Here is a 70677-nt window from a genome sequence, read left to right as displayed (position 1 = left end):
ATTTCAAAAAATTGTCTCCATTAGTCACTTAAACACAGAAACATGGCAAAACAGCGTCCACGATGAAAAATGCAGAGGTTACCCTGGTATTTGAGAGTGCTGAATCAAAGTTATAGATAGTATGAGCTTGTTATGGTTTTGAGGTAATCACAATTAAACACTGAAAACTCAACAGGTTGTTTGTTAACAATAGACAATCCTATCTCAAAATAAGAGTGAAATGTCTCCTGTGGTAACATACAAGGTCCAACCTGAAGTATGAAGTGTAGTATAAAAGTTGGAAACACATGTACACTCACCAGCCTGTGCACTGCTGCTATAAAGTACGCTGACCTTGTTCCATCTTCACCTCTGCTGCTGACAGATTGACGCACTGTCGGAGATCGTGGACACGGTGCAGGGCAGGATCGAGGTCTATCTGGACGGAGGCATCAGGACAGGAAGTGACGTATTGAAAGCGCTGGCCTTGGGAGCCAAGTGTGTCTTCATTGGCCGTCCAGCAGTGTGGGGCCTTGCATACAAGGTACAAACAGCAGCACTGAGCAGTGTGTGATACTGTTAGTGTGTATGCATGTTTTGAGACTGATTATAACCACCAATGTTTTTTTTTCCGTTGAAATATTACTGACAACTATCTGGCTCTCTTGACATCTTTTGGTACCGACTCCACATACTAAGCCACTGTCCTTGATAGCTTAAGTTTATCCCTGAAAGCTATTGACAGTATTGGAGCGAAGGTCTTGGTGTAAGGATTTTACAGTAAACTATTAAATCAAACAGTTAAGTTAAGCTAACAACCTACACTGAAAAATGGATTTGGATCTTGCAATAAGGAACTACAACAAATAAAATAACTTGTGATTGCACCTCAGAAAAGATCAGACTCCATCTCACAGGACTCTCATGCCGTGTTGATTTCCTTATCTGATGGTCAGGGTTAATTTGCCACATCTTTTTACCGTGGCAGCAGCATGCACCACTAACAGTGACTTCACTTATGCACCGATCTGTTCCACTTCACACGAGCTTCTGTGATATCATTGTAATAATGTTCTGCAAGAGTCACATAGAGCCGGCAAATCATCTGTGGTTTTGACAGCTCCAGTGAGCTCCTCTAGAGCTAAAGTACAGTCAAGCTTCATTTCTTGGGTTTCAGTTATCAATTAACATTTGTCTTTTTTGTCACTAAAAGTTGAGTTACACAGTCGACATATGTCTGTTACTGTTTTTTTGTGGCATTTTATTTTGCAGAGAAATAGCCTTTTAAATGACTGTCTCCCCACGTGCAAATGTTCCATCAAAACAAGTTCCCCCCACACAATATTTTGAAAGAGCAGCGCCACTGCAAATACAAACAAGCCAGAGCATTTTTTCTTAAGAGCAGAATAATAATGTGTGCTTTCAGACCTTTCTCTGTGGAGATAGGTCTTGCTATGTCAGACTAAATTATGGTTTGTAACTTGTAGCGCTGCTATGCTGTTTGAACTCAATGAAATCTTGAGGCACAGTATCTTTTGTCTTTATTTGTCTGTGGCAGTAAAAAAGTAAATGAATGACAAATGAAATTAAAGCTTTTAATAGGGCTGGACACAGTCGACGATTCTGTTATTTTTTCTTCCGGGTAAAGTTTTACAGTTTGAATGGGGCTCAGTGAGACGTTCAGTGTGACATGTAATATATGAGCTAATAACGCTAACAGCAGATCGGATATGTGCAACAACATTTATTGCAGACACTAGACTTTGAGCTGTAAATTCACCACTTGTAAGGAGAACAGAGGCGATAATGTTACCTTATGTGGAAAGTTTCTCCTCCTCTGTGCTGCTGCATCACGTCCGCAGGTGCTTGTACCAAAGAGTAGCCTGAAAGTCAACAGCAATCACTCCACAGCAAAAACTGGGGACCAAAACATCCCCAGAAGAACACTGCACAGCACACTGACTAGCCAAAAAGAAAAAAAAAAACTGACTGCTTGACTTGAAGCAATCCCAATTGACTGAGGGGTTTCCGACTGGCGATTTGAATCTCTGACTTTCGAGGGGCAGCCTTGGTTTTTAAAACTCAAGATAACGTTTACCAATGTTGATTTTACAGGTAGATTACAAGATAACAGATTGTCTTTTGTCTGTTTTTCAGGGTGAGGAAGGAGTGAGGGAAGTGCTGCAAATCCTAAATGATGAGTTCCGCCTGTCCATGGCTTTATCAGGTAAGACATGTGAGGTCATGACACGAAAACAAAATATATTATGTGCCATAACAAATACAGCAAAGAAAGAATGATTGTATTTATCTGACCCAGGTTGCAGGAACGTGGCCGAAATCAACAGGAACCTTATCCAGTTCTCTAAACTGTAACAGACCAGCAGAGGGCAGCACTGAGGATCACAACACCCACTGAACAGGACCAAACCAAACCAACAGTGTTGAGCAAGAGCCTGAGACTTCATCACGACAAAGAAACTGAGAGATGTTCATCTCAGAGCTCATGACTTTATCATGTCAGGAAACATAAAAAACAGCCACATACAAGAGTGTACGAGTGACCCGGTGTCTTGGGGAGGATGAGGGTCGGCGACAGATTTAGCAAGTGAATAATGAAGGTGTTTTTTTAGCTTTTGGATTGGAGGGCATGGAGGCACTTTTCATCAAAGTGTTAGTTATCTATCAGAGCAAATGAAACATGAGCTCCCAGTTTGGCCTGGTGCCCAGGCGAACTGATGATGACACACACTACGGTTTGAGATGCTGACGATGATTGTGATTGAATAAAAACGCCTGCTGAGGTGACGAAGATAAGTCGCTCTTTTCTGGATCTATTTTAAGCAGATAATAACAGAGGTCTGTGTTTTGTTTTTGTTTCTCATTTTTACTCTTAAAGGGACACTTCACCCCAAAATCAAAAATGCATATTTTTCCTTTTACCAGTAGTTCTATTTATCAGTCTAGATTGATTCAGTGTGAGTTGCTGAGTGTTGGAGATATCAGCTATAGAGATGTCTGCCTTCTCTCCAATGTGATAGAACTAGATGGCACTCAGCGTGTGGTGCTCAAAGCCCCCAAAAATACAATTTAAAAAAACTCAACATCAATGTCTCTTTGCAGAATTCATGACTTGGTTACTCCAGAAAATCCACAGACCTTGTTGTGAGCAGTTTCATGTAGGAACTATTTGTATGTAAATCACGTAATTATGAGCCAGTAATTCATGTATAACCCACGAAATCGAGAGGCTGCGATCATGTGACCAGTGCGCTGATGGGGGTAAAGAAGGAAGTAATATAAAGAACAAAAATCTGGGGGCAGGCTGGGGTGGTGGATGGGTCAAACAAACACAGGACTTTTATCCCAGAAAACTGGTGTTTGTGTCACGTGTGACATCAAGTGATGTTTGAGTTATTTTAAAGTATGTTATCAGGTTTGTTTGTTTGTTTTCAGCCTAACCTACATAACTTTACCCTAACCTAACCTACGTAACTTTACCTAAACCTAACCCACGTAACTTTTCCTAAACCTAACCTACGTAACTATACTCTTCTAAACATAATCTACGTAACTTTACCTAACCTACATAACTTTACCTAAACCTAACCTACATAATTTTACCTAAACCTAACCTACGTAACTTTACCTAAACCTAACCCACGTAACTTTTCCTAAACCTAACCTACGTAACTAAACGTAACCTACGTAACTTTACCTAACCTACATAACTTTGCGTAAGTCTAACCTACATAACTTTACCTAAACCTAACCTACATAACTTTACTCTTCTAAACTTATGTGACTTTACCTAAACCTCACCTACAAAACTTGCCTAAATGTCACCTACGTAACTTTACCTAAACCTAACCTACATGACTTGTCTTACCCTAGCCTACGTAACGTTATTGCCTAAACCTAACCTACATGCCTAAACCTAACCTACGTAACTTTACCTTAAGTATGTAACATGATGATGCCCAACCATATTTCTTTTCCTAAACCTAACCTATGTAACTTTAACTTAAGTATGTAAGGTGATGACGCCCAATCATATTTCTTTTCCTAAACCTAGCCTACACAACCTTTCCTAAACTTAATCTATGTAACTTTACATTAAATACATAACAGGACAACATCATTCATGGGGCACTAATTTCTTCGATACCATATGAACCATTGTGAGAGGATTTCTTGATCTACTCATGGATGAGAGGCTCGTGACAGCGTGAGATGTAAACATTAATGGCATTATGTAGCATTAGCTAGCTCACTGGTGCTAGGTGAGCTAGCAGTAGATGCACAGTAATATGTTTGGAAGATGTCGTTTGGTAGAAAGAAAATAGTTCCTACATAAAACTGCTCACAACAAGGTCTGTGGATTATCTAGAGTAACTGGGTCATGATTTCTGGAAAGAGACATTGTTTTTGAGTTTTTTTAATTGGCGCTTTGAGCACCTCAAGCTAATCTCATTCCATTATATAGGAAAGAGGGAAGACATTTCTATTTCCAACACTGCAACTCACACCAAAACAACCTAGACTGATAAACAGCACTACAGGTATAAGAGAAAAACACATATTTTTTAAGGGTTAACTGTCCTTTTAAGTAAGGAAATTTATGCGGACAATCATTCTGTCAGGTGCAGCGTCCAGATTTCCACCAGCATTAAGAAAACACTACAAACTGCCACTTTTAAAGGCCATGAGACCATTTTGTGAATATTCTTTGCATTGCAATGGGCTGTTTCCATCTTTCATCCAGCAAAAGACAAAAAATTACCATAAAAGTATAAGACTGAATGATAACGTCTGACAACACACTCGTGCATTTGAGTCATCATACTCCTCTTATCTATGTAGGCCATCAAAGGCCTGCTAGTGTGCATATAGGTTCATTCAAAACCTTAAAAAAAACAGCTTGTGACACTTTTTGCTGCTGATTTCTCTAACAGTATCACAAGTGTCACACTGGGGTGGGGAGATGCAAGGAAGGCGCAGAGAGTGAGAAATGAGAAGTAGCACAGGAAGTGATTGAGGTCTCGGTTTAGGCAAAGAAACGCTGATGCTCGCTCCGACACCACGACTCTCAAACCAGCTGGCACAGTGCAGCAGACATTTTCTGCTCAGCGTTCCTCTCAGAGTTCTGGTTGGTTAGACAGGTTGATCAGGCTGGAGGGAGGCCTGGGATCCAGTCTGCTGAGGAGGATTTCTTCCAGGTAGGTCACCTACAGGTGTTTGTTTCAGATCTGGATCTGTGTGAGGCACCAGCAGAGTCAGTACATGATAATTAAGTACAACAAACTCATCTGAGTGTCTGTTTCAGCTGTACAGGAAGGTGCATGTAGGCTGCTAATTATACTTTTAAAATATCTGCGACACGGTTACTGTGTCTCTTCATTATTACACTTGTCAGCTGGATCAAAATCAGCTTTATTGGTCAAGTATGTGTAAACATAGATAACATTTGACTCCAGTTTTAAGTTGCTCTTACACACAGTAATATTTACGGGAAGATAAAAAAGAAAGGTGCATCGAAAAAGTACAACAAAGCAGAAGAAGAGAGATAACATAAACTAATATAAGTAGGTGAAAATAGGTGTATATATAAATATGTACAAACGCAACAATGACCAAAAACATTCAGAGTCTAGAGTCAAGTGTAGACAATAAAAAAACAAGTAGTAGATTATATATATGTTGCATTTTGGTGGGTGGTTATATACAGTATGTGCGTGTCCAGTACACACGTCTATTTGCAAATGGCTGTATACAGCATGTAGGATTTTTAGATTGATGTTATGATACTTTATATTAAGGTGCACATAATCAAGATGAAGTAGTTGCTTATAAGCAGCATTTTGGCTCTTCATTTGTTATCATAAAGTACTTTCAGTTCCTTATTCTGCATGCCTTATAAGGTGGTAGTGCCACAAGAATAGTCAGTCTCCTTTAAAAACAATTATTTTGGTGTAATTTTATGTAACAAATGACAAAACTTTTGTGTTAATAGTGTCCAATTAACTCTAAATTAAGTCTTCGTAGCTCAGAGTTTGTTCCCCCATTCTAAAGTGAGGTCTTGCTCATCACTAACTCAGTAGTAGTTAGACACTTAACAACAGCTTCCCTATTCTAAAGATGACTTCTGTCAGTGCTGGGCCAAGCAGATTCTGCATCCTAGGCAAGCTTCCCCTGGGGACCCCCTCACCCCCCACAAGTAAACAACCTTGCAGTGTGCTTATTTGCAAATTTCGTCTTCTTTTTCTGTTTTGTACTGCGTCCCAGGTGGCTTCTGTATTTTCATTTTCTCTTACTCCAATGCTTTGCACGTACACTCCACTCCATTGTACTCATCACATTAAACACATTTAAGATACAGTGAGTGACTCTTATGAAACTTTGCATTTGCTGAAACTGTCACTATATTCTAGAAGAAGTACATGAGGCAGATAGTCTCATGTAGGCCTACTTCCTTCCCTCTTTATGCCTCTAAAGCCCTGTTTCCACCAAACACTGTTAGTATGGTACCTTTGGAAGCAACAGTAACCCTTCAGACATGGTACCTAGACCCTAGTGTTTCCACCATAAACAGTCCTCTTAAATGTGGGTGGGGTTGTTGTCACTCACTGCTCCGTCCAGCACTCACTGTATTTCCTCCTTTATCAGTCTGCACCTGGTTTATCGTCCACAGAACGAGGCTGCACGCTGACATTTTCAGAACAAAATAAAACAGGCTGCAGTGAGAGTCTCTCTCCATGGGATATTTAAAAATAGAGGGTTTGTGCATTTAGTCCTTCTCAGGCAAGCTCAGGGGTTTAGTGTTGCTGGAGCACATAGGAACAACGCTCTGAGACACTTTTTCTTTCTCCGAGTGAGGATTTGAATATCTGCAGTTCACATAACCCGTCTGATACTGATATACATTAACGAAGATCCTCTTATGACTAAAAGTGTGTGTCATATAAAAACTAAAATAATCAAAGTTGTCACAGTGAAATTTAAGGTGTGCTGATGGATTCACGTCGTCACCTCATGCATTGAGTAACATTACAAGTTAATGTTCCACCTTAAAAGTCGCCGGCAGTCGGCCCAGTGAATGAAGTTATTTTTTCTCAGACTCCAGCTGCTGTGAGAGGCAGCAAAACATCCTTTCATTTTATAGTTACAGTAATAAAACTCTCCACAGTATGAACAGTGGTTACATGAGCCTCAAAACCAGACACAAGTCTATCAGGCAGCTGTCAATCAGTGCTGGGCAAGCTACTCGGAAAATGTAGTGAGCTAAGCTACCAGTTAAGTTAAATAATAATTCTATATCAAATTGACACTGTAGCCTGACGTGCACCTTCCCAGAAATGTAGCTACGCATCACAGTGACGCAGACCTCCTGTCTATTTTTGTAAGCTGAAACCATTTCCCTCAGTGGAAACAAAGCTTTAATATACTTTTATTTCACAGATAACTAATAACCAAACTGGACTAGATGAGACAACTAACTAGGATGGAATAACTATCTGTCTAACTAACCATACATAACTGAATGTGCTTCATAATTTCAAACATTAAAAACACAGGCTAATGAGAAACACAGTTTGGTTGACATTATAAAAGATAAATTGTGTTTGGTGGTGAAAGGTCTGACAGTTTAGTTGAAGAGATTCAGAAAAGGTTAGAAGTCAAGTTCAGTGTAATTTCTACTGTCTGCCAAGAAGCAAGGCCACGTCAAATACACAGAATTTATCACGCTGAGAAAAAGAGAACATCACATCAGGGTGGACGAATTCATACAGAGGAAAATTATGACAAATCTGAAATTAGATTATTGAGTGTGGATTAACTTTATCTGTTGTCAAAACATCAAACTCTTTACACCACTATATAATCATGTGCAGCTCATTAAATCTGCGTCTGTCCACTGAAGCTTTTATTTTGTCTCCATGTAGGAAGTCTCACCAGCGTGACAACCAGCGCCCTCAACCACAGGAGGCCAATGACATGGGGTACGGTGTTTTGGGGCTTCATTTGTATTTCAGCATTTGTCCTTTTGATGTTGCACTTTTTGGCCACGTTCCAACACCTTCGTGTGACACTAGAAATTATTCAAAGTTGTTATGAAATTGAACACTTCCTGGAGATAAGATCTGAGGTTTGAAATGTCACAGAAAATAAAAGTGCTGAAGTTCTATTTTTTTCATATTTCGTTTTTACCTACAATTATTTCTCAGCTTCCATTTTGATACCTACTACAGTACAGTATGTGTAATATGCAAGTGAGTCGCTAGAAATGTTGTCATCATTGTACGGTTGAGAAAGTGACAGATAACTTCACATTTGTATGTTATTATACAGCAGATACATTGACACTTTACATTTCTTTACATTTCAGCAACACTGTGGATAATGTGTGGTTAGGTTTAGGCACAAAAAGCAAGGAAAAGATTATGTTTTGGCTTAAAATACCTGCTTTTGGTGGCCCAATCCTGGCTGAAAATTTAGTGATGTCTGTGTAGAAAACAATTGACTTTCATGGCACTATCCCCAGTGGAAAAACAGCAACCAGTCACCAAAGGTGCTGGAAACACAGGGATGACTTGCTAAAACACAACCAGTTTTGTTTTTTGTTTGGTTTGCAATGGTCTTCTGCATGGCAGGCTTCTCACCTAAGTGTCATACCATCCATCCATATATACATATAAAATGTACGAATGCAACGTGTTCATGGTTTGCAGAAATGTGCAATCCCAGCCAACATCTCTATGTGGCGCACATGTGGATAGGAAAGGGGCATTAAAATTGGCCTGTTACGGCTGTGTGTGTTCTGTGCTGCTGTCCCTTTTCCCTCCATTGTATGTCTGCCCAGGTGTGCTGTTTTACTTAACGAGGTGCAGTGCAGAGGAGAGAGGCCCCTGGTGTGGAACTGCTGGTCCTGCTGCCTCTAGCCTGGGATTTTGTTGGCTTGTTTGCTTGTTTTGTTTGTTCATAAATTCCATGGATTTGAGTGTTTTAAAGATGTCCTATATGTCCTAGATGCCTTATATGGGATTGTCAACGGGTTCCTTATATTTACCACATGCTGATTGCCCACATGGGCGGGTTCACCCAGATAAGATCCCCATTTTTGTCCCATACCCACTTGGTACCCATGTAATCCTACCATAACCAATGTGGGGCCCACTTGGATAAACCCACCCATGCGGGCAACTGGCATGTGGCCAAAATGGAACCCGTGAACCCTTTACTTTTAATTTCACTCTGACTCACTGTATGTGTGCTGTTTGTCAGGAAACAGTTTCAAGAGGAGAAGTGGTTAACTTGAAAATGGTTCCTCCTTTTCAGATCACAGGACACGCAATAAAAACCAGATAGGGGTCTTTTGTAAGCTGCAGGGCTTCTTCCAAGAAACAAACTCCATTAATCAAAAGCTAAGAAAGTAGCTGAAGGAGGTAGTATTTGTACACAACCCAAGACGAAGTGCTACAGTAAGAGACAAAACTTTAAGAAAATCAAAGGTGAAAGGTGAAACGAAACTTTCAACATAGATCGCGACACATGCTTTGTAAGCCTTCTGTTACCACTAACAAAATCAGATTGCACTGCAAAGAGATAGTGGCAATCTGTAGCGGATGCAAAATGATGCAGTAAAGCACTACCTGGTCTTGACAGTGTCGCTCACCGTCTCCTTCTCTGCAGGGGACCTGGAGATGACAGCGGGCCGGGGAGGCTGAGCCGCAGGTTGTCTCGCCTGGGCAGCAGGCATCAGTCCAGGGATCCTCCGAGACCTCCAGCTCAGCCGGAGAGACTGCCTGCTCCGCCTGACAGACCTGTTCAACAAGGTGTGTTTACTGGCTTTTTGATTTATATTCACACATGATTATGAGGTCTGTATCCAAATTGTCCAATGCATTCATGTTGTAAAGTTGGGTGTTTTAACATGAGGGCACTTCCTGCTTTGGTTTCATTTTTCGGGACCAGCCATCACACCAGCAGCAACAACAGTATCATAACTTTACTCATCTTTCAATATCTTTTCTCCCTGTGGGTTTGATAGATGACAGGCCTCCTCCACCAGCCCCTGCTTCACCTCCACCTCCAGCTGCAGCACCAGCGCCTCTCCCCCCACCTGTGGAAACACCACCTAAACGTCCAGACAAAGCCACAAAGCCAAAACTTCCCCCGCGGCCGCTGTCCAGGGTGTTCAGTAGCACTCAGCATGGATCAGCTGTGTTGCAGGTATATGTTTACTTTCACTTATTAGCAACTTCTTAACATGATCATAATAGTAATTTACTGATGTAAAAATGCAACATGTCGAGCTATTCATCACCACCATTTTATTTATTTAAGACTTTGGAAAACACATTGAGGGAGAGCCCTTGTTTTTAAAGGTGCTGAGATACATACAATAAATGCAGACACAAGTAAAGTCCTGACGTGTCGTTTTTCCTGCAGGGCTTTGATGCTTTTCGGGCAGATGAGACTCTCTGTGATGTCGTCCTGGTTCCTGGGGACAGCAAGGAGACATTCCCAGTCCACCGAGTCATCATGGCTTCATCCAGTGACTACTTCAAGGCAATGTTCACAGGTTAGACTTCAAGATTTAAGTTCACGACATGGTGAAATTACAGGCTGTTCTCATGCACTGTTTGTACGTTTTCCCATGAAAAGTAATGCACCAAAATTCCCACATATCTTACGTAATCATGTGCCAATAATAATAAAATGTATAACCCACATGTTTGGGAAGGCTGTGATCATGTGAGTAATGCGCACTTGGGACCACAGAGGGAAGTGGTCAATTGGAGTAAGATTGGGGTGATGGAAGAGTCACAAAACATCCGGCGTTTGGAACCAAGTGAACTCTGAGTCATTTCAAGGGAAGTCGTCACCATGTTTGCTTTTGTAAACCTAACCTACACGACTGTACTTGCCTGAACATAGTCTCTATATACAGACTCTACATTCAATGAATGTAGAGTCTGTAGGCAAACCCCGGAGATCTTGCCTCCGGAAGAAGAGTGGAAGAGCCCTGATTTCCAGTTGTAGGCTGTTTGTAGTCCACGTGATATTGACCAATCACGTTTGAGCCGGCTGCAGTTGCTGCCAGGTTAAACGGTCCATGCGGTGAACTAACGAGGCGGAACATAATTGGCGTCACTGCAAACTCTGAATCCATCGCAATGGTTCAGCATATTTACTTATATATAAACGGAAGTCGGAAACGGAAATTTGCTTCCTCCGCCCAAATCAAACCAGAATGCCAAAAAATCGGGGGTCTGCCCCCAGAGGCTGTATCGCTGTCTGCCGGAAGTCAGACGCCAAATACAGCCGATGGGTTCCGAGAATGGCCTGAACATAACCTTGTAACGTTGCATTAAGTACGTAATTCATAGGGCGCTAATTCGTATCATATGAACTGCTATGTGTGCAAATCTGAGGTTACGTTGGATATTAACCATTATGTAATGCAACCCAACAAAAGAGCAACACTACATGTAATGTGCATGTATTGTTGGGTGGAAAAATATCCAAAATACATCCAAAAACAGGCAGGAAAAACTCAAAGAACGAAAGAAAGAAGAACCAAAACTAAACTGAAATCAAACCAGGATGGCACAAAGAACACTGGGAGGATATCCAACAGAGAACAGGAGAGGAACACAGACAAACTGACAACTGATTGGGGGAAACACTGGGCTTTAAATACACAAGAGCTGATTACTAACTACATACAGGTGAGTGAAAGAAGACGCAGGTGAAACACATGAGGTAATCAACAAAGGCGGGAAAACTCAGGAAGTAAAAGTAACCCTGAACACAATGAGAACACATTTCAAAATAAAACAGGAAGTGGACACAAACACTGAACATAAACTTACAGAAAACAGGCAGGAAACAAAAAAGGGTAGGAAATAAAGACAACATGACACGAGGAGATGACCTATGAAATAAATCGGGAAACAGACTAAAGATGGATGAACACCTGAAACTAGGAAAACAGAAACAGAAAGGCCCAAAACCCAGGATGGTGACACATTGTACATTTCTGCAAACCGAGGATACGTCACATTTCTATGTTTAATACGTATCAGCATTTCTAAAGTGATGCAGTATATGACCTAACTCTGTTATCGGGAAGTGGAAGGGATGGTGGTGCTTTTGCTGGCTGCTTTTTGTGCCACGAATAAATGATTTACTGAGACATTGTGTCCTTCAGTGCCATGAAAAGCAGTTGTTTTTACTGAGACGTCACTGCATTTCCAGCTGTGATAGCGCCCCAAAAAATGGGTAATTAAAGCCAAAACATACTGTTTTCCTAATCATAACCAAGTCGCTTTTCTACCTAAACCTAACCACGCATTAACCACAGTGTATATAGTTTCATCATATCTGCTACACCAGTGGTTCCCAACTCGTCCAGCCACAGGATCTCTCCTTAGTCATTTGTTCAAGGTCCACACAGTTAAATATATTCAGTGTCATACTTGAGGTTGGTCGTCAAGCTAGTTTGCTACATCTGTCAAGTAGCTGTCCATTGGTCACTCAATCTATAGCAGGAAATGGCACTTAAAAATAAAAGCTCTGTGCAGGAAATTCACTGTACTTCAAAACAAAGTGTGTTTCTTTACAAACCTGACCCACCAGTTGGGAACCACTGTGCTACACACTAACATACAAATGTAACATATCCAAGGTTTTCAGATATGTTCAATGCCAACATTTATTCTAGCGCAGTGACGGACTCAGGATGTTTGAAGGGCAGGGGCGAAAAGTAAAAAAGGGGCACCTACTGCATGACATGGGGACAAGAGGGCAGCCAAAAGGGCACATCTGGTCATTTTCATCCAATAGGGCACATCGTCTTTTAATGATCACTCAAGAGGGCAGCCAAAAGGGCACGTCCTCTCGTTTTTGTCAATCAAGAGGGCAGCCAAAAGGGCACATCCGCTCGTTTTTGTTAATCAAGAGGGCAGCTGATAGGGCACATCCGCTCGTTTTTGCCACTCAAGAGGGCACTTTAGCGCGGCGTTTTCAACCGAGGCGGCACCGGGGGGGGGGGGCCGTCGGCCTAACCCTAACCCCCCCCGAGTCCATCAGTTTTCTAGCGACTGGGTTCCTAATGACAATGCTAACACACTGATGTTTGGCAGGTGTAAACCTATTTTCTGAAATTGCATTGGCAACATCTGGTTCCATGTTTACTTCCTGTCAGCTGATGTCATTCACACACGCTGCAGAACAGATCAACAGGAAATACAAAGGGAAGCATTCAGAATGTTTAATATTGTAAAGTGTGGAACATTTTTACTTAGTGTGATCACACTGTGATTAGCACCAAGCACAAAGCCCATGTTTTTACATGCTGTAAAGGTTTTATCTTCTGTTCTGTAGCCATAACATGCCCAGTGTGTTATCTCTACAGCCACACCACAAGCTTTACAAAAATATACATAAATACACTTTTTTTAAATTCAGTATTTAAGTTAATAAAGTAATTATATAGAACCAACATATTCATTGCTTTCAGGGTGACACTTCTCATACTGTCACTTTCAGATTAACATTCAGAAATAGCAAATGAAAGAGGAAGAACTTGATTCACTTCTGCATTTAACTTCCTTTCTGTTGCAGCATCACAGACGATATATCTGGCAACTTAATTAACTACAGTACTTTTATTATCCTTACACCAGGCTTTACAGTGTCAGCTGTGTCTTTGGATCTTGCTGACTGTGCACTTTGCCGTCACGTCTGCACAAGACAAATCTTCTGTGATAATGCCAGATCATTCGTTCACCTTGTCTTTGCCTCTCTGTGCTTTGTTGTGTCCTCGTTTGTTCAGGAGGCATGAGGGAGCAGGAGATGAGAGAGATCAAGCTGCATGGGGTCACTAAGTCGGGCTTAAAGAACATAATAGACTTCATTTACACATCCAAAGTCAGCCTCGACATGGGGAATCTCCAGGACACGCTGGAGGCTGCGAACTTCTTGCAGGTCATGCCCGTCCTGAGATTCTGTAATCAGCTGCTGAGCAGTGAGGTGAGAGAATTCATGATGATGAATAAATTCAGCTTCAGCTACAGTGGAGGTCATGCTCATTAAGCCGCCAGATCCCTCAGAGTGCTTCACTGTCCTTTAATGCCCTCTCCCACAGCCCCACTTTAATTGTGCAGAATAAAAGCTGGTCATTATTTTCTTCAATGCAGATCACTATTGATAATTGTGTGGAGGTGGAGCGCATCGCCACAGACCTGCTTCTGGAGGACGTTCAGCAGAATATAGGTGAGCACAGAAAGAGCACAGTAAAAAAAGTACAATCTTTCTTCTCTATAAAGACATAGATGAGGTGAAGGTAATGATTAAAACTTCTGTATTGGAGTTGTTCAAGTCTTCAGACACTCAACGATTCCTAAAACCAGTCTATCCACCCATCAGTCCTTTATTTATACCCACTTTGACAATATTAAAACATACAGCAAGAAAAATAGATATTCGGGCATCCTTTTGGTTCAGGAACTAAAATAAACTGAGGATCACGACTTCTAATTTTGACCCTCTTTGTTGTATCAAACCCAGGTGAGTTTGTGAGCCAGAACCTCTCAGCATTGGTCGAGTGCGGCCGCTACCTCCAGCTGTCTGAAACCACCATGGCCAATGCCCTATCCAGCAACTCCCTGGAGGGTTTCTCTGAGCTGGAGCTCTACCACATCGCCAGAGGATGGCTGGACCACAACCCCCCCAGTCGCCGCTCCTCCGTCTACGCCTTAATGCGCCACATTCGCTTCCCACTGATGAGCCCTGGCGAGCTGATTCAGATCTCCCATGACGATGAAGAGGGAGGAGACTCCATGATGCGCTCTGAGACGGCCTGTGTGAGCCTCCTGCTGGAGGCCAGCAACTACCAGATGATGCCTTTCATGCAGCCGGCTCTGCAGACCGAGCGGACACAGATACGCTCAGACGACACCCACATTCTGGCTCTGGGCGGTGTGATGCGGCAGCAGCTAGTGGTGAGCCGGGAGCTGAGGCTGTACGATGAAAAGACTGGCCACTGGAGGGCCCTGAGGCCTATGGAGGCCCCGCGTTACCAGCATGGGGTGGCTCTTCTCGGCGGCTTCCTGTTTATTGTTGGAGGTCAGAGCACTCACACTTGACACTGTACATGTGTTCATTTAATGTCGTTACTTAATTTGGGACAAACACACATACAACACCATACAAACAACCTAAATGCCTGCATGCAAACTACAGAAAAGGTGCCTAATGTAGTATGTCTGCAAGCCCTAGTTTGTTTGGTGATAGAAACTTTGGACTTCAAGTCATGGTTCATCAAAAGCTTTTCTAGAAACATGATTGAATCACAGGTTATGATGTATGCTCCATTTTATTTTCCACTCTAACTCTGATTCTTGTTGACGTCTCAGGCCAGAGCACCTATGACACCAAAGGCAAGACGGCCATAGACAGCGCCTACCGCTATGACCCACGCTTCGACAAGTGGCTCCAGATTGCTTCACTCAACGAGAAGAGGACCTTCTTCCACCTGAGCGCTCTGAAGGGGAAACTGTTTGCAGTGGGAGGAAGGAACGCCTCCGGAGAGATCGGTGAGCTGCTACTAATTCTTGTTCTACTACTGCTGTTGCACCATTTTTACTTCTGTCATCTAACAGGAATCGTGTTTCGGGCCACCTGATGAATGTAAGTCCAATATTCATGCTCTTTTAGCTCTGTTTTTGGTCTCTACCATCTCCTGAGGAAAGTATCTGGCTCTTTTGCTGCTAAATGCTCCACTATGTTCACCAGCTAGTCTTTTGCTGTGTCTGTCGGCTGTTTTGCAATTTGGATATCAGCTATTGGTCCGAGCAAGCCAGTGGAGGCATCATTTCAGCAAAACTCCGGCCCTTGGGCAGTGACTTGTGGCATCAGACACTGACGAACAAAGCAGTCCTTAACACCGGTGTGAAACGCGGCCAGCAGCAGTAATAGTTTAATGGCACTAGGTGCTGGCACTGTATGTTTCTGCAACACACAAATACATTACATTTGCTCGTGTCATGTGTATCGAATCAAGTGATGTAGAATGTAAGCAGACTTTGTCACCAGGAGGTGGAGAGGATGGTGGATGGTGTATGTTCGAGGTGAGACGGCTGCCAAGCTGCAGAACAGTGTTCAAGACCGACAAGCAGCAAAACTTTTTTTTTGTGATTTACCGACCTGTCCCTGTTTTTCCAGTTAATTCTTCTTTAATGACCTTTTCCCAAACGTCTCTGTCTCACTTTGATCAGACACGGTGGAGTGCTACAACCTGAAGAAAAATGAGTGGACGTTTGTAACTAACATGGTGGAGCCTCACTACGGACATGCTGGGACAGTTCACGGGGACCTCATGTACATCTCAGGTAAGGAAGCACTGTTAAAGACACAGCCCATACCTTGTCTGACTCTCCAGTCTCTCCTTTTTCTTCTTGTCTCTGTCATTTTTTGAAGTAGATTTAGAGAACTGCAAATGTTTGGCAAATGTTGTAACATTTTGTACTCATGAGGTTGCATCTTTGCCTCAGTTTGCACCATCTTGACTAGTGGTTACCAACTCAGGGTCCAGATTTCTCTTTAATCATCAGTTTAAGGTCCACACAGTTTAATATATTCGGCGTCATACTTGCGTTTGGCCATGTCGTCGAGCTAGTTTGCTGTCTCTGTCAAGTAGCTGTCTGTTGGTCATTCATTCTACAGCAGGAAATGGCACTTCAAAATGAAAGCTTTGCGCCAGAAATTCACTGTACCTCAAAATAAAGTGTGTCTACCAACTTGACACGTTCGTGAGTTACTTGCAGTCCATTCAGAATGGACCCACAAACTGACATCTACTCTATGTAATACATGGACTATGTACCTCATACTTTAAAGTGTCCAAACTATCCTTTTCATTAGACTGACCTTAAACTAGTCCAAACTTTGTTTAAAGCACAACGGATTCATTGTCTGAAATGGTCAATAATAAACCAAAACAGAACTCATTGTCAGTACTTTCCTACACCACTTCACTGACTGTTTTAGAAATGACTCATATGATCATTTTCTGTTCTGCTACCTCTACGGTTACCGTCTGGTTAAGTTTAGCAAGACCTACATGGTCAGGGGAAGATCGTGGTCATGGTTGGAGTTACAGAAAGTTTGTCTTTGTGGTTGAAGAAAACCAACATTGGCTGCGATGACACAGATACGTTTATCCAACCTGACTTTTGCATAAAGGTTTTATACAGCTGTCTGAACAATGTTGTGCAACTTCTGCCTTTGCTCGTGAGAAAAATGCTGTTATTCAAACATCTGATAAAACCTTTTTAAGTCTTGTTGTTTGTCTGTCTTGTAATGACAGTGTCAGGTGTACAATTGGACTCCTGATGCAAAGCACAGTCTGATATACAGTATCTGTGAAGAGGATTTGTGTTGCCTCTGCATTTGAATTGTCACAGTCTGTCTTTCAGCTTCTCCTCTTCAGACACACATTCCCTCCCTTCCCTAGCCGCCTTCTTCTGTCCTTGGGCTTTTCCTCCTTTCCCCTTCGCTTGACTTCTCCACCCATCTACACACCTGTTCTCACTTTCCTCATCAGCTCTGCAGATATTTAATCAGCCCTTTCCACTCAGTTGCAATGTTCCTTTCTTGCTGCGTTTGTTTCCAAGCTTCTGTTACCTGAACTTTAGACTCACAAGTCAGTCTTTAGATGCTTTACTTAACTAAAGACTGATGTTCTCCCTGATTTTGTGTTTAGATGGGCGGATACAATTTCAGAGTTTAAAAAAACTCCCTACGTTGCAGAACCAATAGTAAATCTGCAGGGCGGTCCTTCGGTGGCTCGCTGAACTCTTGTGCTTGTAAACATAGTCCCACTGCGTTAAAAGTTTTAAACAAAGTCGCTGTAAGTCCTTCATTTCCACAATCTTGTGGACTGAGCACACATTTGATAAAACGGAGTTAAATCTCTCGGCATCCATTTTCAAGCTCTCTGTGTGTTTGTTTCCTTGCGGACGAGAAAAGGGGGAGCGCGTGTCCTTTTAAAAAATGCAAGAGGTGTTGCTTTGTTGCCGGCCGTTTTCTCCAGTGTGTTAAACACACTTTAGAAAGGAGTGTCCCCAGACTATCAGAAGGCGGAGATCTCTGATTGTCTGGTGGCGAGACTACCTGAACTTTAACCTGAACCTTCCTGTTAGCCTATATTAACCTCCACTTCACTATTAGATCACTGAACCGATCCTGTCTGCTTGTTTTCTCTTTGTTTGGGTCGTAACAGATACCATCTCTTTTTAAAAGTCATCATACCCCCAACAGTGATTAAAATTGCTCAGAAAATCTAATTTCACACAAGCACATGAGGATCTGATGTGGATACTTAAAAGCCTAAAAGAGAGCTCTAACCCTGCAGAACCCAAAACAAAATAGAAAACTTTGGGCTAACTTACCTCACCAAAGCCCTGTCAACACATATTATTTTTGAAAACTGATTTCTTCCTCTTTGTTTTGGCCTCTCGTTCCCTGCAGACGGAATTTTGGGTCATTGAAACAGAGACTTTTTGAAAATGCTTTCTAAGGTGAAGATTTTTCAAAACTTTGGTCCCTTTGTGTCCATGTAATACGGAGCATTTTGGAAACAATGACGTCATCCTCTCAATTTGTGTATGCCCATTGTTGCTTGGTGTAATGAACATACGCCAAAAGAAAAACAACAATGGCAGATTAGTGTTTAGTTTATGTTAGCACTACTTTTTCTAATGAATACTTGGGGTGTTTACACACTTGGTCCTTTTCAGCCCTCTAAGCAGACTCAGAGCGGTGACTTAGCATTTTTTGCAGTAATAACAAAACTGTCAAGATGTGTCAAGATATATAATATATAGGCGATAGTGTGACCAGAAACAGGACTGAGGCCCCATCAGAGCTGAAGTGGACCAGAGAGAGAAGTGAGTCCTGTTTCAAATGAGCTCACAATGTGAACATAAAAAGAACTGAGTCCCTTTTCTGATGGTCCACTTTGGTGCACTTTAAGAGGACTGAGTTTGGTTTGTTTAAAAAGGACTAAATGTGAAAACATCGTTAGAGTGTTTTGGGAGGTGGTCTGAGTTTAGTTCACTTCCGTTCGCTTGTTGTTCACATATGTGCAAAAAATGCTGAGTCACCTCTCTGAGTCCATTTCGAGGGCTGAAAATGACCACATGTGAAAACACCCTCAGTAGTGCTGCCCCACCTCGCTGATGAACAGAGGCGCCTGCCTCGCCCAGTGTTATTTGCTCCACCTCACTGTCAGTTTGGGATCAGGCCTGCAGTCAAGGAATGGAAGGAAAACTTTCACATATTCAGAGCATCACTTGTACCTTTAAGAGAGCTCCTTTGCCCTTGTATCCTTTAGGAGACTGAAGCAGTCCAGACAGGGAGGACCCAAAATGCAGGGCAGCAGGCTGGTGGATTCAAAAAGATACTTGAATTGACAAAACACAAGCTTACAGATGCACACCAGGTAGGCAGGCAGACAGGGGCGGGACAATCAGCAGGAAAAATCAAGAACAGAGAAACCACAAGAAACATGAAGAGATGATCCGATAAAGAGCAAAGGAACTGTGCAGGTATGAGTAGAGTAGAGTAAGACACTAACTGGGGAAGTGAGAGCAGGTGAGTAGGCTGCAGGATCAGTGAGGGACAGGTGAAACTAATCAGGGTGGGGAAGACAATCAAAAGGTGGGAAAACACACAGAAGTAAAACCAGACATGACACGAGAAGTGAACCTACAGTACAAAATAAAACAGGAAACAGAGGAAACATGAAAGAATACATGAAACAAGGAAAAACACGAACAGAAAATCTCTAAAACAATGTTCACATTTAATAAGCTACACACATCGGCTCAATAACGGGAGTGCAGTAGAGGTCAAGAACTCCACAGGATAATTAAAGATGATGCTTCGTCTTGATGGGATATGCTTAAAAATATAAGAGCGATGATCGCCTCCGTAATTGTTGTGCATTTGATAATAAATAACATGAAACTTTTAGCAAACCTCAGTCATCGCAGGGGCGCTGTCATTAGTTTAAGTGCAGATAAAGTGATCCTCCAAAAGGCATGAAGTTAAAGATGGAACTTGCTCTTCAACATTTTAGTCAAGATCAGTGTATTATTTTTTGTTTTCTGCAATTTTAGAGTGATAAAAAGAAAAGGAGCACCCTGCAAAAGTTTTGCCACCCCAAGACATTTAAGCTCTCACACAACTTTTAGCAGGGTCTCAGACCTTTATTATCTTGATAGGGCTCTGGCTTGTTCACAGTCATCGTTAGGAAAGGTCAGGTGATGCAAATTTCAGCTGACTCCTGAAACCTTGTACCAACAACCAGCAGTCATGGGCTCCTCTAAACAGCTGCCTAGCACTCTGAAAACTAAAATAACTGATGCCCACAAAGCAGGAAAAGACTATAAGGAGATAGCAAAGTGTTTTCAGGGAGCTGTTTCCTCCAAGAAAACTTTCTGAGAGAGCTGCTCGTAGAATTGTTAGACAGGCGAATCAAAACGCCTGTTTGACTGCAAAAGACCTGCAGGAATATTTCTCAGACTCTGGAGTGGTGGTGCACTGTTCTACTGTGCAGACACACCTGCACAAATATGACCTTTATGGAAGAGTCATCAGAAGAAAACCTTTCCTGTGTCCTCACCACTTGGAAGAGTCATCAGAAGAAAACCTTTCCTGTGTCCTCACCACTGAATTCAGTGTCTGAAGTTTGCAAAGGAGCATCGAAACAAGCCTGACGCTTTCTGGACACAAGTCCTGTGAACTGATGAAGTCAAAACAGAACTTTTTGGACACAATGAGCAAAGGGAACACCTGTCCAACTGTTAAACACGGGGGTGGATGGATCATGCTTTGGGAGTGTGTTGCAGCCAGTGGCACGGGGAACATTTCACAGGTAGAGGGAAGAATTACATCCTTACATACTCCTCTTCATCCCCTGTGGGACATAAGGCTTCAACGAGCTCTTACCATTGCATTCGATCCTTGGCAGGTTCATCTTTTCCAAATCCAGTGTCACAGTTCTGTGTGTGATTTCTTTGGTGATGCTCCGCCTACCTGTTTTCTCGCTCAGTTGATGGTTGGAGATTTTGTTTGGCCAGAAGATCTGGCAGAGAGGCAAAAATTGACTGAGTTAAATTCCAGCAAATTCTGGAAGAAAACGTCACAGCATCTGTGAAAAAGCTGAAGATAAAGACAAGATGGCTTCTACACTGGATCTTTGAATATATAAGCTCCCAGTTACATCTAAACCTGTTTTTGCAGGGACTGTTAATAAGCAACACAAGGTTCCATTTCGACAAGATGACTTATTGACAAAGCTTACGTGGCTGGCCGATATGAAACCACTTCCTGTTTAGCAGCAGACTCTCATGAGCCGCTCTCAGCCTGATAGCAGGCAGGTTTCTTAGCAACCCTGGACAGGAAGCCCGTTTCTCAGGTTGAGAGGCAAAACTTAAGTTTCACATGTAGGTCTGAGAAACGGGAAACACAAAGAGACCTGTGGTTAAAGTGGGTCACAGTACTGAGCAACAAATTTAAAACCCACAACTCTTAAAGCTACGCTGTAGCTGAACAATACATTTTGTATGTACGTCACATATTCATTTCACCTCAATGGACAGGTTTTGAGTTGAAACTCAGGTTCAGTTTAAGCTAAACAAAAAAGGGAAATTGATTTAAAAGTGTGATATCATTCCATGACACTGTGAAGCAGCATGTAGCTGTTATACTGCGTACAGCTGGAACAAATAGCCAGCTGATCTTAGATGTGCTCCCACCATAGCAAATTTTAAATCAACATTAAAAACATTTTTCATATCTTGTGACTATAACTGAGCTCTAAAACTCGCACTCCATTTTATGTATTTTGTATTTTCTTTTCGTATTACTTGTCTTTTAATTAAAATAACTGTTTAATGTAATTGTGTCCTGCTTTTGATTATATTTACATACAGATGCTCAATTTGCTTTTATCTTTGTAAAGCACACTACATTGCCCAGTGTATGTACTGAGCCATAGAGATAAATTTGCTATTACTATACAGAACAGAAAGAGAAATCCTCTTATTTCTTATCTAATCTAAAAACTACTTTTTTATATGGACAATCAAAAAACACAGTATTTAATTTAATTTAATTTAATTTAATTTTTTAAAATATTTTATTTTATTGGCTTTGCCTGTCTAATTTTCTATTTTAAAATTTTATTTCTCTTTTTTTTTTGTAAATTTAATTGTATTTTATAACTTTATTTACGTCCCCCAGCAAAGGGGACGAGCAATCATAATTTTCTGCAACTTCCTGTTCCTCTGTGCAGTAACGACAATAACAACCTGGACATTGACATTTAGGGGAAATTAACCAAAACACATCCATCTTGGATGTCATTTTACAGTAAACAAAGGACGTGATGGGACATGGTGTGATCAGAAATTTTAAATGAGTATATTTCAATGTAAAAGAGTCACAGCAAAAGAAAGACATCATTCGTGTGAAAGGAAGTGTGTTGATCACATCAGTTTGCAACAGGAAAATACTTGACCACCAGCGCAGACTCTCACACATACGCCTACAATTACTCATCACCATGAGAACAAGGTTTTTCTTGGGTGCACAGCGTCTTTCTTGTGAAGTCTAAGTATAACTAATGAATTCATTTTAGTTAAATCAGATGCAGTGCTGCACATGGTGATATTTTCCCTCATGCATAATGTGCCCACCGTGACTAAGAGAACCTCAAGCTCTTTCCACAGATAAAAAGGAGTATACAGTTGACTCTTGTGCTAAAATAACTACTTGATTAATTGATTAGTGAATTCCTTTTTGGGTAATTAATCTGTCTTTATTTCATTTTATTTTATTTCATTGGCCACTGATCAAACAAAGTATTGTTTTAGATTGGCACCTTAGTGACAGTTTATAATAATATTTGCACTCTTTCCTGTACTGCTACTAGATTAGACCCATCATGATGTCATCTATTCCAGGAGGGTGGTAAAGACGCAATAGATTAGTCTAGATGGAGCCCAGACGCTGGTGGTGTTGATGAGATGATATGATGAGGGAGCTGAGTATCTGGCTGTGAAGAGTAGTGGCTTTTGATGAGCTCATCCTGGGCTCTGGATAAGGTGTCTGGAGGTGAATGGGGTGGAGGAGGGCGCGACTATTCCCCCTAAAATGATAGCTGACAGGAACAGACAGGAGAACAGAGTTAAAGTTTGGCAGCAGCATCATGAACAGCTGAAGGAGATCGTGGCAAAGTTAGAGTGGTTAACCAGGAGAGGAAACACCCACAGTCAGCTGATTGGTGGAAGTGGGATGGAGAGAGAATTGTGAATGGATATAGCATAAAGAAAGTCCTCCTGATTGAACTTAAGCTGAGCTTTATTGAAAAAATTAAGGATGCAAGCAGCACTGAACGGGCCCTCGTACCTTCCCGCACATTTGTGTTCGCCAGACTATCACAGGGCTGACACATAGAGACAGACAACCATTCATACTCACATTCACACCTACGGACAATTTAGAGTCACCAATTAACCTGCATGTCTTTGGACTGTGGGAGGAAGCTGGAGTACCCAGAGAAAACCAATGCTAACTCTGCACAGAAGGGCTCCCTCACCCTGGGTTTGAATGCCCAACCCTGGGTTCAACCCAGAAACCCTCTTGCTGTGAGGCAACAATGCTAACCACTGAACCGCTGTGTCAACTGAAAAGTTAGTGTTACTAATAAATTGTGAAGCTGAGCAAAATAAGCGTGCAGGATTTTCTGTTCAGAGACTCAAGTGACTATTTTCCAGTGCTCAAAAGAACTTTTCATCTCAGAGGTCTTTAGATGGCACAGAGAAAATTTAAAGTCAACCGGGTCAAATCTCTAGAAGGGGTTTGCTGAAGTATGAACCCTGTAAATGGCAAAAAATGCCCTACAATTGCAAGTAAATTCAAAATGGCTGACTTCCTGCCTGGTTTAGGGTATGGTACCAAGAGGCTTTTTAAAGTCTGGACCTGATACATGTGCATACCGAATTTTCTTTGTGTATATGGAATTTCAAAGGTGGGGCTTTGACTTTAAAAAATGTTAGGGGGCGCTATGGAGTAAATTTGAGACTCAGACCAATATCAGATATAAATTTTTGCTACTTGTAAAGTGTGTACATTTTTCGTATCTACACTTTTGTAGTAAATTATATGTCGAATCTTGTCGAAGATTATTTGTAACATACTGTAATTTGTATTTTTCTCACACAGGTGGCATCACCCGTGACACCTTCCAGAAGGAGCTTTGGTGTTACGATCCTGTCGCCGACACATGGAGCAACCGCGCCGACATGATGGAGCTCCGCGGCCTGCACTGCATGTGCACCGTAGGCGACAGACTCTACGTCATGGGTGGGAACCACTTCCGCGGCAGCAGCGACTATGACGACGTCCTGGGCTGCGAGTACTACAGCCCAGAGACGGACCAGTGGACGGTGGTGGCGCCGATGCCCCGGGGCCAGAGCGATGTCGGTGTGACGGTGTTTAATGGGCAGATCTACGTTGTGGGAGGTTATTCCTGGAACAGCAGGTGCATGGTTGACATTGTGCAGAGGTACGACCCAGAGCAGGACGTGTGGGACAGAGTGTTCAATGTGCTGGAGCCTCTGGGGGGGATTCGTGCCTGTACGATGACCGTTCATCTGCCAGAGGGGTCAGTGGATGAAGCTCAGATACAGGAGTGTCCGCTGCCGACAGCTAAGAGCTGATAGTGCATCACAGACAGGGGGTTTCCAACTGTCAGACCAGAATTAATCTGCATGTTGTGGCGGAAAGAAGGCAAAACAGGAAATAGTGTGGGTTGCAGACACAAGCAGGTGCAAGCGTGGCTAAGCTAGCTAACATTAGCATTCAACAGTTTGAAAACTACATCTCTTTATCACATCTTTAATGCTGTGTCCTGTGCTTGCCTTTAGTTTCAGCCATGTAGCATCTGTCCTGCTTTGCTTGTGTTCTTTCACTCTGCAGCGTCAGCATGTAAAATGTAGCACTCAATATATGTTTAATGAAACCCAGCCTCCCTCTCAGGTTTTTGGACATTGATTTGTTGTACAGGTCAAAGTGATTGAAAGCAATCAGACTGACCTCTGAAACAGATGAAATGACTGCTGTGATTTTATATATAAACAGCTTCCAACTTCAGTGCAAAGAATCTTTTTATTAACCTCTGATAATCTCAAATAGACCAAAAACAGTGCTGATGTCATTTTGCTAACACTGTGCTGTTTGTGTGATCGTCCCCTGACAGTCAGCTGCACTCTTGTATCATCCTGAAGGATGACAGACTTTCAGAGAACTTCTATTGGAAATTCCGTCTTTTAATTGAGCTTGTAATAAACACAGACACCCACTTTTAAAAACAAAACTGAGGCCAGTAGAGCGCAGATCCAACAGATATGTACAAAAATAGATGGATAAATGTTTGTATGTTTTGTATATTTATAAGCAATGTTTTAAAATGAAAATAAAAAGTTATTCATAACCATGATACACTAAGAATCACTTTATTTCTATCAGCGAAAGCCAAACAAGAAAACCTGTGAGCTCTTCAAATGCTACAGATGCACAGGCATATTAACACACACAAACACACACAGGCTCTTTGGTGCATCTGATGCAAGAGAGTGACGATGAAAGTGTCCTTGAGACTTCATCCTTCACCTTCCAGATAAGACAACAGACAGCCAAGGACGACAAATATCGCAGCCCAGTCACCAGAGGAAAATTTTGTCTTTGTACGCTTCTGCAAACCACTCATAAGTTACATTTGCACGTTTCATATGTCTCATGTCAATGTTTCTTAAGTGTAGTGTGTAAGATGTAGTATTAGAGCTGACTTTGTCATCAGGAGGAGGAGGGGATGGTGGATGGTGTGTTATCTGGATAAGACCAACAAACAACCAAACTGGTTGATTTTTAATGTGTTTTCAGCAGGGATTGTGCCACAAAAAGTTTTTTATCAAGACGTCACAGCATTTACTGCCAGGTTAGTGCCACCAGAAGTGTTTTCCAGCCCAAACATGATCTTATACCTAACACATTGACCACAGAGTTACTGAAGAGTTATTGAGAAGTTTCAACATATCTGGTCCATAAAAACGTACAAATGTAATGTATCGGTGATTTGCAGGAACGTACAATTGCAACTGGTGGACTCTTGTGTTGTCTGCGTTGTGTTGATATAAAGAGGCCCAGACCGTGGATATCTTTGGAGGCGATCTCTGTTTATTCCTGACAACTCTGACACGAGGTAAAAACAAAATCCTCCGTCAATTACAACCATATAACTTGAGCCCCTCACTCATAGAGTGCAACAGATAAAGGGCAGCCATGTTACATTCAGCTAAGTACAATAAAACACAGAAAACACACCTGACAGCAGGAGGTAAAAACAAAATCCTCTGTCAGTTACGACCATATTAACTCAAGCGCCTACACAAATTAAGTGACACAGGAATATGTTAGCATAAAATGAACTTAAAAGCGCTAAAGCATAGAAATTACTATGAGAGCAATGTCGCTTACCTCTCCAGTGGAGTACAACAGCAGAAGGGGAGAGGTACAAAATCGACCCTGTTACACAATGCTAACATTTATTCTGGTGATTAGGTTGAATACTGAAGGGCAGACAGCTACAATGGAGATAGGATGGAAAAGATGACTAAAGCAGTACATTTTTTGTCTTTTAACTATACTTTAAGATGTGAGACGTGACCTAATTTCTTTGTACTTGATTGCAATTTTAAATTCAAATGAAGTAAATCATCAACGTACACAGAAGAGTATGTCAGAAGACGCTCAGCTTCTGGAGACTGAAGGTTTAGTGAGTGTGAAGTGTAGGAGATGTTATTCTGGATTTTTACAATCATGTTAGTACTGATTGGCGTGAATTAAAAACCTGCAAAAAAACAGTTTCCACCACACAGCCACATAACCCAGTGTCACAATTTAAAACAGGTCGGTACAAACAGTCTTTTGTGGCCAAGTAGCATGCATGGGTACACACGTGTGCTACTCTTAGGTGGAAGTGTTTTTTATTGTAATATTTTGTCGAAAATGCATGTGTTTGGGAGGTACTGAGCATACAATTGGATGAAAGAGACTTTGATTATACTGCATGAGTTGTGAGGGTTTGTAAACAGATGTTTTGACAGTTGTTGTTAAATGTGAACCCTGATTACTTCAATTCATCAATGTTTGATTTTCTTTGGATGCCACATTTTCCTCATGAATTTGTGGGAACAAGCGGTGAATAACTGATACACAAATGATCATTTTACTGGTAAGGTCTTCTTTTAACATAAATTAAAAACAACAATGGTCCCAAAGTGTAGCCCTGCGGTACCCCATGTGACCTCCAGCTGTGGATAGGTCTTTACCACCATTACATACCTGTTTCCTGTTTGCCAAACAGTTCACTGCTGTTTCTTTAAGGCTCAAACATTTCAGCTTCATTAAAAGATCACCAAGATTATCAGCTGAGTCTAACATGACCATACTCGATATTACCACTATGAGTCGCCAAAGTTTCACTTTCCTTCACATACGGGGTCTAATTGTAGATAAGCTGCGTTCACTGTTCGTTTCTCCATTTTAGCTTTACAGAAAAGTGTGTTAACCCTTTCAACTGATGGAAAATTATTTGATTTTTGTGAATTATTTGAGTGCATTTTGGGTTTTCATCTTTGTCATCTAGAGGTTTTTACCTTCTTGCACTATCTCTTTCTCTCACTAACTCCATGTCTAAAGGTGTGTAGATCGTCACCAGCGAGTTTTTCACCCATTTCCAACCAAATTCAAACAAGTGATTTGGCTTAGTGCCCTCTGACCTCTGTCAGGGATCTCAACCAACCAACCAGCCACTTCAACCAGGCTGATGGCAGCCCTGATGAGAGAGCAGAGCTACCACCAGAAAACTGAACTGGGGCCCGGGGTCAGAGACCACATGAGGTGGGAGGCCATGAAGATGAAACACATGCTGCAGGACAAGTTCAGCAGTCTCCTTAGCCAATCAAAGCTTGGGAAGGGGCATAAAGTGAGCCATCTCGCTGACCCTTAGGATAGTGGTGAATCCGTCCGACGATGGTAGACCAGTAAACAAAATCCAGTGATATGTGGGACCAGGGCCGATGTGGCATGGGCAGAGGATACAGGTAACCACCAGGATTACTGCAGGCAGGTCAGAGGCAGGCTGGGTCGGCCATGGGAAATCAGGCAGGTAAAGAGTGCTGGAAAGTCTTACATGTGTGCAAAGAACAATCTGGCAAAGGGTGAATGAGCTGGAGAGTCTTACATACTGGGGTGACTGGAGATGAGCTGCAGCTGTGCTTGCAGGTGAGTGGAGTTGGGCTGATGAGGTGGGAGTGGTGGGCAGGTAGAGTGGAGCAGAGGTGGGGAAAGTGGAAAATTACTATGGGAGAAGGAGAGCAGGGAAACTGGGAGAGTGGAGCTGTGACACAAAAATGGATGGATAAACGTTTGACGTATGTTTTGTATATACATACATATCGATATGCAGTGTTTTAAAGGTCCAGAGTGTAGGATTTAGGGGGATATACAAGCAGAAATGGTACATCATATTCATGACTATGTTTTCATTAGTGTATAATCCAGAATACACTGAGATCTCAACCATTGGCAGGTCTCTTTTCATAAAAAGCCTCCTGTGAAGCAACTAATTGGTGCATGCTGATAAATGTTTAATTTTAGGGATGTTGATCTTATGATGAAAAAGGTAGAAAGCTACAGATTAATCTGAGCAAATGAATGATTTGTACAGCGCACAAATCATTCATTTGCTCAGATTAATCTGTAGTAGTGGTCATGCTTTAATATTTATAGAGGCCTTGGAGTCCTTCACACTGTGCATGCATGTCAGAAATAGACCAAAAACATCCTGCTAACACTTAACTGCCTGTGTAACAGTTGTAATAATGATGATGCACAAGCTGAGATAAATCAGCTGAATTCTCCGTATCGTAGCCAAGTGTCAAACTCACAATGTGGCTTATATGGGCTTTTAATGATACCCGAGGTCTGTGACACTGAGTCATAAGATGACAGCATGACTCAATGATTTTCAACTTGAACTGGAAATTCCTTTTCTAATTTAGGCTTGAAACTATCACATGAAACTCAATTTTTCAAATAAAACTGAGTGATGTCGCTGATGAGAATAAAAATGGACGAACAAACGTTTAACTTGTTATGTTTTGTATATGCAGTTTTTTAAAAGGTCCAGTGTGTATGATTTATAGGCATATATAGGCAGAAATTATACATTATATTCATGACTATGTTTTCATAAGTGTGTAATCAATCAATCATTTATTTGTTCATTTGTCACATGGAATTATACGACGTTAAACTCCAGTGAAATGTGATCCCATCAGCTCCTTTGACTTATCGCTCTGTAATTTGTATTCTGGTAATACATGGCTTCTGGCTGTGGAATATTTTGACTGTCCGCACATCTGGACCTCAACAAGACAGCCGCAGGGTTGCTCCTCGTGAACCGTTAGCAGTGATCCACGGCAGGAACTGGACAGCACGTCACTTTCCAATGTCACCCCAATCCTTATTCGGCTCCTCTCCTCTTCTCACCAGAGTCCTCTGCTCTGTCAGATCAGCCTATAGAAAAAGACCCTCCTGGTTGAATGGAGCTGTCCAGGATTTTGGCCAAGTTTTAGTGAATCAAAGGATATTACAGTTCATGTTATTCCGTTGGAAAGTGATGTGGCATAGAGGTGTCCAGTTTATTTCCAGTGCCTGCACAATGGCTATTTCAGCTGGTGTCCATTTCTTCTCCACCTTCCTTGATGTTTACTGATGTTTACATTTGAAAACCTCAACCTGGCCAGCTAGTTGCTAAGTGGCTAGAAGTTGGCAGGAGGAGAGTTTACAGCCTGGTGAGTTGATTTTCTCATGTTGATGAATGACACTAACACTTGCAAAATACACATAACAGCCTAAATATAGCACAAATTCCTACGCCCCAATTTCTGGCCCCATAGCTGAAACAGCACCCCAAACTTGGCCTTCATTTTAACCTCTAATACACACCTCTATAGTTTTGATACTGCATCCTGCACAGTTGTGATGTTATCCTGCTGATGAAATCTATCCACAGACAGAGAGACATGGCAGAATACTCAAAACAGCTTCTGTGGTGTCTGTGGTGGTTCCCACTGCAACAGGTGCCACCAGCATTAAGATTTTCCATGATGACACACACACACTCACAAGATGAATACCAGCCGTCAGTAACAAGAAAACCTGCAAGTTCAACAGCTACAAGTCTAAAAGCACATTAACACACATGAAGACACTGAGACTCTTTGGTACATCTGATGCAAGAGAATGATGTTAACGATGTGAGATCTCATCCTTCACCTTCCGGATAAGACAACAGACAGCTGTGATATCGACTGCTACACCAAGGACAACAAAACAAATCATCTACATAGGAAAGTGCCTCAAAAGAAGCTCAACATAAGAGAATGAATGTTTTAGGGTCCTGTTTAAGAACTGAAGTGGAGAAAATGGATTTTCATAAACATGGTGATGCTGATAAGAGTGGGTAAGTCCCTGCAGCACTCGGAGTTTCCAACACACTCATGACCCAGTGCACCACTTGCTAAGCAGAGCATCACACAAGCATGGTCAACTATAATTCATCACTGTAAGAGAAAACATGTTCGACCATCTGGCTGACAGATGTCACCTTGAAACGTTAAATCTGTTTTATTTGGCTGATCTGGCCTTGTACCATTGTCAGGAGTGGAATTTAATTTAGTTAATGTACTGGAGATCTGATCTACTCATCTTCCCTTTGAGATAAACCTCATTAAACTGTTCCTCTGAGTTTCCAAACAAAGCTGTAAAAAGGGTCTGTGCCTGTATAAATAAATGTCTCCTTTTGTCGTCTTTTGTTGGAGGTTCGGAGGTTTAAAATAGACAAAGTGTTCATTAAGGAAATCAGCAATGTTAAAGCTGAGTTTTGCTCAAACACTCCACAGTGTGTCGGCATAAACACTTGGAGATAATCTTCTTTAAGTGGAAGTTAAGTGTTAAATATCAGCCAACTGGAACAGAAGCTGTCTCAAAAAACTTTTCTGTAGCAACCTACAGGCAAACCTGCCAGTGGTTGCAGCTCATTCCTAACTCCTCAAAAAACACTGCTTTGTCAGTGATCTCGGCATCCAACCTGGTCTCACTCCGAAGTTGTCTAAATCCTGCACTTGGGCAGTGACTTGCGGCGTCAGACACTGACAAAAAAAGCCGTCCTTTAATGTCGGCATAATACGCTGCTGGTCGCTGTTAAGCTGGTGAAAATACATGTAGGGTGGGCAGGAGGTCCAGCAAACACCGACTTTCACCTGGGAGAGCTGTGTTCACATCCCGTAAAATTATGAAGCCAAACCCTGTTCTTTTTTCTCAAACCCAACCACGAGTGTTAGAAAAACATCAATCAAGTGTATTTTGAAAGAAGACAATGCATGTAACAGGCAGAACTTGACACGACATCCTAGAACGCCAACAACCAACACACCCAGGCTACCTTTCACGTCGTATGTGGACGAGGAAAGTCCATGACAAAACGTCAATATGTGACGAGGTCAGAGTGAGAATGTGTCACATGGCACCTCTCATGGCAATATGATATGCCTCCAGGTGGCGTTAGTTTGTAACGCTGCCAGCAACTACATAATATAAAGAGCTGGAAAGTCCCTATAGGGCGGGGAGGTGCAGAGGTGGATGGGTCCACCAGACCCCTGACTTTTACCCAAAAGCCTGCGGTTCACTTCCTGTGTAGATGTTGAGCCAAACCATGATGTTTTTTTCTAAACTTAACCAAGTGCTTTTGGTGCACAAGGAAATAAACGTAAAAATGAAGTGTTCCACCAACGTTTTAAGTCGGCTGTGCAAACAGAAGTGTATTTTAAAAAGCACAATTCAAGTAATGAGCCTAAACTGGATCGTGGAATGTCACCAACAGAATCTGGAGGTTACCTAGCACGACATTTTTAGACGTGAAAGTCCACTGACAAAGCAGCGATATTGGATGAGTTGGGATGAGAACGCCTTAGTGGGTGAAAGACTGGTGCATCTCATACAGACCCTTAGGGGTGCATTGTGCGTCTGTATCTGACGCCAACAGCTGCTGCTGAAACTGTGTTTTTTGACGGCTTGTCTTTGAGACCAGGCTGCTCTGCCCCACAAGATAGACATCCATATCTTACACATTGCACATTTATGTACAGAACTGAGGCACTTTGAGATACTTGAGGACTTAACTTGTTCTGTATTTCCATTTTATGCTTCTTTATACTTGTACTGCACGACAGAAGTACTGTGCTTTTTATCTTACAGCTGGAGTAAGTAGTTTAAGCTTTTATACATAAAACATGATAATTTTATGATATATGAATAATCTACGTCTATTGTCATGATCTATGGGTAATGACCGAAAGAATGAGGTTGCGGTTGAGAGGGGCTGAAATTAGTTTCCTCTGGAGGATGGCTGGGCTCGGAGTAGAGCCGCTGCTCCTTCCCATTGAAAGGGGTCGGTTGAAGAGGTTCGGGCATCTGATCAGGATCCTCCTGAGCGCCTCCTGTCAGAGGTGTTCTGGGCACATCCCACTGGTAGGAGGCCCCGGGGCAGACCCAGAACACACTGGAGGGATTACATATCTCATCTGGCCTGGGAACACCTTGGGGTCCCCCAGGAGGAGCTGGAAAGTGTTGATGGGGAGAGGGACGTCTAGAATACATGCTCAACTTGCTGTCCCTGTGACCTGGCCTCATAAGCGGTAGAAAATGGATGGATGAGTTGTGTATGTTAAACTACCCAACAGTATATAAAGCTGTTAAAATTGGCTGTACCATGACAACATTGAAATGTCACTAATGTACACAATTTTCTTTCATTGTGGTATTGTTGCTTTTACTTAGCTAGATAAAAGACGTCAGTACTTCTTCCACCACATACCAGTTACTTCATCATAGTAGAGGACATCTTCACAAAGAAATCCCTTAACCTCCAGATATCAGCCATGTTTTCTCTCCCTGTAACAGAGTGCTATTTCCAATAACAGATCACAGCCTCCAACAGCATCTGTCCTTGGCTCATAAAATGTAACAGCCCCTTATTTTGTCTCGCTCCACAGAACATTACATTCCACCGTGAAGTAGCAGAGCTCGTCCCCTTTTTTCACACTGCCTTGGAACAAATCATTTTTTTCTGGTAAAGTTTCTGGCTTTACAAAAAGTGAAAGGGCTGCAGCTGGGAGGCAGAAGGTGCTGTTGCTCAGAGCCCAAAACATCCAGCAACACAAAAGGTGTATTCTTGTTTACCACTTTGAACTTTTTCTTTTAAGAAGCCTCTTCAAAAGCTCCGCTGGGAGAGAAGTTTTTTTGTTCTCACACTACAAGAGAATTGACCTGCGATGTCTCTGAGAGGTGAAGTGTGTGTGGTGACGGGAGCCGGTGGATTCCTGGGAAAGAGGCTGGTGAGGCTGCTGCTGGAGGAGGAGAGAATGGCTGAGATTCGACTGCTGGACAAACACATACAGCTGCAGCTTTTACAGAGTCTGGAGGGTAAAAGCTGTCTGTTTTTCTTATTAAACTCTTCAGATGAAATATATAAACAGTACAGGGTGAAGTTTGTCTCCATAGTGTGCTGCATTTCACAGGAAAAAAAGCTAATAGTTAAGTCTAGATCTGAATGTAGCAGTATTTACTAGTTATTATAGCTGCAGTGAAACAACACTGATATCATGGGGACACTTTGTAATATTAGATTTGTTTCAGTTTTATCTTAAACTTATTTTTATCAGGGAAGCGTCACTGAGATTTAAAGGAATACTTCAGCTCCCAGTGATCAGTTGGACATTTGTCTCTTGTAAAATCCAAGTCTCATTAATCCAGTTGTGTGCACAGTGCTTCCCAAACACAAGCATTACTATTTAAAACACTTTCACATAAACACCGCCATTGTGCTACTCGTCCATACCTGAGGCTAATTGTACTTGTGTGTTTTTAATCATAAGGTTTTAATGAAATTGCACATGTTTTGGACGTACTGAGCTTAAAGCTGGATAAATGAGAGTTGAATTTTACTGCACAAGTTGCGTGAGAATTTGTAAATGAATGTTTTGATATAGTTGTTAAACGTGGCCCCCATGACTTCAATTTATCAAGAATTTTCTCAGTTTTTGGTGCCCTCGTTGACCGTAGAGTGAGTAACTGATACAGAAATGATCATTTTGGGGGTGAAGTATTCCTTTAAAATCTCTTTGTCAAGAGCCAAATTACACAGCATTTACAGACTAATAATTAAAAATACAAGATTGATTTTGGTGCTCCAATCTTACCCTAAACTAAACTAATAGGCTACTAACTACTAATATTCTGAAACCAGTAGTTTTATGTAAATGTTCAAGCCCTTAGATCAACTTTAAAACAGCTGAAGTCCACTGTATGTTTTATATTATCGCTGACTACTCCCTGCTTTTTGTGTGACAGCAGCAATAATTCTATTTAAGAATAAAAGACACAATAAAGTATGTTGGCACTATATAAAGTAACTAAACTTTGTGTTGTGTTAATTAATTAGAGATTCTTTTTTATTTCCTGTGCGTCAGACTGTAGAGGCGACACAAAGCTGACTGTTTTCGAGGGCGACATCAGAGACGCTGATTTCCTGAGAAAAAGCTGTCGAGGCGCATCGATCGTCTTCCACATCGCATCCATCATTGACATTTTTGACGCGGTGGAGTACAGCGAGATATACGGAGTCAATGTCAGAGGTAAGGCCGTCGCTTCACTGCACTTATATGAGGAAACTTCACACTTGCAGAGTGGAATTTATTAGATGATTTTAATTTCTTGACTCAGTTATCAAGAAATCATATGTCATCACACATATGTCAACACTGCTCCAGACCCCCTTTTCAAGTAGACTGAATCAGAGTACCACTCCTGGATATGGTACACTGCTACTCCTTTGAGCAGTTCGACTTGATCTGACACTTCAATTCCTTCCTTTCGGTGCTGCAATTTTAATTTCCATTTCAACTTACAGTTCAACTTTATTCAGAATTCATACTTCAACTGAAATGTGAATTCATCAACACTTTAACTCTAACAGCCACTTCAACTTCTTTCAGTGCTTCAACTTCACTCTTTTCTCTTAAAGATTGGAATTTATTAAATTTCTTGACTTAAATATCAAGACATTACAAATAAAGAGAGAGCAGAACTAAACTCGTCTTTCTCTCTTCAGAGTTTCAACTTCAGCCCCTCTTAAAAAGAAAAAGTTAAGCTGCAGCTTTCCTACTATAATCTGCTTACTTTGTTGTTGGTGTTACAAAAGTACGAAAGCTGATTAAGATCTCTTTACCTTGTATGAACTCAGAAGCATCTTCGTGTTGCAGGAACACAGCTGCTTCTGGAGGCGTGTATTCAAGAGAACGTGGTGTCCTTCATCTACACCAGCACCATCGAGGTGATGGGACCGAACTCTAAACGTGAACCCATAATCAAAGGCAGCGAGGACACGGTTTACGACTGCACTCTGAAGTTCGCCTACAGCAAGACCAAAAAAGAGGCAGAGCAGAGAACCCTGCAGGCCCACAGCGAGGTGCTCCAAAATGGAGGCCGCCTGGCCACCTGCGCCCTCAGACCCATGTACATCTATGGTGAGGGGTGCCGCTTCCTGCTGGGCCACATGGGCGACGGGATACAGAACAAGGATGTTTTATATCGCATGTCTCTACCAGAGGCCAAAGTGAATCCTGTGTATGTGGGCAACGTGGCAGCGGCTCACCTCCAAGCAGCCCGCAGCCTCAGTGATCCACAAAAAAGAAACGTCATCGGAGGAAAGGTTTACTTCATCGCTGACGACACGCCTCCCGTGAGTTATTCAGACTTCAACCACGTCGTGATGTCACCTCTGGGCTTCAGCATTCAAGAGAAGCTCATGTACCCGCTGTGGCTCTTCTACACGTTCTGCTTCTTAATGGAGATGGTCTGCATGGTGCTCCAACCTATCGTACGCATCGTCCCGCCGCTGAACCGGCAGCTCGTCACCATGTTGAACACGCCGTTCAGCTTCTCCTATCAGAAGGCGAAGAGGGATCTGGGGTACACCCCCAGATACACCTGGGAGGAAGCTCGCAGGCGCACCACTGAATGGCTCGCGTCAGAGCTGCCGAAGGAGCGTGAGAGAATAAGAGCTAAATAATTAGTGAAAAGTTTATGGTCCTTTACTCTAAGTACGTTTATACATTATCAGTTTATGTCTGCTTGTGTTTTTATGCATGAATAACAAATTTTTCTGCAGCAACAGTCAAAACTAAAGTTTAGTGAAAATAAATATGAAGCACCCATTAAAAAACGGGATGTTTCTCTAAAGGCCTTATTTGTGGATTTTATTATGCTGTAATTTTCTGCCTAATTATTCTAATATCTTTAATATATTGTAGGTTTTTCGTTTGTTTTTTTGTTTCTGATATAACCACTGGAAGTCAACAAAGTTACACATTCCTACACATACTGGATTTAATTGTAGATAAGCTGTATCTGCTCTTTTTTTCTTCCTTAATTTTGGATTTACAGATAATTACCTCAACCTAAGGAGAGATGTTTTGAGGTAGACGCTACAGTACACAGCATTAAAGCAGAGGTTTAGATCTTGTAGCTTCAATTAATGAGTGATCAGTATCACCTGTTGTTCCTGTTATGTGCACTATTAAAGCTTGTGGGGAGAAAAAAACTTACGCATTGTACATGTTCATTTACTTATACTACATCCGGAGGGAGCTCGTCTAAAGGGGTCAGTTGGAGTGATACAAGCATCTGATCAGGATCCTCCTGGGCGCCTCCTGTTAGAGGTGTTTCAGGCATGTTCCACTGGTAGGAGGCCCCGGGGCAGACCCAGAACACGCTGGAGGGATTACATATCTCATCTGGCCGGGGAACGCCTCGGGGTCCTCCTCCAAAACAATGTGCGCAAGTGATTTCCATGTAAAGTCAATGTAAAGACACAATTAGATGCAAATTCCCTCAAAGCGGTGTGATGGATGCAATGGACATAATGCCAATGATGCAAATTAGGTGGTGCAAATGAAGCAAATAGCACAATTTCGCGCCATACGCTTTTCGCGAGAGTTGAAAAATCTTAACTCCAGCAACCAATTTGTGCTGCAATAGCCAATCAGCACTGAGATCCTCCAGGGATGTATGACACCCAGGACAGATTGGTGGAAGTTCATTCATAGATTCAGTGAAGTGAAGTGAAGTTATTCGCACGTATGAAACAAGTCAACACAAAATAATCAAGCGTTCAAACTCGTGCAAGTAATGCAATGTAAATTTGGTGTGAACACAACATAAGGATGCGAACACAGGTCTCCTGGGTGAAAGTCCCATGTTTGTTTGATTTGTTTGAATGGGCGTCTTCAATATTTGGACAACGTTACACTGACTTTGTCACTTTTTATGTAACGTCACATAACTTCCTCATCTGCTCCTGTAACAATTACTGAGGCCACCGGAGGGCACCACCTTACAATAAACTTGAGTTTGGGTCATAGAAAGCTGCTTGCACACTTGACCTATGTGGGCGTTTTTTTGGTGAGAGCAGGCTGAACGTTAGCTAACTCAGTGGTGCTAGGTGAACTAGCAGTAGATGCATGTTTCCTTCTGTGCTAGCATCTACTGCCAGCTCACCTAGCACCACTGAGTTAGCTAACGTTACAGCTCAGCCGAGGGGGATGGCGTTAACGTTTACATGTCACACTGTCACAAGCCTCTTGTCCATGAATAGATGCACGCTTCCTTCTGCGCAATGATACAGTTAGAAGGTGTAGTTTGGTCAAAAGAAAATAGTTCCGACGTGAAACTGCTCACAACAAGGTCTGTGGATTATCTTGAGTAACCAGGTCATGATTTCTGGAAAGAGACAGTTGAGTTTTTCAAATGCATTTTTAGCGCTGTGAGCAGTAGCACCACAAGCTGAGCGCCATCTAGTTCCATTATGGTGGAGAGAAGGCAGACATCTCTACAGCTGATATCTCCAGCACTCTGCAGCTCACACCAAAACAATCTACCTTGATAAACAGTGCTACAGGTCAGAGGAAAAATATGTATATTTGATTATGAGGTGAACTGTCCCTTTAACGTTTCTATTAATACTTTTGTTTTGAGCCCTTAATTATAATTCAGCTCTAAATCACCATGTGATAAACACAAAATGACTGCCAACTGCAGAACCTACCCTTGACCTATTTTTCTTGGAAAAGATTACACTTTTTGTCTGTAATTATTTTAAAACCAGAGGCAAGATCCAGACAAGCCTGCTCTGTATTCACAACAACCGTTTCAAGATCCACAAAGATAATTCAGTGACAGCCAACAGTGATGCAACTGGTTAATTAAAGCGGTGGAATTCCCCAGAGTGGTTTACAGCTTATTTAGAGAGAGCGTTGATTACGTAAGAGTATTGAAAATGGAACAATCTATCAGCTAATTATTGATTTCCTTCAGACACAACAGGGTGACCCCTCCTCACATAGACACAAACACACAAAGACACACACATCTACCCACACACAAACCAGCAGGCAGCCAGGCCAGAGTCCAGCACTTCAAACAAACAGCCATTGAACACCAATGAGGTCATGGCTTCACCGCCAGGCAAAGAGCTTCAACCGCTTGTCGGCCCAGTAAAAACCCAGTCTGGGGGGAGAGAAAAAAATCGCCCACTGACAAATGTGATGACTGAGTAAAAGGACAGGGGAACGTTTGTTGTGAAGCTTTACAAGAAAAAGAAACTTAGTGTAATTAGAAACATTCCTTTTTGGAGTCTCTTGGACTGCTTTATATAGATTCCTGCCTCGCTGTCGTGCCAGCTGAGTGCCAGTTAAATGCTAAGCAGCCGCTCCAGAGTTACAACACAGCACAGAGCCGGGATTTTCTCAAGCAAAGGTTGACCAATTTGGAGTTGGACTGAGCAGCTGAACACTGTTAAGCACTAACTACAGCTACCAGGCAGCTACTCTGTGTGTTACTTCTGTGCTTCAACAGAAATGCCTTGGAAACACAAACCAGTCCTCCTCTGTGTGTTGACAGCCTGCATCACAGCACTGGTGTTGGGTAAGTGAAGAAGCCGGTATTTATTTATTATTTTTTTTATTTTATTTTTTTATATATTTTTTCTTGTTTTTAGGTTTTCTTGTTTTAGGTTATACAAAGATGCTTAAGTGAAACAGGAAAAAGAGGGCTGAACCTAGTGAAACTTAACACTGCATGAGTACTTTACTGTAATACAGCATCATATAAATCATTAGAAAATATGATTCTTAACTGCACAACAGGATTATCTTTGTTGTTTCAGCTGAACATTGAGTGCATTAAGTGCAAGACTTAATGTGTTTAATACAAATATTAGCATGACATCATATAAATACTGTCAACTGAAATAATAAGACTGTCTTTGTGTTCAAAATTGCACAGTATTTAAGGTTAAACAATGATACACAGTGTTATTAGATAAAGTATCACCATCTCTTGTTTCCTCTCTCAAAAACGTAATTTGACTATAATGTAATGTAATGTAACCTTAAAGGTCTACTTTGTAAGATTTAGGGGGATTTGGTGGCATCTAGTGGTGAGGATTGCACATTGCAACCAGACACAACTTCTCCTGGTTAAGATTCATTCAGTGTTTATTGTTCAGGAGTTTTTTACCAGGAGCTGAATTATCTGCAGAGTTCTTCTCCTCTTTAAAACAATGGGACTAGGTGATTAAAACAAGTAAAAACACAAAAATGAAGCACTTTCATGTTATAAATCAGTGTTTCTCCTACGCTATTGGGCACATCACGGACGCGCTGCTTGCCCAGTACCTGCTAATCTGTGCTCACCGTTTTTATGATCCAAATGTTTTTTACAGGAGCTTTTTTTTTTTGTGTGTGCAAAGGTTTGACAAAATATTTAGTTGTTCCCGAAATTGTGTCTAAGCAAGTAAGAAAAACTGTATTAGAGAAAGGAGAAAGAGCTTTATTTGGCCGTCATCTGGTGTCAAATAAACAATATGTCATGTTTTATTGTCTGAATTCACCATGTTTGCTGTTGTGTGATGCATAAAGACCAACACTCAACATCCAGGCCCAGTTAATACAATGTTACGTCCTTCTAACTGAGCAGGTTTAGAGGAAAGGGGGAAATATGATGAGTGCGCCGACCTCAACAACACCACCTGGCAGGAGTACCGGCAGCGGAGAATCAAGCTGCAGGTCGAGTACCTGCTGATGACCAGAGCAAACATGGACTGCGCACAAAGGTTTGACCAGGACTCTCTCGGTGAATCACAGCAGCAGCCGTCCTACTTCAACATCTCCCGGCCCACCAAGGTCATCATCCACGGGTACAGGTGAGCAGAGGACCCTTAAAAACACTTTTTCCCTTTATGAGCCGCGATAGTTTTGGTTATTTCTCTTGATAGATTTTTTTATTTGTGTACTTGTTTGTGCTCTTCGTACTGCTTTGAAGTAGAAAAAGTTGCATAAAAAATGATCATGTCATCATGATGATTTCTATGCACCAGTCAGGATTTAGCGAGATCTGGGTGAGAATGTGATGAAGGTTAAAGGTTTATTTGGTCCGATCAAACCACTCTCACACAGTCCTGATAAAGCAGGTCAGCTAAGTAAATAAAAACTGACTTTATAACCACTCTAACCCCAAGACCATGACCTAAACAAACAAAAACTGTCCTATGAGTCATTTTTGGGAATTCGTACAAAGTGAAATCATCATGAGGCTTCCCCTAAGCTAAGAAAATGTAAATCTGGGGGGACCAGCTTTGTTTATTTGTTTGTTTTAGACAAAGCTTATCACTGGTTTATAGAGTACAAGTCACTTCCTCCATCTGTCCTTTCCAACATCCTCCCACGTTGCTTAATCCCACCCTCCCTGACCCGACCCTACTCTCGCCTTTACCCCTCGCAGGGCCCTGGGCAGAAAGCCGTCCTGGGTGAAGGAGCTGGCGCGGGCCCTGCTGAGGGCGCAGGATGCGAACGTTGTGGTAGTGGACTGGGTCTATGGTGCTTCCTTCGCCTACAACCTGGTGGTGGAGAATTACAAGGAAGTGGCTCTGCAGATCTCTGTCCTCATCAACCAGATGCAGGTAAACTATAGACGTTACCCAACATTCATAATTCACTTTTATTCTCAGAAGTTAAGGAGGTGATTTAATTCTAGTCTGAAACTGCTTCTTTTTCTATTGCTGACACACTCTGAAACATCCATTGGTTCAACTTAAAGAAATTAGGTAACAATTTATATTTAATCATATTTAGTCTTTTATAAAATCTGACGAACCCAATAAATTTAGTGCAACCAGATTTGTTTTGACCTCAAAAATTAAGTTGAACCAACCTAATAAGATGTGTTGACATTTAGTGGTCAGATTATATTCTCACTTATCTATTTCAATTCTATCCTACCCAAAAATGTCAAACGTGTTTTGATTTTGACAAACTTGACTAAAACATTTAATGTTGTTTCTTATGCTGAAAAACTTCTTTATTCCAAATGGTATCCACCAACCCCATTAATCATTTTTCACAGTGTACTAGTGGTACACTGTGAAAAAGGAAGTACTTTGAGGTTCTCAGGGTGAGGTCTTTAGTTTGTACCAGAGACCCAGCTGAAAACAAAAAGGGACAGAGTTGCTGACAGCGCCCCGAGGCCGAACAGTCGGCCTGAGGAAATCTGGTCGGGACCAGTCAGTGATCTCTTTTAAGTTCCTTCTTTAAACATACTTTTATTGGTGAGCCTTTCCTGATGTTACTTGAGTTCTAAGTTCATTTAAACTGTCTTTTATTTATTTAAGTTTCAGTCAGTTCTTTTAGTTGTCGTTTTCATGTCGTCTGTTTAACTATTGACACGTGAAGCACTTTGTAACTCTTCTTTGAAAAGCGCTTTACAAATAAAGATTATTATCATATGATAACAATTCAATATAGATAACTAAGGTCCAAGTAAATAAGCTTACTAAGTACTCTTATTAGGATCATGATTTCACTTTGACCTGGTGAACAAGAACACACCATACATGAAGTCGCTAAGCCCCTCCCTAAAATGGCCGCCTCCAATCCTACTTTAGCAGTCTCAACTATGCAGGAGGCTAATCAGGCTTTCAGAGAACCTGGAAATATCCTCTATGTTCAGCATCAGGAGTCGAATTTTTCACTTTTCGAAAGCCAAATATTAAAGAGGAGAAAAGTTGAATATGGATAAAACAGTGTGGAAGACCTCACTCACAGCTGAATCTATCAAAGATCAATAAACCCCTTCATTTGCTTCAAGGTCAGATGCTAACCAATGTTAGCTAGCTTAGAACATTAGCAAACAAAGTTGTTTAAATACAAATTATAAGTTAGTTATGTTTTAACTCAAAGTTAGGTAGTTGTATACCATTTAAGACTTCATGCACATTAAACAGATAAAAAGTGGGATAATTTAGTTTTGCTAGCAATGGGCTAAAACATATATTAGATAGTGCCAGCTTTAGGGAGTCATAACTACACGTTAGCTTAAAATAAACATTGCTTGTAATGGAACCAGCTAGCTCTTCTCATTAAACCCAAACCATGAGTTTTCATATTGACATGTCACTGGTGGGTGGAATTGTGTGAATTACACATGGCATTTTATGAGTGTAGTCAGTATAATATTTTTTAAATATGAAAGGAATGAGAGAAGATTTAGAGATTGAGCCTGTGTTGTTTGACAAAATGTGTTTAATTAAATAAAAGGATTTATGAGGAAAAGGAAAGCTCATCCTCCATATTTGTCAAAGGGATTTTGTTTTTGCTGTTTTAAATTAATGGATGTTTTAAAGGTCCAGTGTGTAGGATTTAGGGCCGTCTATTGGCAGAAATAGAATATTATATTCATACCTATGTTTTCATTAGTTTATAATCACCTGAAACTAAGAATTGTTGTGTTTTTGTTACCTCAGAATGAGCTGTTTATATCTACATAGGGAGCAGGTCCTCTTACATGGAGTCCACCATGTTGTCCTACAGTAGCCCAGAAGGTCAAACCAAGCACTGGCTCTAGATGGGGCCTTTCCTCTTTTGTGTTTGTTTGGGTTTTTTTGCGTTATCCAGGGTAGTTTTTGACAAAATATTTGAATACTGAACACCGTGGACCATGGATGATTACATGATGAGTGATGGTGGTGGTTAAGATGATGTTAATACTGATGCTTGTTGTTGATAACCATGTTTTTTTTAGATGTCTATAGATGCCTAGATGGTTCGATGTTGAAAACAGCATCATGACTGACAGATGTTGATCTTACAGTCGATCTTATCCACCTTGTAGGGTCATGATGCACTTTACTTACCCTTGTACTCAGCTGCTGCTAACCATACAATTTGCTCTGAATTTTTTATTTATTTGGTTATTTTGAGTATCTATATTCTTATGTATTCACTTGTGCCTTTTTACGTATGTTTTTACTTGCTGTGCAACTCATTGCCCTCCAGGGACAAAATAAAGTTGAAGTTGAAGTTGAGGCATTCCAGGGTAGGAGTACTGGTGGACCTCTGGGGCAACAGACAAAGCCCAGATTCTGGTGTACGCTAATCTACAGAGAATGGGAAGAATGTGCGGTCATTCATACAATACAACTCATTTTTTGCCTCCCTTCAGGTCAGCCAGCCATGCCTCACCACTACGTCTGAAAGTGCTGATAGAAATTCTACAGCAAATTAGTTTCAAGTATGTCGCTGTTCAGGAGTGATGTACAGTCCTGATTTTGCTATTTGAATAAAACAGACAGTTTAGCACTCAGTAAACTCAGAGTTACCACAGAACCACTGCAGAAACTGTTTCAGGTGAAAATAAAATGACTAAAGATTGCATCTGTCTTGTGCAACAGAAACATGGATGCAAACTAGAGTCCTTCCACTTCATCGGGATCAGTCTTGGGGCGCACGTCGCTGGTTTTGTGGGGACTCTGTTTGAGGGGAAGATAGGAAGAATCACAGGTGAGTCCATGAATTGGAAACACTTCACTATCGTCTAAATGCAGGTTTTTCTTCTTTCACTTGTATATTGTGTGAAGAAAATACTTTGATGCAAGTTTTGCTTCACCTGTGCTTCACTTCAATTTGAAGAATCACCCTCCTCTACTAAATAAATAACAAAAACCATGAGGGAGAACTTCTGTGATACTGTTGTTGGATGGAAAAATAAAAGGTGTCAGCTGCTGTTATTCTGCTGCAGAACAACAGGCCAGACAATGAAGTCTCTCACAGAGCCTCTCACTCTGAATGTGCTTTTAGTGTGACCTTGAAAGATTAGCCTCGCTCTTCAAAGGACAACAGCACTTTGATAAGAGAGCCTCTCTGAAGCTGTGTGGAGACGTCTGTTCTCAGAAAACACCAGCCGACACAATGCGCCACTGTTCACTTGTTTATATCAGGTCTTTTTGTCTGAGTGGGGAAGCTGGAGCGAGTTTGAAGTGCAAGTCAGAGGATACGCAGTTGCTGACTGGAGTCTGGCCATCAAATTTGAAAAATGGAAAAATAACAGCTTTAAGAAATCAATACGTTCAAACCATCACAAGCTTTCTAAAGTCAGCTGTGGGTAGAGGTCAGTAAAGCTCTTTTTCAATACCAGAAAGTTTGGGGACATCTAAAGTAACATCCCTAAGTGCATTTGTGTTTGCTTTCAACGCGTCAATTCTCTTTTCATTCGGAATAAAAGCTCAGGACTAACGAGACTCGTAGAAGACAGGTGTGACAGGAAACAGGCGGGGAAACACACAAAGACAGGGAGTAAAACCAGACATTACACAAGAGGAGAGAATCTACAAAATAAAACAGGAAGCAGATTAAACATGACTGAACAACAAAAAAACAAGCAACACAAACACAGAAGTCCACAAAATAACATAATATTGATAAAAACCCAAGATCATGACAAAAGCTGCTTTTATTCTCACAAAGTGATCGTGTAAAACTTAACCCCAGTGGTTTGTGCCTGTCAACAACTATCAGCCATGGATACTTTATTTACAACACATAACCAAGAAAAACCAGGCTCGTCACAGTTCTCATGCTATGGGAAAACATTTTCAGAGCACTCAAGGAAAATAATCCTCCTGAATCATTATTTCCAATGAAGTGAATTTCATGCTGTCCTTTTATTCCTAAACATATGTTCTTCTTCTTGTGACCCAGGTGTTGACCCAGCTGGTCCCATGTTTAAAGGAGCCGACACATATGACCGTCTGGACCCGTCTGATGCTCAGTTTGTCGACGCCATCCACACAGACTCTGACTGTGAGAAAACTCTACACTGAATACCATAAAGCCTTAAAATTACGCTGTTTTCTTTTCCATTATCACTTAAATACTAAAGGCACCACTGCAGCGTTATTGAGGTTTGATTTCTGCATCAGATTTTGGTATTTCCATCCCTGTCGGTCATGTGGACTTCTTTCTGAACGGAGGAAAGGACCAGACTGGATGTGCTCGCTCCAGGTTCAACTCAAGTAAGTTCAGCACTCACTGAAACCTAAAAGCTGAGAATAAACAACCTGAGAGAGTCTGTTGTTTATAAATGTGTCGTCTAAATATAGCTCAGACTGTCCACTTTACTCTCTGGACACATTTAAAATTTTAAATAAGTATAATTTTCTGTAGACACCTGGCTCTGTCAGTGTTTCTGTGTGTTGTCAGTTCTCATCTACTTCCCAGTGTATGGTTATGTGATATGTGACCACATGAGGGCGCTGCATGTCTATATGAGTGCACTCAATGGCTCGTGCCCGATAATGGGGATCCCGTGCCACAGCTATGAGGACTTCCTGAAGGGACGCTGTTTGGACTGTGATATCTTCAAGGGCAGGTGTCCAACTATAGGTGAGAGAACACAAGCTGTATTTAAATGAGTTACATGAAAAATAAAGATGGTTATTTTCTGCATGCTTGTTTAATATTACCTGAAGTCACTCCTTCAACATGATGTTGGGGACTGAGTTGTTTATGTCATGTTACAAAAAAAAATATTACAAATATTTGACCATATAAATAGACATATTTATGTGACACTGGAGAAGTACTGTTAAGGCCTCTGATACAAACTACATTTACTCAAATACTGTTTGTTTTTTTTGCAACTTTGAGGGACTTGTTCTTGAGTATTTATATTTCTTGCCACTTTGTGCTTCTACTCCACTACAACTCAGAGGCAAATTATGTACTTTTTATCAATTGATTGATTGACTTTTTAGTCCACTAGATGCATCTGACAGCTTTTCAGAATACAGGTTTTTACCCCTTCCTGTCCAGTGAAAATCATGTATCTCAGTGGTGCACCAAAGGGGTGGCCAGGGGGATGTCTTTAATGAGGGATTTATACTTCTGCTTTGAATCGACGCCATACCCTACACTGTAGCCTGACGTGCACCTCCCCAGAAATGTAACCACACGTCGCGGCGACACAGACCTCCGTCTATTTCTGGAAGCTGAAATTGTTTCCCTCAGTGGAAACGAAGCTTTTATTTACTTTACGTTACTTTACTTTCACAGATAAGAAACAATAAATTGTGAAGACAATAAAGCCTCCACAAAAATCTTTGCTTGTCACTAGGGTAATTTATAGAATGTAAAATGCCATAACCTTGTGCTAATAACGTTAGCATGTTATATTTGTTTGGAAAACATGTTTAGTATAAGACAGTTGTTTTGTCAGTGAACCTTGTGAGTTGTAATGGAGCCGAATTTGTAACATGACCTTTGTTAAATGTTGCTGTTGTCCTTGGCTTTATATGAGTAGAGGAAAAGTCTGCTAGCTGCTAGGCTAATGTATACAATATAAAATGCCATAGGCTTGTGCTAATAACGTTAGCATGTTGTATTTGTGGGGAAAATGTGTCCAGATAAAGACAAGTGTTTGTCTGTGAATGCTGCGAGTTATAGTGAAGCTGATTTGTGTACTTGTGTTTGAAACTGTCTCTATTAAGCCATGATTACATTTTGGGTGTGTTTTGAATCAACTAAACTTCACGGCACTTCACAGAAACCCTGTCGCTGACTAGAGTTTTGGAGGTGTAACTGCAGTGGACACGAAAACACAACTATAAATGCTCACAACTGTGTAGGCCACATGCGTAGGCTATGGCGTAGGGTCTGTATAGAATAATAATCATCAGTACTGTAAATGTACCAATTAAGAAGGTTAAGACAAGCATTAAAACCAATAGAAAAGTCTGGTAAGTTGATAGATTTATATCACTTTACTGCAATGCAGCCTTTTAAATGGGGGAAAACACCACAACACATCACAATTCAAGAACATCCAAAATCTAACAAGATATATATCGTCTCATATCTTGATAACTGTTTTGAATTTACTTGTAGTGGAGTATTTTCACAGTGTGTAAAAGACAGACAGTCACAGGTGTTTCCATCAGGGTGTGGAGGGACAGGAAGGTGGGGTAACATCAAACCACTGAAAGAATATAAACTGGGTATCTGTGAAGTCTCAGTATCACCAGCAGATATGACATCAGGCTGCACTCAGGCAGCAGCTCTGGTCTCGTCACACAGCAGCTTTTGGCACTTTCTTATCATTTCAACCCTCTGATACTCCAACACGCGCTGATACAGTGACACAGTTAACGTACATGGAGCCTGTTTGATTTGTGTGACGTATGGGCAGCTGCTTGACACCATGACACCATGTTTTTTTTCAGGTTTATCAGAAAACAATGGGATAACCACGTCTCCACTCCCCAGAGAGCAGAAGCTGTTCCTGCTCACTACGTCTTCACCACCTTTTTGCTGTGAGTGTCCGACTGTCCTTGAACTTGATTATTCAAACACAGTGATATTTGGATTCTCTAAGAATTTGCAGTCTTACCAGTTGAGCTTTCAAGATGGCTAATTATTTTAATGTTTTATATAGTGCCCTTCTTTCATTCCAGCAATCAAACAAAAGTTTTTATGTCATAGGTCAGTATTAAAGGTCAGTATATCTATGTTTCCCGCTCTGCTCAGCTCATCACATCCTGCTGCAGCTGGAGGTTTCTCCTCTGGATAAGAGCGCTGAGTTGGAGGTGACACTGACGACCAAGAACCAGGGAACACAGCGGCGGTTCAGGCTGTAGGTACCACATCTGTAACGTCACAGTTTTTATTCAGTTTTCCAGAAATTTTAGCTGTTGAAAGTCCTCTCTACACATAGATGTTGTTTTGTACATGCAGAACAAAATGCTGCTCAGTGGTTCAGTGTTGTGTTGGTGAGATAGTGATAAATAAAAAAAGAGGGTGTTATTGTTTATATTGTTGTCGTGCACACCAACAAGAGGTCCAGTTACATCATCCATGATCCTTGTTACAGAATCTAAACTCTGATATCAGACCAGAAGTTTAAGTAGAGCAGATTCAGTGTGACAGCTGGTCTGTTTGACAGATTCCGATGCAGCAGCGCTCATCCCAGAACTTGTACTGTAATGTCTTTTTTGTTTTTTTCCCAGAAAAGCTGAGCAGGCAGCTTCTGTTTATAGAAGAGATGTATCGTATGTTTCACTGTAAACAGGCCTGGCCAGGTGCAGAGATATGTGTACAGGTTCACCTGAGTTCAGGAGGACTTCAGCTGCTCACATTGTGCATACTAACATTCTTACAGTTCTAGTTATATTATATGTGATGACATGAACTATATATTGTTGTGTCTGTTGTCTCTTAGGCTGTGACATTCACTGACATATCTTGCTGCATCTATAGCGCTGACACTATTTTCTCCAAGCAGATGTTGCATTTTAGTCTGGTCAGAGAGTGAATCAAAATCTCGGAGATTACATTTTATTTTTGTAAAGAACTTGATTTTGATGTCATATGCATCAGTGTAGCAGGAAATAGTGCTTTGTCTTGACCTGTCTCTGAGGACAGAGCTGACACAGCCTGTCTTCTCTCTGCAGCCAGGTCTGCCTGTGTCTGCCAGTCTCTGTGGCCAGGCTGTTATATTATATAATGTTATATTAGCTGTGTCTCAGTTCAGGCGCTGCAGCCTTTGAAGGCTTCATTTGAAGACCGATTGCGTCACACCGGTGCTACCAAGGCTTCAAATGTGGCCGAGAAATGCAGCCTTCTTTCCCAGAATCTGGAGGATGCAATGGATGAATCCTTCGTGGCCCAGCCTATCCCAAGATGCATTGCAAGCCGTTGACAATTATATATTGAGTTAACTAACAGTTGTTAACTAGCTAACGGTTAACTGTTGTTAAAATTACTATTAGCTAGTTTATCTGAACACGGTCCATCATCAGCCTGAAATATATCAAATGGTGGTGTCCCTGGCGGTGAATCATCTCCTCAAGTATTGAATGAAAAATATATATACATAATTACAATCTCTGGGTCCATGATTTAGGGCTCACTAACTTACTAGCTTACTCCTTCTTTCATCAAGCGCAGCTGGTTGCTATAGGTAACAAGAACACCAACAGTTCGGGGCGAGAACAATTGGTGATGCAACCAGGAAATCTGTTCAGTTTGGCTGATGCGGCCTTCAAAGGACGTGGCCGATGTAGACCGCGAGGGATGCGTCCTTCAAAGGCTGCGGCCCCTGAATTGAGACACAGCTTTTATATTATACTATATCATATTACATTATACCATGGTCTGGTTGATACTCAGTTCTGATTGGCTGTAGGGTGCTTCAGATCTGGCACAAACATTCACTTGGACTCAGCAATGAACTGATTATATTTTGGAGGCCAAAGGTCAAATACAATGTGACCCTGAATCTGTCTTATTCTCGTGAACGAGATGTCTCAAGAACACCTTTAGGGAATTTTTTGATGTTTGGCACAAACATTCACTTAGACTCAGCAATGAACTGATTAGATTTTGGTGGCCGAAGGTAAAGGTCAGTGTGACCTTGAATCTGTCTCATTCTCTTGAACGTGATATCTTGAGAACACCTCAAGGGAATTTCTTTAAATTTGGCACAAACATCCACTTGGACTGAAGAATAAACTGATCGGAATTTGGTGGTTGAAGGTCAAAGGTCAGTGTGACCTCACAAAACATGTTGTTGGCCATAACTCAAAAATTCTTACAGGAATTATGACCAAACTTCACACAAATGACTAATAGGATATAATGATGAAGTGATTACATTTTATATCCAAAGGGTCAAAGGTCAACTTCACTGTGACATCATAATATTATGCATAAAACACTTTTCTGGCCGATCCTCAACGTCATATATTTCCATTCTATATTTCAGAAGAAAATAATGTCCTTTTATTCCACCAAATTTAAGTGAACATAAATAAAATACTATAAAATACTCTCACATGTATTTGTAAGTGATAAAAACAGAAACAGGAGCCATTCTGCGTAATGAGTGCTTTTACTTGTCATACTTAAAGTATATTTTGCGTATAATACTTCCATACTTCATGATGTTTACTTGTAATGAAGTATTTTTAGATTGTGGTATTTCTAGTTTTACTAAAGATAAGGATCAGGGTACTTCTTCCACCACTGGTTTATATTTTTGTATTAAAAACGAAAATATAACAGTCAAGAAAAGCAGCGAGAGACGTAGCAGTCAGTCTGTCTAAGTCATAAACACAGAAGGAAACAACTGTCCTGTGTGATGAATGTTGATTATCTGAGTGTGTGTCTGGTCTTGTGTGGTTATGACAACATTATTTACACGCACAATGTGTGTTTATGTGTGTGTATTGCAGTCGGACAGATACGACGGTGTACAGGATGGTGTTGTCTCACCCCATCGCTCTGTGTGAGATCCACACCATCAAGCTGAAGAACACCGGAGCTCGTTTCTACAGACAGGGAGACGTCCACGTCAAGTCTGTGTGCCTCACAGAGTTCCCCTCTCTCAGGTGCCGTATACCCGTCACATGACATGCACACACATATTGTTCTGTTGGAGCTCCCACGCCTCCTCCTGCTAGATTTTGTCCTCCTGTAAATCAACAACAGCTTCCAGGCCTGTTTCCGTTGAGCCGCCACATACGGAGATAAAGTATACAAGTAGTCAGGGCTGTATATCTGACTTGATTTACAGTTACTTAAGTTCTGTACTCGGTGACACTGATGGGTTTCCACTGTAATGAGTTGTGTTTATGTTGGCCAATGAGCAAGAAATGGCAGTAAAATGTTTTTTTTATTTAAACAGTACATTCTGCGTTAGAGGCTCCTCGGCTCTGATTGGTTGTTTTCCATCACATGTGGTGGATTCTTGCAAATGCCATAAGAGGCACTACGAGACGGCAATAAAACGTGATTTTTTTTCCCCACACTATCTGTGTCATATACTACTCTGTGGATGTAAGGACAGTTTCAGCAAATAAAGAAAGAAAGAAACAGAACATTTAAATGACATTGAAGTGTGCTCTTGTTTCAGGCGAGAGGAGCCACTGTGTGTGAACAACTTCCACGTCAGACGAGGAGCTCCGTGGTCACATGACTTGGTGCAGGTGTGTGGCTTCTACTAAGGAAGTGAGATCTACTCAAAAAGACACTGAAGGGGGAAAACACATCTACAGTGAAGTCACCCAACTTTCACTGTTTCACTGTTCACCATAATGATCAGAGCCAAAGACTGCATTTTATCCTGGAGAGGAAGTTACCATTAGAGAGACGATCACTCTGCTACTGATAACAAGCAGCCTAGTTGTACTTTAATATTTGGTTATTTGGCTAATCCACTGATCCTCCAACATCATGACTTTGTTGTTATTCAGGTTTGCCTTTCCGTTCTCCCCCTGCAGCTCCCTATTCTTCTGTATTCTGGTTTTAGGATGTTCCAGGTTTCTTACATATTTTCTAACTTGTAGTTTTAATGGTGCTGAATTCAGTTTGTCTTGTTATAAACTGGTGACTGTGCTCTGCTTTTCTCTGTAGATGTTTGAAAGTTAAATATTGATGTTTGACATTGGTGGACACCAATTCAGTTACACTGATAAAGACATACTTGTTATATTTCATTTCTTTTCTGCTGATAAACCCCCTAAATCCTGTACACGCTGGGCCTTTAAGTGACCTTCTCACAGGTATGTCAGGAAGTAGACAGTCACAGAAAACAAACTACATCTTCACTGCACACAAAGAGCTGTATGAAGAAATCATGGCCCCATGAACAAAACACAGACATCTTCATTTTAGTCCCATCTCTGTATTTTGGAAGTCAATAACAAGACAAATAATGCAGTTCACAGTTTACACGTGTATTAAATATTTAACTAGTTACAAAATTTAAAAAAAAAACAACAACAACAACATGATGTACAGGCATCCAATATATCGCCAAAGAAGAACAAAGAGGTTCTCCTACAGAAGAATTTGACATTATTAAGGGTGCATTCAGAGAAATAAGCTAAACATGACCAATGAAACATGAAAGTGAAATGGAGAAAAATTCTAGTTCTAGAGTTCTAGAGAAATATACAAAACTATTTTTTTTACAGGTCTCGAAAGGATAAAGAATTGAGTATTATACAGGCCTGCTGATTTTCAAGCAGTTGTTCAGTCAGTTCAATCCAGAAAATGTGTGGTAACCTCACTAATTTAAATCAATATTCTTTCTTAACACTGAGTTAGAGTTGTGGGGAAAAAAACACATCAAAAGTCAAATCTAACATCAAGTCATGTGACATTCAAAGTTTTAACATCAAATATAAGTGAGATGAAAACCAGATTCATCCGTTTCAGTATCTCAGTATCCATTTTTATTACATGAAATAACAGACATTTAATATGCTGGTGAAAGCTGTCCCTCTGTCCTCAGTTCCAGTGACACTTAATAAATAATCTTGGATTTAAATGGTAGTTTATTAGATGTGGCAATCTGCAAGTCAACATATTTAATTGGACAGATGTTTCTCTCTGATAGCAGCTAAAGAAACACACAGTATAAATGTTCCTTGAGCATTTTATTGCAGCCCATTTACCAGGAAAAAAAAAGTTGCCATTATATGTATCTACAAACTGCTGATATGTTACATTTGCACGTTTCATACGAATCCTATCAATGTTTCTAAACTGAGTATATGAGCTGACTCTGTCATCAGGGGCTGAGGGGGGATGGTGGGTGGTGTGACACCTAGGTGAGAGGCCTGTCAAGCTGCAGACCACTTTATGTTTCACCAACAAACAACAAAAGCTGTTATTTTTTAGCAAGTAATTGATGTGCTTCCAGCAGCTTTTTAGGCTCCAGACATGGGTGTTTTGCAGTAACCTGTTGCTGTCTTTCCACCAGGGGATAGAACCAGGAAAAGTTATGTTTTACCAAAACATCAGTGCATTTCCTGTCAGGATTGTGCCCCCAAAAGCAGATATTTACAGCCCAAACACGATCTTTTCCCACCATCACCAAGTGGTTTTTGTGCTGAAACCTAAATGCACTTTCACCACAGCGTTGTTCAACATAATAACGTGTAAATGTAACACCTCCATTGTTTGCTAAAACGTGCAATGCCAACATTTTTTTCTGGTGATTGGGTTGTTTATTGAATCACTCAGCTGTTTGTATGAATTGTAGATTTAAATCTTAGATGCCATCGTCATTAAAATTCTAAAATATCTACAAGTTTAATTTAAATTGAATAAATATGGTGCTTTAAGATTTTAAAGCAGATTTCAGAGTTTCATGATGCTTCAAATCTTGATAAGAAAACTGCAAGCACAAAAGATTTGCATTTTGTAGGCAATAAATCAATTTAAATTATTATGGTTATAAATATCAGCCCCCAAATATTGATATTAGCTGCTTTATCACTGAAACTGTAATTTAAATAGAGCGAAGAAAAAGCTTCTTGGTGTTCAGGACTCATGGTGTTAGCTGAGGTGAGAAGAGAGAGCGAGGAGGAGACAGTGTTGGAACAAGTGACATGTGACACATTCATACTGCTATACTGTAGATAATACGAGTGTTTCCAGGAGAGACTGTTCTCACAGTTTGGGAGTGTCGGTGGGAGCCAGCGGCGCTCTGCCCCTCTGGAATCGAGGCGGTAGACTCCCGTCACTATCACCTCCTGCAGAACCAACATGGAAGCTTCAATTAGGAATCTCATAAGCACACAGTAAACTCTACTGACATCCTGATAACGTGACGTACATGCTGTGTCACATCGAGAATAGCAGAATGAACGAACTGTGCTTTAACCACACAACGTGAGCAAGAACTGAACACAGGGTCAGGGTCAGGATAACCAGCAAGCAGGCCCCGGGACATAAATGAGCTGTGGGCCCCATCTGAGACCTCCATCCACACATTCTGGTAATACATTTAAAGGGGACCTGTCATGCCCATTTTTAGGTTCATGCTTGTATTTTGTGTTTGGAACATGATTAGATGCTTCAATGTTCATAAAACACTTTATTGTCTGGAACAACACTTGCTGGAACATCTGTTTTCACTCTCTGAGATGCTCCACTTTAGCACCTCTCTCTTTAAGCCCAGTTTGCTCTGATTGGTCAGCTTTTTGTATCTATATGTCTCTATACTATCATTCATACAGTAAACCAGCCTGAGAATGACTTTAACTGAGAGTTGCTGCACTGTCTACCCAGCCGTGTCACATATAGGTGTGTCCAGTTCTGCCTGTTACATGCATTGTCTTCTTTTAAAATACACCTTTGTTTTCACAGGACATTTACCGTTTACATACAGTCTCTTTCAAAATAAAAGCACTACATCAGTAAAATTCAGTAAATAGACGGATTATTTTCCCTTAGACAACGAAAGCACGTGGTTAGGGTTAGGAAAAAAGAGCAGGGTTTAGCTTTATAATCTTATGGGACGTGGACACCACCCTCCTGGGTGAAAGTCAGTTTTTGTTGGACCCATTCACCACAACTCCCGCCCGCCCACTCGGACTTTCACCATCTTATCTTCTTCGTTCTTGTCCTGCCAGGTTTCCCTCTGATGTAGCCAAACGCCATTGAACTATAATGACGACCGGTCGCGTCTTCTTCGTCTTCAGTCGGACTTCAGAGTCAGACTGGGTTGGTCTATCTTGAAAAATCCCCAATAAAAGTTTCTAAACAAAACTGGACATGCTTCAGAAGGAATATGATCCAAAGTCATGGAAACATTTACAACATCAGCAACCAAGATCACATGTTTTCCTGACGTTAGCATGTAGCTTCATGGAGCAGTGTCGGCTACCTGATGTCAACACCTTCGTCCCTGAAGCACATGACCAAAAAGAAATCTGTCACGAGTTAATGTCAGCTTGTAGCCAAAGTAGAAAAAATGTTTGGAACAGAGTATCCAGAATGGTCTGAAGCCTGAGGCTATTGCTCAAGGGATTCATTTCACATTTGTTTACCTCATTTGAAACTTTGGCCATGTTTATTATGAACATCTGACATTGTAACATTATACTGTATATATGTCAGAAAACAAGGAAAAGCATGATAGGCCCCCCTTGAAGAATATTTACAATCAGGGTGCCCAGTAACTCAGTGGGTAGAGCAGGTGCCTCATGTACAGGGGAGAGGAGAGAGCTGCAGGAGGAGGGTGTATTTTCAAAATCTTTTTTCTTTTTCCAAAAACTGCCTACCCCAGTTTTAAGTACATGTTGCTGGTAATACTGTATGTTTGTATTTTTACTTATTTAGTATTTTTACATAGCTGTATCGCTACTTAACTTAAAGTTATGAGATATAAGTTCTTCTTCCTTCACGTCTGAACTGAAGCTGTGTTACTTCTGACTGTGATAGATTTGACCTATTGCTTTACAGCCGCCCTGCAACCCAAACCCGACTCTGACCCCACCATCCAGCTATGAAACGTGATCCTCCACCTGTGATTGGGTGAGGGCTGCTTTTGGGATGGTGGGAAGGCAGGCTGTGGGTGAGGGGTGGAGGGGGGAACAGATAAACTGACAGCCAGTGTCCCCAGTGTGGGCACGCTGGATTAATACCATGGTACTGCATTTTTTTGGACACCCCCTAAATTTCCAAGAACACAGAACACAGCTGCTGCCTGGCCGACCTCAAGCAGTACTGAACCCTTACATACACATACACACACACACACACACACACACACACAAAGTACAGCTACACACAGGACCTGATCAACTGTCTGACACCACAATGATCCCACTCTGTGCCCACCACACTGAGCGGATCTCTTTTATCTGAGTGAATAAATTTAACTGTGCTACTGTACCAAGACAAAGCTCAGCCAGAGCAAACAGTAATGTAGAGCAGCTGGCTGGGAGTCAGCTTTAATCTTAAAGTGTTGTTTGAAAATAGGATAATAATCCAGGTAAATCCCCAAATATGAGGAGGCCAGCTGCAGTGAACTCTGGCCACCATTCTACAGCTACAAATAAGTTCGGCAGTTCCCTAAAAACCATTAAATAAAAACTATTGAAAACTATTTTCTAAATAACAATTTGTGTCTTCACTTTAAAAATGCAAAAGACAAAGCAGCCAAAGCATCAGATCCTCACAAGATGAAATAAATAAGTGCAAAATAGCCTGAAAACTAACTAAATTAATATATTAATCTGAGAACATGACAGCTGAGGCTGGACATTGATTAAGTATTATTGTGAACTGATCATATCATCATTTTATGAAATTATGTTGTCCAAAGTATTAGCTCCAAACAAATTATGATTTAAAAATGAGTAACAGAGGTTTTTGTTTGACAATAATAGTACTTTTACTTAAAGCGATAGTTTGGATCTTTTCAAGTAGGGATGAATAAGGTACTGATCTATGTCAGTCAGCACGCCCAACACATTCTCACTCCGACCTTGTCACATATTGATGTGCGGTCATGGACCTTCCACGTCCAGGTATGTCGTGAAAGGTACCCTGGGTGTGTTGGTTGCTGACGTTCTGGGACGCTGTGTCAAAGTCTGCATGTTACATGCATTGTCTTCTCTTCAAATACACTTCCGTTTTCTCTGGGGTAAAAGTCGATGTAAGTTGGACCCATACATCACACCTCCCATCCGCCCTAATGAGTCTGTCGCTGCTTTAACCTTCTGCTTTAACGTTCGTTCTCGTCCTGCTTCGTTTCCCTATGACACTGCCAACCGGACGTGTATCATGCTGATGTTAAAGGACAGCTTTTTTCCGTCAGTGTCTGAAGCCACAAGTCACCGCCCAAGTGCCAGATTTTTATGACTTAAGAGTGAGAACAGGTTGCGCTCCCAGTTTGAAGAAGCAGCTTGTACTGCCATGAAAGCTAAGCAATGTAAAACATATTTTACCAACCTGAAATAAGATTTGACATCAGTTTATGTGTACGCTTCTCAGTTTATGTGTTTTGTAACTGTGATATATAATCTGCAAATTGATATAACTGTAAAATACATTAATTCCATCTGAGATGTTGCAGAAATGAAAATACTCAAAATGGACTGAAATCAAAACTGTATTTTAATAAATGTACTTGGTGACTTTACACCATTTTATTTTCCATATTGTCAGGAATATATTCATGTTTACACTGTAATCAACGCCCAGCCCTACACTGTGTCTCACTATAAAGCTGGGTTAGTAAGAATTGTGCACTGCAAGCCACCCATGCACAAACACACACACCTCCACCACCCCATGCCCTCCGCCCAGGTGAGGTACTTACATGTAGCTTAAGTGGTGACCCCGTGTGTTAGCTCCAGCACCCTGCCCCTCTACCTCAAATAATCCCTCTCACTGCCATAATCCTTTAAGGAGCCCGCCACATCAGCAAAGTCCTCCAGGACCAGGCTGGTGGAGTCCTCACCAATGGGCAGCTCGGGGTCTGACGCCCAGGGGTGCTGATAACGGCCATGCTGGGGGGCGTGGGGTTCATCCAGGGCGGTGTTCCTTGGTCCCTGCAGGTGGGGGGGCTGAGGATGGGTTGGATCTGACATTTGGTAGGCTGGTGCCACGTCTTCACCATGGTGTTGCTCCTTACCGCTGCCACCTTCACTGCCGCTGCCGCTGCCCTGCGAGGAGGGGGCCAGCACGTGGTAGAGGCTGGGCAGGCGGATGTCCAGCAGCACGCCGCTCTTAATGTAGAGCTTGTTGTTGAGGTTGTAGAGCTTCTCAGCGATGTCGTAGCCCAGCATGATGGAGAAGATGCGGGCGATGTAACGGTCCTTTGACATCACCAAGTAGAGGCGGCGGCGACGCCATGAGATGTAGCGGGAGTCTTCCTCTGCTGTCATGGTCACCTGGGGAGTATGAATAAAATACCTGGATGTCAATGTGTTCAAGGCAGCCTGTGGAGTTTTTGATGACTTGTACCAGTAAAAAGCAACGTTTTGGGACGCCAATTTTGATTGTATCCAGGGAACACATGAGGAATAAAGTACTTTAGGAATGACATTTTTCCACTGGCCAATACGGAAGTTAGCTTCACCCTGCTTTTCTTGTCAAAAAGCCTACATTGGATTATTCCACCGAATTTTGGATCGCTGCAGAAAATGCGTTTATGATATTTATTTCGCTCTCTTACCTCTGTCGAGAGCTTCTCTTTATAAGGGCATTTGTCTTGTGGATGTACTTATTGAGCATAGCGTTGGTTCAGGGAGGACACAATGTCAAGCTCAGCTCACATCCCAGCTACATCAGCGGATCTCAAACAAAACTGCTCTGGCCTGCCTACTTTTGCAACCCAACTCCACAACAGCTCCTCCTTTTCATGCTGTGTCTGACTTATCAGTGTTATTTCTGTTTGTCATTGATTCTGCTCTGTTCTGTTTTCCAAGGCGTCTTTGCTGCTGCTCTCCTTGCCTTAAGGCTTTCCACGTAGGCACATGGAAGGGCAGAGAGGTGNATGGTCACCTGGGGAGTATGAATAAAATACCTGGATGTCAATGTGTTCAAGGCAGCCTGTGGAGTTTTTGATGACTTGTACCAGTAAAAAGCAACGTTTTGGGACGCCAATTTTGATTGTATCCAGGGAACACATGAGGAATAAAGTACTTTAGGAATGACATTTTTCCACTGGCCAATACGGAAGTTAGCTTCACCCTGCTTTTCTTGTCAAAAAGCCTACATTGGATTATTCCACCGAATTTTGGATCGCTGCAGAAAATGCGTTTATGATATTTATTTCGCTCTCTTACCTCTGTCGAGAGCTTCTCTTTATAAGGGCATTTGTCTTGTGGATGTACTTATTGAGCATAGCGTTGGTTCAGGCAGGACACAATGTCAAGCTCAGCTCACATCCCAGCTACATCAGCGGATCTCAAACAAAACTGCTCTGGCCTGCCTATTGTTGCAACCTGCCTCCACCCCAGCTCCTCCTTTTCATGCTGTGTCTGACTTATCAGTGTCATTTCTGTTTGTCATTGATCCTGCTCTGTTCTGTTTTCCAAGGTGTCTTTGCTGCTGCTCTCCTTGCCTTAAGGCTTTCCACGTAGGCGCATGGAAGGGCAGAGAGGTGTGCTCTCTCCGCCTTAAGGCATTCCATATAGGCATGTGGAAGAGCCTTTCTCGGTAGGCCCAAGGGAAATCAGAGAGGCCCCAGAACAGAGCCATACTGCCAAATATAATACTGCAAATGGAAATACATTTTTATTGGACTAAAGAGTTCCCTGACTAAAATGCATTTCTGTTGATGAACACTTGACAGATGATTAGACTGGCAGCTATCGTAGCTACGGATGCTCATCCTTTCAAGATAGTGGCACTGCCTCAGAATGCTCCACGATTACCAATCCCTATATTTTGGGAAATACATTTGCTTTCTTGCCAGATGTAAAGATTGATTCAACTCATCTGTCATTTGAGTGCAAAGCTGGAGCCAGCAGATGGTTAGCTTAGCTTAGCACAGAGACTGAAAGCAGGGGGAAAGAGCTTCTTTTAAAAATCTGTCAACATGCTGTGAGTTTTTATGCTAAGCTAACCTAATGGCTGTTGCTTTGTACTTAACAAATAGGCCACATTTTAATTAACTTTCCCCATTAATAAATTCCTCTATTTGAGAGCTACAAAAATGACAAACACTCCCAAATTACAGCATCTCAGATGTGAGGATTTGATGCTCTATTTGTAATTTATTATAGTCTAGTATAATCTTTGGGATTACACCTGTTGGTCTGATAAAAAATATAATATTTAAACACATAATCATACATCAATATGCTGTTTTTTGCTATTTTCTGACAGTTTATAGACAAAACAGTAATAAGTTAAACCAAAAAGTAAACAGCTGATTGATTGATAATAGAAATAATTGTTGGCTGCAGGCTGTCTTTCTGTTCGTGCTCTTCATAGATCAAAGTACCCAGCACAGCATTCCACTTTTTAAACTCTGTTAAACCCCCCAGGCCTTGTTTCTACTTTAACTGACCAATCATAAAGCCACAGGATATGTGAAAGACAAGAGGACACCTCTTTGTTCAGCTGATCAATCAGTTACTCAAGAAGAACAAAATAAGAGACAACTTAATATCCATGTCTTGGTTTCTTGTTCCAAAACCTTCAATGGCAGCGCTTCAAGTTACTTTTTACTCTTAGAGTTGATGTTCTGCCACACTTCAAGCCTCAACAAATTATCTGCATGTACCTGGAACTTTCCCTCCTCGTTTGGTCTGAGAGACTCCCACTCTGGAGAATCCAGGAACTGGTGTCGGTGGATGTAATGCAGAAACTGTCCCTCTAAAGACACGTTGATCCTAAAGGAGAAGACACAAGGGTTAAAAAGAGAGACAGGGATTAAGAAGTGATAATGAGAGCAGAGGGACAGAGCTGGAGGTCACTTTGCAAGTAAATGTTGGCGTGAATATCTCTGACAGACATATCTATGGACAGACTGAAGACTATAGAGTTTCTTAAAGGTTCTGCATGTGATGCTTAGGGCATTCATATGGCAGCAAACCACAATTTGTTATGCAAAGATAAAAGTGGAGTAATGGCATCCTGAGCGGTGTTGCATCTAACTCTGTGAGCCATCAGAATCTGTGACCCGGCCGCTTTACCCTTACCCCACTATCTGTGTGTGTGTGTTGTAATCTTTGCTTCTCTGTGATTTGTTATGGCGAGCCAGTCCGGCCACATGTGCATGTGTATTCCACCGGCTAATTACCTCCACTCTGCACTATGTTCATGAGGTGGTTACTGCTGATTGTCGTTGTGGAAGCATAGCACACACCCTCTAGTTCCCCCTTGGTTAACACTGTAAGCTCTGTCAGCGCTGTTTCCATTTTATAGTGCTGTTTCTGGAGTTAGCGCTGTTAGCTGCTAGCCGCCACTCAACTACCTCCATGTTGAGAACCTTGTGCAGACAACTCACTCTCTCTGAATTTCACTTTTTACTGAGCCAGCAGCCAGCAGCTAATGATGCTAACTCTGTATCTATATATCTATATCAGTGCTAAAACTACAGCAACGGTGCTGAAAGAGCTAACACTGCTAACCAGGGGGAAACCAGAGAATGGGCACTACGCTTTCCCAATAATGGTATGATGCAGTACTATATCACTGTCTACCCACACAAAGTAACTAAAACTGGCCTTACACTGACAAACCACAACACTAAAATGCCCATACATGTATTCGTTCTTGATAAAAACAGAATAATGTTCTGTACACATCAGATAAACTGATAATACTGAGTTTCTTCTGCCAGGATTCCTTCAGAAATCATATTTAAAGACGTCGGGACATTCCTCCCTCAGAAGGAAGCTTTATTTAAAAAAAAGATGAACTTCCGCAGAGTGAGATAACCCAGCACACTAAACATTAAACCGTCATTGGATTACGTCAAAAGCTTCTGTTTTATCCTTATTTCAATGAGAGGTGAACGTCCTCATATCAACGCTGCAAACGATCTGCTTCATGTCAATCACCTGACATCTACCGAGAGAAATGGAAGTCCCCCTCAGGAAATTATTCCTTACAACAACTCTTTTCTTCCTCTGTTATACAGGACAGATGCTAAATGTAAAGTGGGAGACTTGCAAAAGGATAAAACAGTCTAATTTAATTAAAAGTACAAATACGATTCATGCGTTTGAAGAAGTTCTCAGATCGTTCATTTAACTTTAAGTAGCAATACCACAGTGTAGAAATACTCTGCCTTAATCAATCAGAAATAGGCTTACACTGGTATCCTGTATTCAGATGAATGCTTTTTAGAGTGTTTGTTCGCTATATGGAGCACATCTTTGTGGCAGAATCTTTATTTAGACTCTTCCCAACAATAGGTGTTAATTAGCAGCTATTTTGTATTGCAGTATTAATTACCCCATATGGCACTTCACACTGCCAGGGTTAAGGATTTCCACTGGGGAGCCCCGTGCTAAAATTGTCCTAGTACTGCTGGTACTGTTCTTTGTAAGTCGATATGGCCAAAAGTATGTGGACACATCTGACTTTTGGTTTGGAGCTGCTTTACTGGCTCTTAGATCCATTTAAGGGAAATCTTAAAGGGACAATTAACCCCTAAATCAAAAATTCACATTGTTCCTCTTACCTGTGTTGTTATTTATCAATCTAGACTGTTTTGGTGTGAGTTGCAGAGTGCTGGAGATATTGGCCATGGAGATGTCTAAGTTCTGTCCAGTATAATGGAACTAGATGGCACTCAGCTTGTGGTGCTCAATGTGCCAAAAATACGGAGAAACGAAGCAGTGGGAGTGCTGCAATCTGGGTCAGGAGAGATGCCAAAATGTAAAAATGTAAAGATTGTTGAAAAAGTTTGTTTCCAGAGATGGTGACTACTATTACTCAAGATAACCCACAGACCTTGTTGTGAGCAGTTTCATGTAGGAACTATTTTCTTTCTACAGAACTACACCCACCAACCGTATCACCGCGCAGAAGGAAGTGTGCATCTACTCATGCACTAGAGGCTTGTGCTCATGACAGTGCGGCATGTAAACATTAATGGCACCACCCTCGGCTGAGCTGTAACTTTAGCTAGCTCAGTGGTGCTTGATGAGCTAGCAGTAGATACTAGCACAGAAGGAAACATGCATCTACTGCTAGCTCACCTAGCACCACTGAGATACCTAACATTCAGCCTGCTCTCACCAAAAATACAACAATATAGGTCAAGTGTGCAAGCAGCTTTTTACAACCGAAATTTAAGGTTTATTGTAAGGCAGTGCCCTCTTGTGGCCTCAGTAATTGTTACAGGAGCAGAGGAGGAAGTGACGTGATGTAGCATAAGAAGAAACAAAGTCAGTGTAATGTCCAAATGTTGAAGAAGCCCTTACTAGGTGGACAGGAGTGCCATAGAAGGAAGTATGCATCTTAGGTCTGTACTCACAGCTCACCCAGCCCCCAGGAAGCGCACAGGACTTTGAAACCAATTTAAGATAGTGACCAAACCATGGAATACAACCAACAAGATGCCATGGGGCCCAAAAAGACTTTTCCCATTGACTTACATTGTAAAAGAGATGTCTGTAAATCAGTGGACACATTTTTTTAGCACCACACCCCCCATGAAATGATTGTTTCACTATCAGGATGTGATCCATTCTGTATGATAACATTTCGAAAGTCTAGAGGAGCAGCACGATTGGGATCAAGTTGCACGTTGCACTAAACTGGAAGTTAGCAGCTTAGCCAGTGAAGTATTTAGTGTGCTTGCCTCGGAGGCCAAATGATGCAGAAGACACGGATCATTTTACATCCAAGAAGCCAAACTTTTTTGGCTTTGTGCACCACTGAACAGGAATAATGTGCATTTTGATTTTCTGGTGAGCTGTCCCTTTAATTCTACAACACAATAAAATTTTAGACATCCAGAATTTGTGGTAACAATCTGAGAAAGACCTTTTTTTGTTTCAACAGGACAATACTCTCATACACAAAGCCAGGTCCATAAAGAAATAATATTTCTGAGTTTGGTGTGAAAGAATTTGACCTGGGGTGAAGTGGAATGTCAGACCTTATAACCCAACATCAGTGTTGGACCTCACTAATGCTCATGTGGCTGAATGCGACCAAATAACTGCAGCCAGGTTCAAACATCTTGTAAAAGTCATCAGGAGCAGATTAATGCCCGTGGTTTTGGAATGAGATGTCTCAGCAATCACATGTTCATGTGTCCAGATACTTTTGGCCATGCAGTGTGGTCATACCAAACAGGAGGTGGTTGATTAATGAAAATATTAAGTAACATATATAAAAAAAACATTATTAGCCTTTGCTTTGTGTGTTGTTTCAAATTTGTCTCATACGCTGAGCTGTCAGCTGCGTGGCCAAACATTTAATTTAAGATGATGATGAATTTATGAGGAGCAGTCGCGTCCACTGTCCCAAAGTACAAAGGTATCATTTAACCAGCTGGCAGAGTGTGGAGGGACGGCACATGGGTGAGTCACAGACGAAAATACTCTGTTTACAACATTTCTCTTGTGAAGGCTCCAGCACTGTGAAATCTAATGTAGCTCTACTCTGAGGATGTTTGGATGAAGAGGATACGTTTCCTGTGACGGTTACATGCTGCCAGCAGCATGAAAGAGTCCGAAACAGGAATCCAGTTCTTGGATTAACTTTCTTTAAAACAATGGCTGAGGGGAGTAATTTAAACCAGTAAGTTCAACAGTATATATCTGTGGTACAAGTGAGTGGGCATCTTTTGTTTTAGCTTCTGTGACACTAAAACCTTTAACAAAATGTTATACTACAAATTCTACTGTAAACTAACTTTAAACTTCTTGGTCACAAAACTCCCATAACTCGTAAAAGGTGCACCCAATAATGCAAACAATAGTTATACATAACACTGTGGGAAGCTTTTAGTGCTCAGTTTTTGTTGAGAGTGTCTCAAAAAAGGGATGGTCAGTTTTGAAGTACTTGTACTTTAGTTAAGTATTTCCTTTTACTGCTACTTCAACTCCACAACATTTCAAAAGGGAAATAATATACCTTTTGCTTAACTGCATTTATCTGACAGCTATAGTTGGATCAGAACTTGACATACAAAACATAAGATCATCTTATTAATAGTATGCTTGAAGAAAAATGTAAAATATTCTTCAACTTAACCATCTCACAAATTCATCTAGTTATTCAATTTTAAAACACTCTGAAATGGACCATTTGGTAAATTTGACGAGTAGGATAAAGGGTTTTACTGACCTCCAGTGGTTTAACTTGACACCTAGCTGTTGTGATGTAACAAGGGTTGTGTCAGTACGCTGTGGCATCACTGTTGGGTGTTGTACTTTGACATAAAGCAGCCATGATATTTTCATATTAACAATGGATCAAATGACTGTGTGTAATATGAAAGTAGTTACTCAGAGTGATGAAGCTTCAGATAATTAGGCCATCACCGGACTCTGCAGTTCCACTCAGCCTAACTGAGCGTTTTAACGTCTTTCAGCTCATTGTTTTGGCTTTTTGGGTGCAACTTTAACTAATCTGGTTCAGTAATTTATATTTTAAGACATAGCAGGCAGCTGCTTTCAGCAAAAAGCTCTAAAAACCAGCCTAGATGTAAATGTCTGCATTGTACGTTTATGCAAACCCCAGATAAATTACATTTGTACATTTTATAGGTATCATATCAACGTTTCCAAAGTGACCTAGTATGCCTTGAGTTGTCTTTCCACAGGGGCTAGTGCCACAAAAAGTGGTTGTTTTTGACCAAGACATTGCTGTTTCCTTCTGGAAAAGTGAGTATTTTAAGCCAAAACATGACAAGTTTCATGGTTTGCAGAAATGTATGATGCCAAGATGTATTCTAGCAATTGGGTTGCTAAAAACCCACGGCAGTGAGAAAAAGTTAGTGACAAGCTGGTAACCATAAGGCATTTTTGGACTGGAGGAACATTTTTTAACAGTTCTAAGAACCCCCCTTTTATTGTGTCCACATCACAAGAACTAGGAACAATCAAAGTTGTTAGAACGCCATTTTGAGGGACTTTTTAGCTCCTATTTCAGACTAGGTACTCTCAGGAACTGTGAGTAACGTACACGTAGGTGTAGACAACAGACCTTGTCACATATTGACATTTGGTCATGGACTCTCCACGTCCACATACGATGTACAAGGTACCCTGGGTGCGTTGGTTGTTGATGTTCTGGGACTCGGTCAAGTTCTGCCCGTTACATGTATTGTCTTCTTTCAAAATACATACAGTCTCTTTCAAAACAGCAAAAACACGTGGTTAGGTTAAGGAAAGTAGAACAGGGTTTGGCTTAAGAATCTTACGGGACACAAACACCTCTCTCTCAGTTGAAAGTTGGTGTTTGTTGGACCCATCCACCACCACTCCCGTCCAGCCCAGGTGGGCTTTCTGGACTTTAGCCGCCTTAACTTTCATCCTTGTCCTGCCGCGTTTCCCCCTGACGTTGCCAAGCACCGTTAAACTATAATGGCTCCATATGTGTGCTTATGTGTTTGCTTGATGTGTAAATAAGCAACTGTTTGCTAATACGTCCGCTATATCAACTACAAATATGATGATAGTGTATGTGAGGTGTTGTGTTTGCAGCTTGTTTCCATTGCTGCCAAATGGCAAAGTAACTGTGTGAACTGTATTATTTTTGCATTGTGATATTGCTACTTCTAGTTGAATGTGTTGGCTGTAATTTGTGGAGACACGTCTGTTGTGGTTTGCATTATGTAGTACAGGTGTGTAGTTGCACACACACACACACACACACACGCCCACCTCCCAGACAGCAGAAAGGAGAGACGATCGATGGGCGTCTTGCCCTCCACAGCGTACGTCTCTCCTGCCTTCAGCTCCACCACCTTGTGCTCAAAGGCGCCTGCGATCTCCTTGAACACCTGGATGGGCACACCCAGCGGCAGGTATACCGCCTGGTAGAGGGAGGTCAGCTCCTCACTGCGTATGCCCTCCTGGTGCAGCCGGTACAGCAGGTGGCAAATCTGCACAAAGCAGGCCAGCAGCAGAAGCAGGTTCCAGGTGAAGACGTCCAGGCCGCACATGGTCAGCCAGCCCCACAGGGTCAGGCACACGAAGGCGGGGGCCAGGAAGCCGAAGATAAAGAGGCACCCGTAGGCCCCGCTGCCTCCCATGTAGCCCAGGAAGAGCATGGTGTTTCCCAAATGGTAGATGGCTCCCTCTGTGTTGTTGCTCCAGCCATCGCAGACGGGGGGAAGGAACAAGTTGTCCAGCAGAGTCGAGTTGTCCGTGCTCATGTTTGTCTTGAAATGACAGGCTGAGGAGAGGCTTCTTACGCACAAAACAAACAAAGAGCCAAAAAAAGACTTCTTATCCAATGAAACCCTGGAGCTATTTCTGTCCCGTCAACATGTACAACTAGATGGTTTGTTTGCTCAAAAATAAACAGCTGATACTGACAGGAGAATGTCAGAAGTAAATGTTTGTTCCCTTGGACTGCACTGGAAAATTCTTCAATGTGAAGAAGTTCTCACGACTCTCTTTGGTGCAGAAACACAGCTGGAATGGGTTTCTTCTTCTTCTCTCATTATGCGTCCCTTCCTCTTTTCTTCCTGTCGTCTCTCTGACTGTGTCTCTCACCCACTGGCCTGCACTGTGGAGCCAACAGCTGGAAGAGAAGGGATAAGGGAGGGTGGGCGTTGATAGAGCCCTAGAAGGATAACCATGTTTGGAATTGAAACCCAAGGAGGAAAGAGTGGTGGACAGAAAGCAGGCCTGCTACTTAACATAACAGAAAGGGATAGAGGGAGGCAGGAAACGGGAGGGAGGACAGGGACTATGACAAATGTCTGAGAGACACACAGTGTCACACACATTAAAAAATGTCAGTTTTATTTATGTAGGCCAATATCATAAATTTGCCTCAAGGGGCTTTACAATCTGTACAGCAACAACACCCTCTGTCCTCACACCCTCACTCCAGATAGACTCCCCAAAAACACCTTTAATGAGGAAGAATATATAAAACTCAAAGAAGAGCAGCTGAGGAGTTCTTCCTTCACCCAAACTTTGTGAGACCAGTTTCCTCTCAGGATGGTCTCTCAGTCAGTGCATATTTAAAGACACTGAAATAAGTAGGATGACAGCACAGGTCAGATTTCAGGTATAAACACCCACTGCCACCACCGCCGCCGCCTCACATATCCAGCTCTCCTCTCAGCCAGGAGGAATCACCGCTCACAGGGTCCATCTCAGTCCAATCCGATCGCCAGAATAAAAGTTGGCATTGTACGTTTCTGCAAACCATGGATATGTTTTTACATTATTATGTAGCAGCTACATTGAAACCTTACGTATCATCACTGCTTTGGTTAACGTGTGGTTAGGTTTAGGTACAAACACCACTTGGTTATGGCTTAAAAAAGATCATGTTTCGGCTTAAAATACCCGCTTTTGGTGGCACCATCCCTACTGGAAACGCAGGAACTCTTACAGTAAAAAACAACCTCTTTATTGGTAGAAAAACGTCTTTTTTTGGCACTGTCTCAGCAGGAATTTTGGCTGGAAACGCAGTGGTTTCTCTGTTCAAAAAATTGCTTTATCGGTGAAAAATAACCTCTTTTTGTGGCACTATCCCTGCTGGAAAAACAGGGATGTCTCCGTAAAAAACAGCTACTTTATTTTTAATAAACTTCTTTTTGTGTCGCTGTCCTGGCAGGAAACACAGTTATTATTGTAAAAAATGATGGCTCTCTGTGGCACTATTTTGGCTGGAAACATGGTTTCTCTGTTTATAGAATTGCTTTATCTTTGAAAAACAACCGCTTTTTGTAGCACTGTCATTCCTGAAAATGCAGGGATATCTCGGTAAAAAAACAGCTGCTTTATCTGTAAAAAACAATTTCTTTTTGTAGCACTATCCTCGCAGGAAACACAGTGGCCCCTTAAAAAAATCCTATAGCTTCCCAGGGCACTATTCCGGTTGGAGACGTAGCCTAACTCCAGGAGGAGTCTGCAGGAGTCTCACCTACGTGCCACATCATCCACTCTACCTCCCAATGACAAACTCAGCTAATAAACTAGCTCACTCTAGAAACACTGATATGATATGGAACATAAATGTCACATTTCCGTGGTTTACAGAGATGTACAATGCAAACATTTTCCTCTGGCGACTGGGCTGCTCAGCAATGTATTTTCTCTGCTTTATTTTTCTAACACTAAACAGTAATAGTAATAGTAGATGTAATAGTAAATGTGTCTTAAGAAAAATTATGGTCCCATCAAGAAGCCAAAGAGCCTGTCTTTACACATGTAAAAACTGGTAATCTTCCTGAAATGACTGTAGTGATCAGATTCAAGAACATTCAAGAATAGATTTAATGAGGCGTGTGATACTGGACACATTTTCTTCTGTCATTTTGTTTGTATTGTAAGCACTCATTAACTTATTAATTTAATGATCTGGCTCCATCAAAATCATGACGTATCCTGGTGTACGGATGATAAAGAGGTTCATTTGTCTCCAAAGCAAAAGACGGAAAAATTAACTTTTTATTTCGTATTTTTGGTTAGTTTAGTTTAGTTTAGTTAATTAGGATCCCCATTAGCGACTGCACTGCAGCAGCTTTTCTTCCTGAAATCCAAAACAACTTTACATTTGTGACAGTGCACAAAAACAACTCACATGTAACACTTATAACAGGGTTAGACTAAAACATTGACACAGACAAACAAGACAGCTCCTGGTGATACAATGATTAAGATATATGCTTTTCATGACTTCATTTGTTAAGTAGCCGCCAGTTTGGGACTAAACCTTGCTCTAATTACCTGATGATGCTTCATCATTTTAATATTAGACCAAGTATTTACTTTACACTGTACATTCACATATGTTTCCATACACACATTACATGTGCATTAAAGGAATAATTCCCAGGAAAAGCAATATTCTCACCAAGTCTAATACAGTGTATGAATCATATCATCTAGGTCACCTACAGACACACGACACAATCAAACATGCTTTATTTATGGATTTTTTTAATTGACTGTCTAAAAATCTTAATAAAGTTATGTAATCTAGTAAGTTTTTGTTTCTTTTGAAAACAGTGTTTGCATTTTATTATGGATCTGACATGTGAGGTGTTTCACAAACCCATGCTGACTGGCTAATGTATGCATAACACAATTTAGTGTAAATTCTGCCCCATAATGTAAAGAGAAGATATGCCTGATTACATCATTCCACCTTGCTGCCATCTTGCATTCAACACTAGGTCCAACTTGTTAAACTAGGCGATGCGTAAATGCACACATTGGGGGAATAATGAACTTGTTTTTGTGAGTGACAGTAACAGCGTTAAGTCTTGCACATTTGACTTAAGGGTCAAGAGTTTTTGCAGGTTGTTGCAAAAAGCTCCATGAAAACTGCCAGTTGTTCAGCAGATATGACAAAATGAACATTAAAAGTTTAGAACTGGAGCAATGCCAGGTGCTACAGACGGGAATCAATCCAGCTGCATTTCAGTTAACATTGATAAACCGATTCATTTTATAACCATAATCTGATACTCCTACACTTAAGCACAGATTCTGCTTCTGCAACTATTTCTTAACTCAGTAAAGTGGTGACGAAGAGGTTAAATGTAGCCAAAAATAACTGACATTTAAGTGTGTAACTGTCAAGTTACTGCTTAATTGTGACATGTTCACACTTGCCTCCAAACAGGAGTGTTTCAAGT

At 41.4% G+C, this 70677-nt stretch overlaps 5 protein-coding genes and 1 long non-coding RNA gene across 11 annotated transcripts in view; 4 read left to right on the top strand and 2 right to left on the bottom strand.

Annotated features, from left to right (window-relative positions):
- The window catches only part of hao2 (hydroxyacid oxidase 2 (long chain)), an 18928-nt gene extending 16132 nt beyond the window's left edge, over positions 1 to 2796 (top strand). For all 4 annotated transcript variants that reach the window (XM_050049225.1, XM_050049224.1, XM_050049228.1 and 1 more), the window contains 3 exons: positions 365 to 523; positions 2137 to 2206; positions 2300 to 2796. In XM_050049225.1, the coding sequence (XP_049905182.1) occupies positions 365 to 523; positions 2137 to 2206; positions 2300 to 2355 (285 nt within the window). In that variant the 3' untranslated portion in view covers positions 2356 to 2796. The remainder of the gene's footprint in view (positions 1 to 364; positions 524 to 2136; positions 2207 to 2299) is intronic.
- A 154-nt stretch (positions 2797 to 2950) lies between these two features.
- On the bottom strand, positions 2951 to 9739 carry LOC126393250 (uncharacterized). Its single transcript, XR_007570249.1, has 3 exons — positions 9630 to 9739; positions 3767 to 5234; positions 2951 to 3628 (listed from the first exon to the last, which is right to left on the bottom strand). It is a non-coding gene; the product is annotated as an uncharacterized LOC126393250 (long non-coding RNA).
- On the top strand, positions 5064 to 25526 carry si:rp71-68n21.9 (kelch-like protein 9). The gene is made up of 11 exons (XM_050049209.1): positions 5064 to 5198; positions 7923 to 7979; positions 9670 to 9812; positions 10028 to 10209; positions 10429 to 10561; positions 13820 to 14016; positions 14184 to 14259; positions 14554 to 15111; positions 15402 to 15581; positions 16263 to 16376; positions 24280 to 25526. Exons 2-11 carry the CDS (start codon positions 7975 to 7977, stop codon positions 24774 to 24776), a joined length of 2085 nt encoding a protein of 694 aa, XP_049905166.1. The 5' UTR covers positions 5064 to 5198; positions 7923 to 7974; the 3' UTR covers positions 24777 to 25526.
- A 7781-nt stretch (positions 25527 to 33307) lies between these two features.
- Positions 33308 to 36820, top strand: hsd3b1 (hydroxy-delta-5-steroid dehydrogenase, 3 beta- and steroid delta-isomerase 1). The gene is made up of 3 exons (XM_050049232.1): positions 33308 to 33666; positions 34713 to 34877; positions 35505 to 36820. Exons 1-3 carry the CDS (start codon positions 33516 to 33518, stop codon positions 36311 to 36313), a joined length of 1125 nt encoding a protein of 374 aa, XP_049905189.1. The 5' UTR covers positions 33308 to 33515; the 3' UTR covers positions 36314 to 36820.
- A 1896-nt stretch (positions 36821 to 38716) lies between these two features.
- Positions 38717 to 52123, top strand: pla1a (phospholipase A1 member A). 2 transcript variants are annotated; one of them, XM_050049215.1, is made up of 11 exons: positions 38717 to 39225; positions 40279 to 40504; positions 41083 to 41260; positions 44027 to 44135; positions 45333 to 45434; positions 45554 to 45646; positions 45852 to 46016; positions 47852 to 47941; positions 48156 to 48261; positions 50861 to 51016; positions 51541 to 52123. In XM_050049215.1, exons 1-11 carry the CDS (start codon positions 39159 to 39161, stop codon positions 51629 to 51631), a joined length of 1383 nt encoding a protein of 460 aa, XP_049905172.1. In that variant the 5' UTR covers positions 38717 to 39158; the 3' UTR covers positions 51632 to 52123. The 2 variants fall into 2 exon arrangements, with proteins under 2 accessions (XP_049905172.1, XP_049905171.1); XM_050049214.1 differs by having other exon boundaries at positions 45834 to 46016.
- A 172-nt stretch (positions 52124 to 52295) lies between these two features.
- popdc2 (popeye domain containing 2) lies at positions 52296 to 67579 on the bottom strand. Of its 2 annotated transcripts, none has more exons than XM_050049229.1 (4): positions 66734 to 67579; positions 60664 to 60772; positions 57748 to 58321; positions 52296 to 54169 (listed from the first exon to the last, which is right to left on the bottom strand). In XM_050049229.1, exons 1-3 carry the CDS (start codon positions 67225 to 67227, stop codon positions 57797 to 57799), a joined length of 1128 nt encoding a protein of 375 aa, XP_049905186.1. In that variant the 5' UTR covers positions 67228 to 67579; the 3' UTR covers positions 52296 to 54169; positions 57748 to 57796. The 2 variants fall into 2 exon arrangements, with proteins under 2 accessions (XP_049905186.1, XP_049905187.1); XM_050049230.1 differs by having other exon boundaries at positions 57889 to 58321.
- Between the last annotated feature and the right edge of the window lie 3098 nt (positions 67580 to 70677).

The sequence above is a fragment of the Epinephelus moara genome, chromosome 7 (genome assembly GCF_006386435.1).
Source record: "Epinephelus moara isolate mb chromosome 7, YSFRI_EMoa_1.0, whole genome shotgun sequence".
NCBI classification, from domain to species: Eukaryota; Metazoa; Chordata; class Actinopteri; order Perciformes; family Serranidae; genus Epinephelus; species Epinephelus moara.
The sequence above is the reverse complement of the archived record's forward strand: the minus strand, read 5'-3'. Positions and strand labels throughout refer to the sequence as shown.

Bases quoted from the DNA above. Each gene is read 5' to 3' on its own strand.
- si:rp71-68n21.9 (XM_050049209.1), top strand. The intron at 10,562-13,819 runs GTTAGACTTCAA...TCGTTTGTTCAG, and splicing joins CTTCAAGGCAATGTTCACAG to GAGGCATGAGGGAGCAGGAG. The intron at 14,260-14,553 runs GTGAGCACAGAA...TATCAAACCCAG, and splicing joins GGACGTTCAGCAGAATATAG to GTGAGTTTGTGAGCCAGAAC.
- pla1a (XM_050049214.1), top strand. From the start codon at position 39,159: ATGCCTTGGAAACACAAACCAGTCCTCCTCTGTGTGTTGACAGCCTGC. The intron at 44,136-45,332 runs GTGAGTCCATGA...CTTGTGACCCAG, and splicing joins GAAGATAGGAAGAATCACAG to GTGTTGACCCAGCTGGTCCC. The intron at 51,017-51,540 runs GTGCCGTATACC...CTCTTGTTTCAG, and splicing joins ACAGAGTTCCCCTCTCTCAG to GCGAGAGGAGCCACTGTGTG.
- hsd3b1 (XM_050049232.1), top strand. From the start codon at position 33,516: ATGTCTCTGAGAGGTGAAGTGTGTGTGGTGACGGGAGCCGGTGGATTC. The intron at 33,667-34,712 runs GTAAAAGCTGTC...CCTGTGCGTCAG, and splicing joins GCTTTTACAGAGTCTGGAGG to ACTGTAGAGGCGACACAAAG. The intron at 34,878-35,504 runs GTAAGGCCGTCG...TTCGTGTTGCAG, and splicing joins ATACGGAGTCAATGTCAGAG to GAACACAGCTGCTTCTGGAG.
- popdc2 (XM_050049229.1), bottom strand. From the start codon at position 67,227: ATGAGCACGGACAACTCGACTCTGCTGGACAACTTGTTCCTTCCCCCC. The intron at 60,773-66,733 runs GTGGGCGTGTGT...CTTCTCCTTTAG, and splicing joins TCCTTTCTGCTGTCTGGGAG to GATCAACGTGTCTTTAGAGG. The intron at 58,322-60,663 runs GTACATGCAGAT...CATACTCCCCAG, and splicing joins ACGAGGAGGGAAAGTTCCAG to GTGACCATGACAGCAGAGGA.